A 72,089-nucleotide genomic window follows, 5' to 3' on the forward strand; every position below is an offset into this window, starting at 1 on the left:
GTGTTTACTTTCATGCATACTATTATATATATGTGATAATGCTATCTATGTGATTGTGATATTTGACATGTGTGATTCCTACTTTGCTTTATCTATATGTCATATCACTTGTGGAATGCTCATTTGCTTTTGCTTCCGCGTTTATACTTCGAAGCAAATGAGCCTTTGTTATTAGTACTCATGCTTAATTCATATTCTTTGAGTACATTGTGTTGGCTTGGGTCATATAAGCGTGACTAACTCTCTTGTTCTTATTGACAAAAGCTTATATGAACCAAGCCCGTCAAAAACCTCACTCCATAACATACTCGAGATGGTATTGTCATCAATCACAAAAAAGGGGGAGATTGAAAGCATCTAGGCCCCTAGTTGGATTTCGGTGATTAATGTCAATACAAAGATTACTATGACTAACGTGTGTTTTGCAGAGACAAGTAAGTTAGGTCATGGTAATGGAGATCGATTGGGCAATCGAGGTTGTCATGCCCCTACGATGGAAATCGTTTCGGTTTTCAAAGGATGGACGACAAGGTTAAAGATAACTAGTTCTAAGTGTCGATTGAAGTTGGAGAGACACTTAGAGTAGTTTGGGACTTTGTTTTTTTCTTTGGCCATACTATGAAGGGGGGTATGAACGGGTAGCTTGACCTAGTTGAGTCTAGTGAGTTAGGTATGGTGCACACTTGTTAAAACTAGCTCTAGGTAGCTCCTATGAATGCCTAAGATCCTTTGGAGCAAACTTCATTCACATATGTTCGGAAGTTGGAAGTGAATGGAGGGTCAAATACTGACCGGACGCTGGCTCCGGTGCGACCGGACGCTGGCCGCAGGGTCCGGTCAGTTCATTTGACCGAGAAGATCAAGTCTGGTGTGACCGGACGCTGGGAGGTCATGTGACCGGACGCTGAGGGCCAGCGTCCGGTCAACTCCAGTAAGGGTCCAGACTTGGAAAAGTGTGACCGGACGCGACCGGTCAGTGTGACCGGACCCTGAGTATCCAGCGTCCGGTCGTTTACAGTAAGCATCCAAGAGCGACCGGACGCGTCCGGTCGGTACTGACCGGACCCTGACAGCGTCCGGTCATCACTTGAATGCTGGTTCGCGGGTTGAACTGACCGGAGCGTCCGGTCATCACGACCGGAGCGTCCGGTCATCCCGCAGAAGCTCATAACGGTTCGTTTTTCAGGCTGGCTTATAAATAGAAGCTCCACTCGTGAGTGGAGTATCCTTTGCTCATTCCAACAGCTGAGAAACACGTTTGTGAGTGCCAAGAAGAGCAAGATCCTAGTGAGGTGTTTGTGATTTGAGAATCCAAGAGAGTAGCCTCACTAGCAAATCAAGAGTAGCAAAGTGTGCATCCATCTTCTCATTAGGCTTCGCGTGGTCAAGTGAGAGTTCGTGCTTGTTACTCTTGGTGATCGCCATCACCTAGACGGCTTGGTGGTGATTGGGAGTTTGGTGTTCACCCGGCGGAGCTTGTGGGTGACCCAACTCAAGTTGTGAGCGGCTTTGGGTGATTCGCCGCGACGGAGTGTCGAAGAATCAACCCGTAGAGAGCACTTGATCCTTGCGCGGATCAAGGGGGAGCTACACCCTTGCGCGGGTGCTCCAACGAGGACTAGTGGGGAGTGGCGACTCTCCGATACCTCGGCAAAACATCGCCGCGTTCCTTTCTCTCTCTACTTACTTTGAGCACTTACTTTGAGTATTTACTTTGAGCAATTCAATACTTGTTTTACATCCATAGAATTGCTTGCTAGAGTAAGTTTGGAACATAGTTTGAGAGGTTGTTGTGCATTAGTTTGATATAAACACTTTTCTAGGCACAAGGGGTTAATTGGGCTATCCGTAGGATTTGATTATTGCAAGAGAATTTAGAATTAGCCCAATTCATCCCCCCTCTTGGGCATCTTGATCCTTTCAGAGTGGACAAGAGGATATGATTTGGGCCGTTGGGCTGGTGTCGCGGCCCGAACGACGGTGTCCGAACGATCGGACGACCGGGTGTAAGCATGTCCGACCAGAAAAATAGGTGACCTCAGTTGCATCAACTGCGGCCAATCGCAACCAAGCTCTCTTCGTATATACAAAACTTGGGTGATCATTCTCCTAAGTAATTTCTAATTTGAGGGCCAAATCACTAAGATTTCTTAATACCACAAATTGATGTGATACAACTGGAGTTATGAAAGAAGCCCATGTGGCCATGTGGCGTCTTTGGGGCAGAAAAATTCAAGAAGAAGGCTCAAATCACACGAGTGAGCTTTAACTTTATTTCCTAATAAAATATGGGAATTCAACTCAAAGTGAAGGGAGTACTCTAATTACAGGGTGCTCAAGTGAGATTACTATGATTAATGGCATCGTGAGAATCATGAGATACCATAGAAGATGTTAAAAAGTTTGTACAATTTTGTTTTAGACCCTTGGGTTGTTTTGTAATGAAGTCATTGTTTTTGTAATAAATAGTGCAATGTATCTTGTTAATGTTGCCACATGTATGAATAAACTAATTCTTATAAACATGTGATTTGCATTCGATTTTGTTGTTAAAGCTGGGTGTGATATTCACTATCACCACACATTGCACCACTTGATCCACCCAAGCTATTATTGAATTGAAAACCAAGTGGACCATGACTGAAAATAAAAAAATCACCTTGAGGTTGTCAGGGAGGTTGAGTTTGGGCAGGAGGTGGAGGGGGAGCTTGAGCTTGGGCACGAGATGGAGGGTAAGTTCAAGCTTGGGCAAGATGTTGCTACGAAGGCTGAGCTCAGGCTGGAACGCACCGACGAGGTTGAGCTCGACAGGAGATAGCCATAGGGGTTGAATTCATGCAAAAAGGCGCCAAGGAGGCCGAGCTTTGGTACAAAGGCACTTGGGAGGCCGCCGTCAGGGAGGGATCAGAGCCAAAGTGCTTAGGCGAGGATGCGTCAAGGGAGGTTGAGCTTGGGTACGGCATGGAGCTTGAGCTGACCAAAACCGAGGACGATGCCAAGGGGAGGTTGACCTTAGATGAACCGGATCTGAGGAAGGTAATGGGAACGAAGATCCCGATCTTCCATCAGGTAGTGGTAACTATCGTTGTGGCGGATAATGACACACCGATCCGGCTTCAGATCGAAAGATCGAACCCTGCAATCTTAGCACCACAACTCCTCTGGTTATCAACCAAGAAACGGATCCGATTAACCTCGCCAAGAAGGCTAATCCCTACCTGCGCAACGAAGAACACAAGCAAGAACAAGAAAGAAAGCAACCAAATTGCAGATGAATGATTAATCTCACGAAGTTGGGGTCTCACAAACCGATGAACGGCGAAACTGTTCTCGACAGATTAATCTAAGCAAAACCCAAAACCTAATGACGGCGGCGGCGTATGATTATAAAGGTCTTAGGGTCGTCGCCTACCCTGGACGCGCCCCCTAATGGGCCCAAACACGATATACGGTCCAACAGACCAAAAGACGGTGTCGTAGCACCCTGGCAGATTCTGGACGCTGACTTGTTTCAACGATTTCCGTTGATTCTGAAGGGCTTTTGATGTGAAACCACTTGGATTGGCTTCCTTATAAAATTAGCTTTCCAACCATATGTGGATCGTCGAAAACGGAGTCCGGATGCGTCCTGGGTGACCAGTTTAAGGCAGACTGGTCCTGGAGACCGAGGAAGACTCGAAATCATGTTGGACCAGGCCTCTGGTTCCTGTTGAACGTCCTTGCTGGTCATCAACGCCTCCACTTCTTCCTCTAAGTCCCTTATGACCCTCTCCAATGTTCCTAAGCAAGATAACATCATTAGATAGTAATATATTCTTAAAAGTATGAAAAGGATCGCATAAGAACGAACTCGCCTCTAAATTGAGTTGACACATTCAAGCCCGGGTTATTGGACCTTGCATGATGGTTGGAGGATCAACGGGTACATCCGAAGGAGTGATGTCCTCATCAGAAGGTGCCGAGGGGAGGTCGAGCTCGGACATACCAGATCTAGGAGGGCACCGAGGGAAGGTCGAGCACGGGTGGGCTGGCAATGAGATCTGGTGAGTGGATTAGGGCTCCGATGGCCGGACCTAGGGTTCCTCCTAGACTCTTTAATCTGCTGAGAAAAGTGGGGCGTGAGGCTGGGGAGGTGGGGGGCTCGAGTTAGGTATAGGCCAATGGTGGTGGAGGTGGTGCACGAGCGAGAAGAGAAAAGACATCCGTGTGGATGTGGGTGGAAAAGGAGAGAGATGAATAAAACATACAGAAAAGTAGGGCATCAGAACCCTAGGAATGAGGGTCTGAGGAGAAAAGTAGAGGGCCCCCCTTTTGGGTGCTAAAGTAGGAAGCATATTGCTGGGTTTTTTTTTATCCCACATCCCCATACATCCAAAAATAATAAACCAGAGCTTTTTTTCTCTTCTTTTCCTCAAAGGGAATGCTCAACCAGAACTAGCCATTATTATTGATCATGCCATAGCCACCTTGATGTTACCGGTGTGTCCCTAAAGGCCTAAACCAGTGTGTCCCTGTTCGCTTGAACTTATCAGTCTGGCTTATCAGCTACAATATTTTCTCTCGCAACAAATCAGCGAACAGTACTTTCAACGAAGCGAACAGGGACATCTCTGTTCTAGAAGAGCAGTATTACTTGATTTATTATTGAAGTAGTGAGGCAAGAGGATCACACAAATCTATCGATATATCTTATATATAAGCTATTCGATGGGAGTATAATCCTTATTTAATGAGTCATGTAGGTTTTTTTGATGACACAAAATACAAAACAGCAGAGTAACAATTTGCACAGAGGAAACCCTACCATTGGAGCAAAACAAAACATCAAGCACACCAAACTAGTACCTAGTGGTAATACTTAGCCTCATGACAAAATTTTCATCTGCTACAAACAGAAAACATTGCCTATGTGCCTAATACAATAATCTATCAGCTGTCATAACTCATTATCAATGATGTTTCTGATCATATCCATAGGAATTAGCCCCTCAGTGCGTATGGCGTCTTTGTTTTGGTCTGGACTGAAGAAATAAAGCGTTGGAAGCCCTCTTACCTGAATGTTTCATTATTAGTGACTTTAATAATTGAAGTAAAAAATAGGAGAAACCTAAATAAGAATGTAATCAACACTTCGTTGGCTTGAATGAGTGCCATCTAGGGTGTACCTGCATGTCTTTTGCAAACTCATATTCATCATCTGTGTCCACCTTCACAAACAGAGCATTGTCCTCATACTCAACTGCAAGCTGCAATATATTGAAAGGACTGTTTAGAGATACTGCATGATGTATCAACATATGCAGAGCAATTAGATAATCTTCTTGCCCTAAGAAAAGGAGCACACATAGGTGCAAACAGCTCCAAGGTTCAACATAACAGCAATAATTAAACAGAATCCTCAAGTAATTCATTATGATTTAATGGAAACTAGAAATCCAAAAGTGGTTTTCATCAAGATTTTTTCTCCTTGGTCGTCTTTTCACATTATTTTGAAAAGACACGAAAGAAGAATTGCTAATTGCTAAGAATACCAATATTTGTTAGGGGAAGTCTTTTATTATTTTCAGAGATATATTTTTCTTTTTAGTTCATTTCAGATGAAAATTCTAAACTGTCTAAATTACTCTTGGAGGCCTTGTCAACTTGTCCAATACCAGACTACACCTGCTACCAAGCTGTCTAAATTCCTCTCAAATAATATATAGTCTGATATTAATCTAGACTAAGTTGCCCAATGGAGGTATTTAAATATAGTCAGAACCTTCACATATTGCTTAATCCAGCCGAACCTATGCACGGCATAGCTGCGTACCACATTCCTTTCCATTTCATCGCATAGCTTCTGCTGAAGGTGCCACTGACGGCACACAGAACTCGTTTATACCACTGTTAGCATTGGTTGCAACTTCACAGACAGGCATTGTGTTGGCCAAGATAACATCAGTCACACAGGAACAAACAGAACCAGAGGATGGAAAACTGGCAGGGAGCGTGGCTCACCATCTCGATGTCCTGCGCCATCTGAACACAGGGCCCGCACCAGGTCGCGTAGAAGTCAACGATGAGCGGCACCTTCCTGTGCCCCCTCACCAGCTCCTGCACCTCCTCGGCCGACACCTTCCTCTGCAACCACGAACAATGCAAAGCACCGCTCAGACTCGAACTCACCGACTGCTGCCGAGGCGCAGAAAGATTTGCGATCCAGTGAACCGTGCTGCCTACCACGAGGTAGTCTGGCGCTATGTACTTGCCGGAGCCCGGCACGTAGGGAACCACCGTCTCCGCGGAGGCGTTCCGTCGAAGGGTTGGCGCGCGACGGGTGCTCGTGCTGGCGCCTACGCCAACGAGGCTGCAGCCGCGGCAGCGGTCCCCGCGCGCGGGGGAGAGTGGAGCGGGGAGAAGAAGACGCCCAGGGGTCAGGGAGGGTGCACGGAGAAGGGAACCAGCAGCGCACGCCGACAAGAAGGCGGCGGCCGGAGCCATGGCGGAAACGGAGAGGCGCGGTGGAGGGTAGACAAATCCTATCCGGTAGCCTCCGTGGAAATGGTAGTACGGTACTGGGGTTTCACTTGCAGCTGAACCGCCGAGGCGACAAGTATGCCTTTTGCGACTGGCTTTGTGTAAACCAACACTCTCTTCTGTAGAGATATTTGACAAGTTAAAAATGATTTTTTTTACACTTTACCTTTTGTGATAGTCCATTTTTTTATCCTCACTTATAAAACTGGATTTTTAACCCTCTCAACTTTTAGAACCATTTATTTTTACATCTTAAACGGTTTTGGATGACGGTTTTTTCATGTTAGGTTAGCTACGAAGAGGATAAATCAAACTTCTTTGACATTTCAGGATGTAAATTAGACAACAACTATTTCTTTTGAATAATTTGTTCATGGAAAATTTATGCACTAATAATTTTTTTTTCTAAAATCTAGTTTAATCTTAAAAATCCATAGAAAATTTATTTTGACCTAAAAACTATGAAGCTAATTTCATAGTTTTTCTAAAATCATGTTGTATCTTATGGTGCCTAAATTAAAACTATTTGAGTTTTCTATGGACATACTTTGCTTTTTATTTACTAGTAGATGCTCTCATATGTATTATAATTAATCTACATCGATGACTTGACTATGAAAAGCTTTAGGTGACTTTGATAAGAACACAAGTGTCGTGTAATGGTGTAGCCACATCATACTTGATCCTATTCAGGTCATGTTTAGTACAACAAAGTCCGATTTATCCCCTTGCAACTGATATGGCGTTATTGACGTGAAGCCACGTTGCACAAAAACCGTCATCCAAATTTGCTTGTGATGCAAAATTTTTTTTTAAGTAAGGGAGGTTAAAAATTTGATTTTATAATGAGAAGGGAAAATCAGGCTATCTCGAAAGTTGAGTGTCAGAAGTTCCACCTCACAGAATTTGACAAATCGGGGGGTTTTCCTTCATTTTCTATATTTTCATCTTCTTTTCTTCTTGAAAGGACAAATCTGCCCTTGCCTTATCCCATGCAACGATAGACAGCCTGTTCGGTTGGCTGGTTCGTATCGTTGCTGGTTCGTGAAGAAATACTGCTGGCTGGTTTGTGTGAGAGAAAAATACTGTTCTGGCTGGAAATTTACGATCGTTTACGACAAGCCACAGCCAAACGAACAGGCTGAGATTCCACATCAGACAAACCAGCGCTCATATGACAACGAGCAAACAGCCGAATTAAATTTTAATGTGAATATCAAAGTTACATGAAATTTTACATAGATGTTTTTACTATACTCGATCATTACTTTTCATGTTGTATAAAAATAGTTACGAAAATAACAAATGGATTGTCTGAAATAGAGAGCCCAGTGTGTAAGTCTGTATTGCAATATATTTAAGATATTAATTTTCACAATGAAAAGGGGAAGATGGCGGTTTGAGTTTATGGACGTAAAATTATTCTTTTGAATAGTATATACATGTGATCTTGAGTATTTTCAAATATTTATCTTTACTACGAAGTTTGCCTCCTAACTATTTTTAGGTGTGCATGTAAATGTTCTTTTCATCAGTGAAAAGGCAATAGTGTAGGGGTATGACCAATGCTATGTTTATCCTCACTTTATTTTTTTTAACAAAATAAAGTGCAATATGTCAAGAATGATATTATGGTTTTACCTTCATGGTTGCCTAATTATACCTTGCTGATGTCTTTATTTATTAGAGTTTATGTCTTTTATTGCTTTGAGATGTTGATTGCAGTTTAAGTTTAACGCACTTTATTTTTTTGAATAAAATAAAGTGCAATACGCCAAGAATGATATTATGGTTTTACCTTCATGGTTGCCTAATTATACCTTGCCGATGTCTTTATTTATTAGAGTTTGTCTTTTATTGCTTTGAGATGTTGATTGCGGTTCAAGTTTAACGCACTTTTTTGTCAATCAAGGAGTTATGCGTTGACGATCATTCATGGAGTTGCATGAGATGTTGGTATCATCCAACATCAAACTCTCAATTGGAGTTGCATCATGACACACATGCATTTTATATCATTTGGAGAATATGAAACCTTGGAGAGAATGGAAATATGGTTTATGGGCTATGTCCTAACACAGGGCATTTTATATCTCATTTTCTAATCAGATTCTGTACCAAACACAATATAACCATAAAAAAACATAGAATCTAATATTACAATTCCTGTAATTAGTATGCTTGGGCAGGTATACACTTAAAATAAACAATTATGTTCAGTATCTAACATTATCACCTATGACGTTGACACATCGCTAATATGCCAAGTGAATTCCTGTGTACGAATGATCACGACGGCTGTTTGGTCCAGGCAAAAATGTGTACACGTGTACCACCAGGTTGACGGCAGAACTGTAAGTTTCCAGGCTGTTGCTAGCTGCTTTCTTTTCAGCCCTATTGTGCCAGTGCAGATACCGAGAGCTATACCATACATGATATATCATAGTATATATATATATATATATATATATATATATATATATATATATATATATATATATATATATATATATATATATATATATATATATATATATATAACAGGATATCACACGCTTCATCCAAATATATTCTTGATATACCTGCTTGACTGAAGTCTCAATTGAAAAAATCGAGTGCACCTCACTAAGACCCAGCAATTCAACTCTCCAACACATCACATCGCCCCTTTCCCTCTGACATGTGAGCATTACTGAGAATCTCATACCAAGCTATCAACCATAGCTGACATTTTGCAGGATGCGACTCAAAAGAGACTAGTTCTTGGTGATTCAAGTCACCTCACCTGTCAGTTGAATTGCGCGGTGCGCCCACCACTATAAAATTTGTAGCATGGAGTTGAAGCTTCATCACCATTCCGGAAGGGCAGCACATCATCACCACTCTGACAGTATGTTGTCAGCATCCACTGGCAGCAAGACAAGGAAATGGATATGCGCCTTCCATGTTTCTTAAGTATGTTCGTTGATACATTACCCAGATGGTACTTAAATATCTGGCCTTTTGATTAGAAGTCACATGACCCTAAATGATTCAGTGATTTGAGCGTTGTGACTGAGGAGTTGACGGGTAGGATAACTCAGATTGTTCACCGCTGCGCAGTTTGGAACCATCACTCTACAGGAGACAAGTACAGCAGGATTTGAGGATTTTTTTTAGGGAAATCAAGATTGGAAATTGTGAAAAAAATAATTAACTAATACTGACAACAATAGCCTCAAGAATGCCAAACGACATGATTCCACCTGTTGTAATGTGTATGACAAGTGGATAATAAATGTCACCTGTGAAGCTTCAGACAGTTGCCCATGCTCCATTTGCCTGTTCCTTCCATCCTCCTGAAAAAGGGATAATATCTCAGAACAAATGGCAGACAAGATATAGATAGGTTCTCTGCACATGCAGGCAGGGTTGCTCGTGAAGTTTTGAATTAGACAGCAAGAAATCCATGAACCAGCAAATGAGCTGCTTAGCTGACACAAGTTCAGTTCGCAAGCAAAATAACCAAGACAATAGCAAATCTGACATGAGATCCTGGTTCAGTGCCATGCTCAAATTCTCCTCGAAACTAGAAACATACATAACAAGCACTTGGTCAATCCAAGACTCATTTTTGCTTTGTCTGACTCTGTACTCTTGAAAAATCTACGACTACTCTGTAGCAGGTCAGCAGGCAGCCCCAACCAGCCCTATGGCAACTGGCAACTGGCAACTGGCACGGCAGCCAAACAACATATATGGTATTTGAAAATTATATGGTGCCCTGCCAACCTCTTTAGCTAAAATATCATGTTGCAATTTTCTAAAAATCATCACAAAAATCATGTATGTAGTACACCTAAAGTTAAGTGTAGCCACAACAATTCAGTTTGAAATCTATCTTCGACGTTGAGATTCAGAAAACACGTGTCACTGTCAGCCCATGTTGAACAGTGCCATGTTGACTGCTTGTCTACTTTGTTTCTTGACATCTATGATGAATTTTAAACTGGATTGTTGCAACTATACTTAACTTTATATGTCATACATGATTTTTGTGATGATTTTTTGAAACATTGCAACATGATATTTTACTTTAGCTAACGAGGGCGCCAGCCCCCCTGGGCTCCCTGTCCATTGTTGTCATGTCAGCCAATATGGACTTCAGGTGGGCAAATGTGGTCATCATCATGCGAGTGGTGATGATGATGATTATCTTGTAGGTATTGCTCCTTAACACATTATCTCAGAAGCAGAGACGATCATGTCAGCACAAATTGCAAATGTCAGGGTGAGTTTGGAAAGCAACAAGAAAAAATGAGAGGTAGCTGGCTGAGGTCCCACACCCCATTGATGGTGCTGGACCGCACTTGAGCCAAACAGGATGCCAACAGCAAGGGGTCAGAGCCAAATAGAAGAGAGGCACAAGAAAAGAGAAGGGAGATCAAAGATAACTTCGAGACACTTGGAGGTACTAAGCTGACTGTACGAGTGCGCTGACTGATTGATACCAGTGTCACATGTTACGTACTAAGCTGGGAAAGGATGCCCTACATGACTCTTTCCTCAAGAATAGAGTTTAACTCATATAGTCAAATGTGCTCAAGATGAATAGACAATAGAGTAATGCTACCTAACAAAATGGTCTACAAAAACTCTACTTATATGCTCTGCTAACATGAACCACCACCACCACGGTCAAATTCTCCCAATTGAGTTACACTGGTGAGACCGTTGAAGTCCAAGGGTCAATGAAACCCCTGTCAACCAGTTCAAGTTCGAAAGGCTGGCACAAACTTCATAAAAACAAAATCTGGGGGATACCTCTCCCCCTGGACGAGTTTTTTTTTACCACCACCAACCACCAGAGGAAACCTTTCAATTGGTAAGTTCAAATCAGTGTGCACAATTGTTGTTGTCCATGTTAGCATGCAATGCAAGTCGAGTTTTTTGTAAAACATTTTTGCAGGTGTAGCATTACTCAGATGAATATTGGATTCTGATTCACTAGTGTAGCCAAGTAGTCATGAATTACAAGGAAAAATATCTTAAACAAGGGGTTTGGTTAAGTAGTTATCTCTGTAAAAAGGTCCATGAAAGTGAGTAGAGGACATCCATGGTATAAATATATAAACATAACAAAATCAAGAGTGGATATCCATTAGCTGAATAAACAAGATACTCTGTCCCATTTTCCATTTGACTCTCCCTCTCTCACCCTCTGGACAGAAGTTAGAATGGTTCATAAGAATTATAACCTAACTAAATAATGAATATATGCTGAACAAGCCCTCTCCTATGCATATCAACTTTGCTGTTCGCCTAAACGGCCGTTTAGCCCATTTACACACTGTTTAAACGCTACACGGTGGTACACCGTTTCCGTTTAATCATTTGTTTTGACCGTTTAAACGGCCGTTTTGCCCGTTTAAACACCTGTTTTGCCCGAATAATGGGCTAAACAGCAGGTGACCGACTGTTTACCATTTAGCGTTTAGGATAAAGTTTTTCCATACAGTGAAGAGCCAAAGTTTATACCTAAATTAGATATTTGATCACAATAAAACTTGATGTTTGATTTGATAAACTTTTTTATATGAAGCATCCTGAAGCACAACACCTTGAAGAAACGCAGGGGAGCTGGATTAACATAAAAGAATGACAAGAGAATTGAACTTTGGTGTTGAAATACTGCTGAAAATTTTAAAGTTCGAATTTGTTCAAACAAAATTAAAAGTTAGAGTACAGCATGGGCTATCACTCATGTTTATGCCCATACTAATTGTATTTCATCATAATTTGCGTAAGTACCTGAGGATTTGACTTGTAAGTCTGATTCTTGGACCCTTGTTGGTTTTGTTGCTGTTGCAAGTACTGTTGGATCTGTTGTTGCATAATCTGTTGCTGCTGTCGCTGAAGAAGCATCATCTGCTGCTGTTGTTGCTGAAACAGTTGCTGCTGAACTGAGTCTTGCTGTTGCTGTGGCATCTGCAGTACATACTGTTGTTGTTGCATTAACTGCTGCTGAAAGAGCTGCTGTTGCTGAGCTTGCTGTTGTTGATACATCTGCTGCTGCTGTATAAGATACATTTGTTGTTGCTGCTGCTGCTGTTGCTGGAGACAAAGAAGCGGTTGTTGCTGCAACTGCTGGCTTTGTTGATCCATTTGAGGTGCTTGTTGCTGCTGTTTATTTTGGTCGTGTTTGGTATCCCCAGAAGGACACTGACCCTGTTTTTCGTCAGGAAGTTGCTGGACTGGCAGTGCCTGTTGTAGTACTACCTGTTGCTGCTGCTGCACTTGTTGCTGCCAAAGTACCATTTGCTGGTTCAGCTGTTGTACTTGCTGCATAAAATTTTGCTGAAGATGCTCAGTTGGAAGCTGTTGCTGTTGCAGACTCTGCATCTGTTGATTGTGCTGAGCCTGCAGGTAATACAGTTGTTGCTGGTAATATTGCCCCATTTGTGATGCATACCCTTGCATCGTTTGGAGATACTGTTGGTTTCCGTGATTAGACTGTGCAAATAATTGGTCGTGAATTTGTGCAGATGTTTGAACATTCTGAGCCATAGTACGCTCTTGCTGTTGCATGTTATGTGAAAGGTTATTAGATTGATGTGTTTGAGCATTCCCCAACTGGTGTCGAAGTGGAGCTTGAAAACCGACAGTATCCGATTTTGTTTTCGCTAAGTCCAAGCTCAAAGGTTTTGCACAGGCTGAGAGTTGATTTGACTGCGAAGATTGAATATGGTCTTGACTCCCATGACCAATGGCAGAGATTTCCTTGTCACATTCAGTTGGATTTGGACCATCAAAAGACCTCTCTAGGTTTGCATTACTGACAGACAAATCATGCTCTGTGTCTACTTTTACCTGAACCTCCACATGTTGCCTTTCCTCCAGCTCTGGAGATATTCGAGCTGGACCAGAAGAATTTCCTTCATTGTGCATGTTTGATCCAGACGGCAAGTCATATTTTGAGCATACTGTTTCTAGATGGCTGCTTGCAGATACCTCAATGACCTTGCCCTCAGAATTGATGTTCTCAGAGCTAGCAATTGCTTTGGAAGGAGAATCACAGTCACCTGACTCAGCTACAGGAGCCTCCGCCGCACGAGAATTTGTTTTCTCATCATTTTGTTCATGCAACATTAGATCTTGATTACTCTCTTCTTTGGCATGTGAATTCATTTGCTTTTGCATTCCATTTTTGTCCAGGATATGTTCACTGTGAACCATGTCAGTGCATTCCTGAGCTGTCCTGATGGTCTCTTTATGTGAATTGACAATCTCTAAAGCTTTCTGCTCTCCTGCATCCCTATGTCCTTTTCCTGAATCCACAATGTCCTTATCCACTTGTGGTTCACTCTCTTTATCAACTATAAGAGAAAAATCATCAGTTTTGGGTGGCTGTTTCAGTTCGATTGTATCTTCTAAGGATTGATCACGAGCAACCATCAACGGTTCTGTTTTTCTCCTCTTGTTAGTGTCTTGAAGGCTATTCCCCATAGTAGAATAATGCCGTGAAATGTTCCCAGTGCTGTGAGGAAACAGTTTACTATGCCGAGCCCACGCCTTTCTGAGTTCTTTAATACCCCCATAGAGGTCAACAAACTGTGAGCAGGAAAACAAATGAGGCATGCAATATATCGTATACAGGAGACAATGTATTTTAGAGTTCCTGCTGTAACAGCTGCATGTTCCCTTAGCATGACCAGCGAAACAGAGCAAATTTTAAGCAAAGACTAAAATTATCTCTAGTTATTCCAGCATGACACTTAAGATTCACCTTTTTTTAAAAAATCAACTATAATTGAGATTCAACAGAAATAAATGACAACAAGGGAACATCCCTTCCATTCAGAAAATAAAATACGGGAATATCCATTAGCTAAGATGGATTGGTAGGTAAACAAGCATCTTGCCTAATCTGCGACAACAATTTAGCACATGGCTCAACCAAATGCTTATTACTCCTCTAGTCCCAAAAAATATTTCTTCCACTTTTAGTGGTCAGCAATTTACATCACTCAACCTGTGAGCCACAACCAAGTCTCTTGGCCCCTTTTACTATCATTACTATTACCTCTTCTTGCATTTGTATCTAGCTTATCCCAACTTGCTTGGAACAAGAAGCAGAGCGCTCTCTATAGCAGGGTGGGTCAGGTACCCATGGCGAGGAGGAACGGACACCCCTCCCCCCGACCCCACAATGCCTTGATGGACTGGTGGTATAGCCCAATTGATAGCCAGTAGGCCACAGCTCAACAGGTGCCATAACTTCCTCAGCCGCATCTCTCTTTCTCTCTGTGCAGCTCGCTACTCGCCCAACAAATACTGCCACGGTGTCCAACGATTTACTACATTTGAGATATATTATCCCATATAATACACACTAACTGATTTAGTTTTCACAAACAGGTAGGTTCTTTTAGCTATTGGATCTTGGTAATGTTGAATTAATGAATTATAGTAGGTGTTAAAGACACATACACACACAGTGGGGTGTGTGGTGTGAGTGGTAAAGGGTCCTTAACCCTTCTTTCTTCTTAATATAAAGAAGCGCAGCTCTCCTACGTTTTTCGAGAAAAAAAATTGTGGTGTTAAAGACCGATACCCTTTTTTATGGAAGGTGCCACCTTCAAACTTTAACTATGCCATTTATTAACCATTTGTACTCTTATCTGTGTGATTCAATAAGAATGTGGTATGCGTGCATGATCTTTTATACTACTCCCTCTGTACTGGAATATGAGGTATCCTAGAATTCATATTATGGGATGTCTTATTGCCTGGCCCAAGGTTTGTCGACCTCGGGAATTAGGCGGGCTGGGAATAACTGATCTCAAAACATTGGGGATTGCCTTGAAAGCAAGATGGCCTTGGCTGCAGCGGAGTGTACCAAACAAACCTTGGGCAAATCTGCCGGTCCAGGTCAGTAAGGAGGTCGCTGGGCTCATCTCGGTCGCAGTTCGTACAGAAGTGGGAAGTGGGGCTAATACCCTGTTCTGGAAGGACAAATGGCTGGATGGTCAGGGAATCCAGGAGATTGCTCCTCTTGTTTTTGCTCTGGTTCCTAAAAGGCGATTGAGTAAACGTACTGTTAGTGAGGCCCTTCCTGAGAATAGGTGGATAGAGGACTTACAGGGAGAAATTGGTCCGGCTGCTCTATCTCAGTATATCCATCTCTGGGATCTTTTATCTAGGGTGGAGCTGAATGAGAGCATCCCTGATAGACATTTATGGAGGCTTTCCTCTTCAGGCCAGTACACAGCAAAGAGCGCCTACACTGCCCTGTTTTATGGAGCCATCTCTTTTGAACCCTTTGAGAGAACTTGGAAAACTTGGGCGCCCCCAAAATGCAGATTTTTTATGTGGTTAGTGGCCCATAACAGGTGCTGGACTGCAGACAGGTTAGCAAAGAGGGGCCTCCCTCATCCAGAAATGTGTGTCCTGTGTGACCAGCTTGAGGAAGATCTTCATCACCTTCTTGTAGGCTGTGTTTTTTCAAGAATATTTTGGTTCTCCTTCCTCTCTCATTTTGGTGCTGCAACCCTTGCTCCAACACCTGCTGATCAGAATTTTGATGATTGGTGGAGAAAGATTGATGGTGCTGTTCAAGGTGATCTAAGAAGGGGTCTGAATTCTCTGGTCATCCTAGGAGCCTGGAGCATTTGGCGGCACAGAAATGACTGTGTTTTCAATGGAGCAGTCCCAAATGTTAACTCGGTCCTGTACCTGGCCAAGGAGGAGTCTGCTTGGTGGAGTGTGGCAGGGGCTAAGGGGCCCGAACTGCAACTTAGGTTTCTGCAGGGGGGGGTTTGTGGTCGTCCTTGTAACTCTTTTCCGGTGATTTAGCTTCTATGGTCTAGTGGGTGTGTGGGTGTTTGTGGGTTTTAGTCTCAGTAAGACTATTTCTTTTCTTCTACTAATATAATGATACGCAGCTCTCCTGCGTGTTCGAAAAAAAGAAAAAAAAAGAAGATTATACATTATGAAAAAAAAAACTTCTAACAGACATGCAACTTTGATGTCCTCAATTAAATCTGTACATGTACAGGGAGTTTGATGTAAGAAAGATTTTGCTGTCTTTGTAAAAAAACACCAAAAATTTTATGACCAAGAGGAGAATAGGTAACTTAGTACTCCGAGAATGCTAGTTATGTGCAAAGGCGTTCATGGAAAGTAGCACAAACATTAAAAAAAAGATGACAACTATCATCAAAATCAAAATGAAGAATGCAATTCTGGCTGGAAATGATCAAACAAGGGTACACAAATATTTCTTTCTTAGATAATATAATCATTGAGTAGTGACAAGACAACCCAGTACTAGCCTTGATTCCTTTGTCCTGCCATTTGATAAGCAGGGAATTCCTATTCTGGTCCAAGGTCCCCAAACCAACCATTAAGATACTACAGGCTATAGCACAAGGCTATTTTTATTCAATATATATATATATATATATATATATATATATATATATATATATATATATATCTGAATCCCCAATGCCAACCACCACTATAAACAAAGAAAAAACATGCATAATTTATTGTTGACCGTCTAATGGACCACATCCATTGTCATTGCTCCTAGTTGTAATATCTACCTCTCAGTAAATATTTGATGGGCCGTGTTCAATTCAAAATACATGGTTGGTAAATTTCATGTGGAGAGAAAGCAAAACAAAAGATAACTTTAATTTAGTTATTAACCAATCATTTTAGAAATAAAATATCCAAATTATTTGTGTGAACTTTTCCATCATGTGTAACACAAGTGCGTTGTACCAGTACATATTGAAGAGGATCATATCCTGTGCACACCCCTATTTCATCCAAGTCACCATCTGATTGGTGATTGAAGTGAAGGAGCTGCACAAGTACATAGATGGCCATTTTGCAAACAGCAAATGCAACAGGTACTTGTACACCCCCTACTAAAGGAGCATGTGGGGAGGAAAATAAATGCTTAGCTATTGGAAACTCTCTAACCTCCAAAAACAACAATGAGATATCTTCACGGTCCTCTGTGCTTAAGGCTGTAGATACATCAGATCCTGGAGTCACGGCATTAGAAATAACAGAATCAAGAAGAGGTATGTCTTTAGGCCCTCCATGTGTACTCATGAACTGTATGAATCCCTAATCAGAAAAATAATAAAATAAAAATTACTAAGGCTTCTTTATGTACAGGTAAAGGTAAATATTGTACAAACTGTACTCAATAAATTATGCACCTTAATCAATGGTTTACAGGGTGCACGATTTATTCCCTTGACAAAGACTTGTTTAGCCTCAATAATGCTATGACTTGCCTGTATTGAACAACATGTCAGCCTAAAACAAAAAAAGAAAAGGAAAACATAGTAGTGTAACACAGACACTAGCAACGAAGAATATGTTAGATAAAAGATCAAAAGTTTCCTGTATCTTACCATAGAAGCAGAGACAGATTTTGTTACACACATTGATAATGCACATACAACAGAAAAATCAACAGTTTCTCACATCTTACTTTAGAAGTAGAGACAGAAATTGCTACAAACATTGTTCACACATATATATTAATCTAATTTCAGTCAACTGCAGATATGGGAATACATGTTTGACAAAGAATGAACAACCTACAAGCTGCACATTTCATTTCATGGATTTCAAGGATGTCTTTGCAGAGAGCATGTATAAGAACTGAAATGGGCATAGCATACTTGAAGTTCATGGCAAAGTACTTTGTTCTTACTGCATATATGAACTGAGCAAAATTGCTGTACAGGTCAGGAAGCAACTCTATGTTCTTCTTCTGCACTGCATCCTCAATTGCTATCTCATATATCTCAGAAGCTGCTTTAGTGTTTCCCTATGAACATTTAAACATTGTAAGAGGATAGTCTTCTGGCAAAGGGTGCAAGATTATAAAAGATACAAAAGGGACGAAAATGTATTGGTGTATACCATTCGTTTTTCCATGTTGGCCAGCCTATTAATATTTGCATAAAACCCTGAAGTGAAGTAACTTCTTGCTTTAGTAAAAAGAGAGCGCGCAGCCGGTGCATCACCAATTTGCTCTTTAAACAACGCATAATACATGCAGAAAGTTGGAACTTCCTGCTTGGATGGAAATAAACAAAAGAGAATAAAATAAGAATGAGACTGGTATTGCTAGCAGAAAAGTGCATGTTCTAAATCTTTCCATCCATTAGGTTGTGAAACGCTTGTGACAAAATTCTAATGGTCCATGAATTTAATGAAAGCTTGACTCACGTGCCAAAAAGGGTACATAAAATCAGAAACTGTGCCAAGTCACAACAGGCATGACATATGACAGATTCGTATAAAGCATAATAATGTGAAAGCATTCGAGTAGAGGCTTGCAGAGTGATAGAGGTTCTCAATTCAAAGGAGAGGCAACGAACTTCAATATAGAAGAAAATCAATAAATCTATAATGGCTATCAGTCACCAATTCACCATACTGAGCAAGGAAGAGGAACAAATACAACTTTTAGGTGCAGCTATTTGGAACTGTGTCCCCTCATTTAAAAAAATAAAATATTTTCCAGCATTGTTGAGCATCAGAGTTGAGGGAAAGAGATGTATCAAAAGTGATTGTGTTCTTTGTTGGAACCATTCAATTCGCACCATGGAAGTGGATTAGGAAATCTGGGGTCCCATACAGTAATAAATTTCATATGGCGTGCTATCCTTAATCGTTATTGGACTGCAATAGGTTGTCAGAGAAGGAATTGCCAAGCCCCACGGCATTCCCACTTTGTGATCAAACACCTGAAACCATTAACATCCCTCAGATTTCCTGTGTGGCCGTGAGGGAAGTGTGTTACTGTTTTTCAGAAAATTGGACTGCTAGCTCCTATGGAACTGTAGCAGGATGTGGTGAGGATTGTGAGGTCTTTTATCTTATCCAGAATGTATATATGTTTACACAAAACAATTAATTAGTATACTATGATCAGTTATTTAGTATCTTACGTACTCCCTCAGTCACAAATAAATATGTTTTGAGTTGCTTTAAGTCAAATATCTAAACTTTGACAATCAATATTGTTTTACATATTGAAACTGAAGGTGCTCAGCACTCAGATTCAAATGACAATTATATCATCATACTAGCAATATTTGCTTGAGAAGCTGTTATGGTCAGTACCAAGAGTTAGTGAATGCATGTGTTAACATGAAATTTAATTAGTGCTCCCTCCGTTCCGTTTTACAGGGCGTTACAAGGGTATTTACAGATACCAAGACGTCCGTCCATCGCGCATGCAAACATATTAACTCGCGTAATTATCCACACCGCTGGCCATGAAGTCTGTCCATCATTCCGTTTCTTGCGCAGTACTCAGCCTGTGTTTGTAAATTCTTCCCTGGCTCTTCCACCAAATCAATTCGTTCCGAGAGCATCCGGCACTTCGGTGCTAGGCCCCCATGCATGCATGTGACGCTTCAGCTGTCTTGAGCAATTACCTGCCTCCTCGATACTTCAGCCAGCCTAGTAATATGGCCAAAAGAAAAAAAATGCAAAAGTGCCCTGTATAATGGAATAGAGGGAGTAGACTGGACTCGAAAAGTAGTATCATGATACTATAGAGATATATTACACTAGAAATTAGTGATCAAAAGTCACAGTTCTAAAGACCGTTCCTATACCAAAAAGATTAATTTTGGCAACAAAAGGATTATGAATCATATCAGTTATCATATAGATTGAAATATTGCTAAGGGTTTTGTATCTATATAAAGAAGTTATCTAGTCTCTCCCTCCTTAACCATGCCTCAAAGCCACTGCCACAAAGAGGAGCTCTGTGCCCCTGCCAGTAGTAAGATTGAGAGCAGGTATTGTACCCTTCGTCCTTAGAACCATATCCAACTATGCACATAACACACAAGAACATAGGGTCCTTACACACTCAAAACTATGGGAAGATGTAAAATGCCAAGTATGTTACCAAGTGATACCTTTACAAAACATGATGATGCTCGACCCAGAGCATGGTTTGCAATTTCTCGGCCGCCTTTAGCATCGACATACTCTGAGTAGCGGATCCAAAACTCCGAATAATTAGCACAAGGGATCAAGCACCTCTCATAAAGTTTTACAGCCTGCACAAATGAAAGGCAAGGACATGAAGTAATCAGATTCCCGAATAGAATATATGAAGCTAGCCTTCTGCATAAAAAAAAAACTAAAAAAAATACCCAGTCAAAATCTCCATTCTTCTCAACAAAGTCAAGATACTGGTGCCAGTTTTCAAGCTGATCATCATCAAGTGGATTGACATGAAAAAAAGGCCTTTTTATGGATGCCTCAAAGTAACAGATTTCTTTGTAAATCTTGCTGGACGTTTTGTAGAGCCTCTCCCCAGCAGATAAGTAATGCTTCAATGCTTCAGGACTAAGATGCCCACCTTTTTGGTCAAATAAGTCAGAAATAATAGTTGATATATCCAATTCAGAATCTTCAGCGCCTATCATTTCAGAAGCATGCATTTCTTCTGATAAAATTTCAGCAACACAACTTGTCGCCTCTTGTTCCAATAATGTTAGAAACTTTCTAAAACTGGCACATTTACAATCCCAAGAAAGAAAGAAAAGAGGTCTATTAGTAAGACAAAAAATAATTCAATAAATTAAGAAACTTTGATGCGTGAAGGAATGGACAGTTCTAGTATCAACATCTCCTAGTTATCCAAAGCAATTATTAATATGCAACTTAAGGGCCTGCATAAATCTCTTGGCAATCCTATTAGATGTATTTTAACCTTGATCGGTAAGGTCAGCGTTTTGCTATGGTCTGCAAAAGATTTCATTTGAGTTGAAGTACAAGAATTAGATTTCTCGAACATCCTAGCATATTCTTTTGTAAGTAGTAACTGGAGGTTAGCTATTTGTCATTGTCTCCACATATCAAGAGGAGGTGGCAGTTTAATGTCAGCTCTGCATTGACTAACTCAAAAAACAATTTACTATTATATAACCAGGTCGTCAATCACATTGATAATATGATTCAGGATCGGAGCTTAACAGAAAAGAAGTTATATTTTATCATTTACCATTAGTATGAAGAGTAAAAGAGCAGCATAACAACTAACAAGAGCAGCAGCAAAACCCTCCATACTCATAAGTAATAATAATAGGGAGAACAGCCCAATTGCAGTACCATAATTCCTAAAGTGCAAATGTTAAATCAATGTGATATCATGAGGATATACCTTTCATAATACATGTGCAACTTCTTTGTGGGAAATTTCAGTGTGTTGATAAAAATGGTGGCAAGCTGAACCAGCTGCTTCTGAGAGGTTTCAAATTCTATATACATGTCCCACAGGTGATAACACAAATAGTCCTTTCCAACAAGAGATAAAGCCCTCTCGAATAAACTGGCATGTATGAAGAGGTATTAGTACGAGATATGCACAAGTTACACATGATAAAACTTGAGAGTAAGTTGACCCCATCAGAAAAGGGTCAACATTATATCAAAACAATCAAGGGATGCTTATTCAACATTTTGCACATTTATAATTTGCTAAAGGCAACATCCATATTGAATTCTGAGATGTCATGTGTATCCATTTAAACAAAATCCTTCCATTTCACATTCCAGGTTAATTCTAAAAGAGAATGTTGTCACAAATTCAGTATAATCCAATTTCACGACATATGAAAAATTTATCAGGTTATGATGCTTATAATATAAGTATTAACAACAAATTTCAATCGGTGAGTGGATGGTTTGGGTGGGGGAGGGGACAGAGAGATTTGAATGGTTAATATATTTTAATGAGGGTACCAGGCTACCAGCAATACGTTGTTTCTCTTCCCGAGGTCTTCACTTCTTTTATCATCATGCTCAAAGTCTCTCTAGTCTGATCTGATACCCGTATTGAAAATTTACTCCATATAAGAAAATGCTCATCTTTTTCTAGTAATTATTTGTCAAATCAATGTTCTTTCAGCCCTAATCTTTCAATTCTATCTACTAGGTAGAAGTTAGGAATTAATAATAAAAAAATATCCATTATAGCTGAACAAATTCTCAATTTGTGGCATTCAAAACATACAAGCTAACATGAAATGTTAAGAATTGCGCATAAAGATCAAAATGGGCAAAGGAAGAAAATGGTAAGACTAAGGAGAATGGAAATTTTCGCATCAGTGTAAATAAGAAGAAAAATTGATTCCAAACACAGATCAAACTGATGTTTCCTTCACCTTCTGATATGAGCAGGTTCTTCAAATGCACATATACCAAACCCACAGTAACTGACCCAAATATCAACAGAATGAGGTACAGCGTGGACAGCTTGTTCATAAACATCCACTACATATCTGGTTGTGCATAGTCGTGCCTTGTGAGCTGCATACTTGATCCAGTAACCATAGCACAAAGGAAATTCCAACAAGAAGCTATGGTATACCAAGCTTATAACTTCTATGTCATCCTGAAAGAACATTATCATCAGAAACCAGATGAATGTTTGTAACATACATTGGCACAGCATTCAAAACCATTGAAAGGACTCAAAGAAGACACATCAGTCTATCAATCTCTGTATGTGGTCATGGGACCTCACATGAGGAAAAAAAGAGAGGCAGTAGCAAAGTATGAAAATAAATTAAATAAAACACTAAGAAAGATTCCACTTACTGCTGATGCTCCCTCTGCAGCATTTATTAATGATACCCAAGCATCAAAATCTCCCGTGTTGCTATCACATAATAATCGAACTCTGGTCTTGAAAAAATCTGGTAGAGAAGCAAACAGTCATGTTCAATGCATTGTTCAGATACAACTCCAGTACCAACTGTCAGCAGATGAGCAGAGACAAAAGATTCCACCAAATCACATGAAATGAGCTTCATTTTATACTTGTTAGTGAAAATACCTTGTTGTTGCTACTCAAAAAAAAGAATTAGCAAAGAACCCACTGGACGAAGTACTAGACAAACTAACAAAACCCTAAAACCTACTTAAAGAGTTCACAGTGATGAGGTCAATTAGACATGATCTCCATTTAACATGTAGGTATCAGCACTTGCTGAATTCTTAACCAAGACACACAAAGTGGTACAAAACGACCTACTACTACTAGATAGGGACTGACACTCCTCCCAAACAGGTTTAGTACCATAACCCCAAAATCAGCGTTAACGTAGCTCAGACCACACTTTAAAACCTGGAAACCTTTACCTGAATCCCTGAATTAAAAAGGAGCTGGGTTTTAAGGGTCCTTCAATTTAGTTGAAATCCGCAACAAATTTAACTAACGCAAATCCCTCGAAAGGGAAAGGGAAACACGGGATCTGCTCACCAAGCTGCGACGATGGGAGCTCAGGCGCCGCGGCGTCCGACGCGAGGGCCATGGCATCGGCCTCCGGCTCCATCTCCACCTCCGGTGGCGCCAACGTGGCCGTCGCTGGCAGGGCCGCGGTATTGGGTTCGTGTCTTGCCCAAGTCCGTAACGGTTGCTCTCCTCTCCCTGTGGTGTAGGACTATGGACCTGCGTTTCCTCCATTTCCATCAGCGAGCCAGCAGAAATACCTGCAGGTTCTGAAGTACGCGGAGTCCGTCGTCCAAAACTCCAAAAATAAGTCTCTATCTCAGTTTTTGACGAGTCAAATGATCTCAATTTTAACTAGATTTATAAAAATAGTATCAAAATTTACATCTTCAAATAAATTTACTTTAAAAATATCTGACATAATTAACCTAATAATGTTTATTCAATATCATAAATATTAATGTTTTTATATATTTAGTTAAAGTTAAAATTATTTGGCTTCTCAAAATATGAGATACTCCCTCCGTCCCGTTGTTTCTGTCGTCGTAGCTCTGAACCAGGTGCATCATTGCAGGTCTGAACCTGGACATCCATATGACTAGATACATGGACTTCTTTATGAACCTGGTCACTTAAATACTGAGCTAGAACGACAATTGTCATGGGACAGAGGGAGTAGTGACTTATTTTGGAACAGAGTAAGTATATCTAAGATGTTTAGTAGGAAAACAAGAAGTGGCATGAAATATTTTGAGACAAACAAAATGGTACCTTTTTATGATTAAGTCCACTTTTGGCCCATCAACTATTGTGTTGGTCTAATTTTAACCATCAACTATAAAACCGTCTCGTACCGGTACCCCAACTGTCAAAACCGTTCACTTTTAGCATCTGAACGGGATAAGGCTGTTTTAACCGACGTTGAGCGGTTTTGACCACGCAATGTTGTTCGGCTTTTGGTGGTGTGTATGTGTGTGTGGGCCCAAAGAGATGGATGAATATGTGGCTGCCGTGACTTGCCGGTGGGAAACAAAATAAAATAACAGAGAGAGGGGAGGCGGAGGCATGGTCATCATGCTCCAAAGGCTCGTCCGCCATAGACGACTACTAGAGCTTCGTCATCCTACGATTCCGGCCACCATTCATGAATCCAAGAGCATGGGGAGGGAGAGGAGGATAAGGGGGTTCGTGTAGGCTTATCATCTCGGCTGCTAGCTGCTTGAGGGAGGAGATCGACGAGGGCAGTATGCTTGCTAAGCAGCAGAGAGACCAAGCAGCGTGAAGCTTGGGTGGATGTGATGAGGACATGACACCCATACATATGACCATGTTTGGCACATGGTATGGAGGGGTAGGAGGCCGGCAAGGGTGTCCAAGTCAAGAAGGAGGTCCGAGGCTAATTCGGTTTGAGTCCCCGAGGTGGAGGCCCAAAGCAACTCAAGTTCGAGTCTGTCTCGAGTTTCAGGACCACTTTGCCTTAAGCTGGTTACCTATGACGCATCCAGACTCCGTTTTCGACGATCCACATATGGTTAGAAAGCTAATTTGATAAGGAAGCCAATCCAAGTAGTTTCACGTCAAAATACATTCGGAATCAATAGAAATCGTCGAAACAAGTCAGTGTCCAGAACCTGCCAGGGTGCTGCGACACCGTCTTTTGGTCCGTTGGACCGTGTATCGTGTTTAGGCCCATTAGGGGGCACGTTCAGGGGGTGACGCCCAAGACTCTATAAATAGTAGCCGTCGCTCTCTTTAGGGTTTGTGTTTTGTTTAGTTCTTGATTTCCTCGTGAAACAGACATCGTTTTGCTGCAACTGTGCCGCCAAGGCTGCTTGCTGTGAACCAGGGCCCCAGTTCTTGATCTTGTTCGCCTGTGACGATTAGTCCTTTCGAATAAAGACTTGAACTCTTTCTCATTATCATAAGCCTCATATTTATTTGTAATTTCAGATTGCATTTATCTCGTTCTTACTTGTGTTCTCGATTCGCTTGCAGAAAAGCCTTCTCGGCGAGGTTAATCACGTTCACGTGGTTGATAACCAATTGAGTAGTGGTGTAACGGTTGCGGGGGTCCAAATCAGTCTTGGTTCGAAGCCTAGATCGTGAACATCGAGTCTTCACCAATCGACGATATCATACCTTTCAGAAGATCGGGCCTAGTCTACATCAAGTGGTATCAGAGACCTTATTGCCCGTTAGGTATAATTTTGTTTTTCCCTTTAGATTGCTACTATTTTTGTTTTACCTATAGTCCACAAAAAGCCAAAAAAATATACACTATCACATATCTCTAGTCCTATAGCCCCGCTATGCCTTTGTAATTTTTTTTAATTTCAGTTTGCTTTATTGAACTGTCGTCCCTCGCCGCGTCTTAGTGTTCGTTGTGTTTTGATCTTGTTCTTGGTCTAGTGTCAAGTCTTGTTTCTTAGTATGGCTTGCATCAGATTGATCTCCAGTTTTTCTTTGGATCTGAAATAGTCATGGAGTGGTTGCATGATTGAGTTGTTTTGTCTAGCAATTCCTTCTATGGCTTCCTCGGTTAAGTATTTTTCTTCCATGATAAAAATATCTAAAGTCTAATCTCTTATGTGCGGCACTTTTATGAGATAAAAAACATAAAACAAAGAAAAAGGCAAAGAGGTGCAAAAACCAAAAGAAGGAAAAAAAGCCGCACCTAAAAAAAAGAGAAAAAAATAAAGAAGGAAAGACAAAGAAAGTGAAAAAAAATTCAGAAGTGCTTGCATCCTTTTGAGTCTTTGTACTGAGTTGTATTGTATTGCTTGCTTGAACTAGGTTTAGGATGAGTTTAGGCCAGCGACATAGACTAGCTTGGGACTACTTTTCAATTTTGCAATTTCTGAATTAAATTATTGCTATTCCTTGCTACTATAGTGTGCCTGTCTAAGCTCCACTTTCTTCTAAACAAGTATAGGTTCGCCTTGCAACTATCATACTCAAGCTACAACGGTATCAGAGTCACCGACTAATTGCATCGCCTGTTGCTTTGGTAAGAACACTTGTAAGACCGTGATAAGACGCTTGAGAGTTGAGTGCCTTATTTTTCTTTGTCCACATCCTATAGTAGTTCATAGGAAAATACATACTTGTGTGTTTTCTTGTTTGATTCTAACAATGATAGGTTGTTCATATCTACCGACTTATAATGGTATAGGTGTTGATGAGTACATAGAGTGGGAAATTACCATAGATAACATATTTGCTACTCGCTTTATGTGTGTAAGGAGGAAGGTAAAAATGCATCTAGTGTTTTGCGACATTCTGCTTTATCTTGGTGGGAGTCTTTAGATCCTTCTGATAAATCTCAAACTTGGAATGATATGAAAGATCTTATGAGAGAAAAATTTATTAATCCATCTCTTGTAATTAATTCAAATAATGATGTGCATCAACTAGATCAATCTCTTGTTATTTCTCCTGCTATGCCTAACCTTTTGCAGGATAATGTACAAAAGAGCGAGGATGACGTGATAGACAATGAGATGCTCACAATCTCATGTGTAACACCTCGGGTGTTTAAATGTTAAAATCTGACATGTCATCATATGCATTGCAAAGCATTTGGCATTTGGTGAAAACTTTGATGTGCATTTACTAAAACAAGTTTACATTTGTGTAATGAGTGTTGAATTGTATTGTTTGACTCAAGTTCAAAGTTTGCCTGGGTTTTGAATTTTTCGAGAAAACCCCGCGTTTCAACATGTAAACCCTACTCTGAAAATCCATTTCAAAATCTAAGCATATTTTGGGGTTGGGCCCAAAAGCAAAAGTGTAGAGCTTGGCAAGTTATACAAAGTTTGTTTTTGGAGTTTTTCAAGTTGTTTAGAAAATTTTTGAGTAAATCAAAAAGGCGTAATTCGGTAAATTTTCCTATTCAAATTCAAAAGTTCATTTCAAAATCTAGACCGAATTAGGAGATGGTTATAAAAGCAAAGTTGTAGAACTTTTGATTTTGAACAACTTTTATTTTTGGAGATTTTTGAGTTGTTGCAAAAATTTGGGAGTAATTTGAGTTTCAAACTAGAGGGCAATTTTGTAAATACGATGAACAGTACTCACCGCTCAAAGCTACACCGGCGGCGACCTTCGGTTTGCTTCCAGGCGCGGTCGTGGCCGTCTTTGGCGTCGCGCTGGCGCGGTGAAGGCCACAGCGCAGCTTCCTTGCGCTTCTGAGCTGCTCTATTTAGCCCAGGCCGTCGCCGTTGGCCCCGTTCTCTTGCTCTGTTTTCCCGACGCCACCGCCATAGCTCCGGCGAGCCCGCACCGTCTCCCTAGCGCCGTGGTCGTCTTGGTAAAGGCCGTTCCAGTTCCGTCTTTCTCTTGCGCATCCACCCAGCCAATTGTGGTCGGCTGATTTCGCCGGGAACTCGCTGACCACGCTCTTCTTCCTCGCGGCCGGCAGAGTCCCCGTCGAGCGAGCGCCGTCGTGGCCAGTACTCTACGGTGAGCTTCTGATCTCGGAAAGCATTGTTTCAGCTTCTCCGTAATGCCGTGGTGCTTAATATCTTGTTGATTGCTCGTTTTGTCCACCACAGCCACTGGAACACCGCCGTCGCCATTGCTCGCACCGCCGTGATCGCTGTGAACGTCGCCCCGCTTCACCGTTGCTTCTCCGGCCTTAATTCTTGCTTGAACGTGTTCGTGGTGAGCTACTGGACCTTCCCATGCCCTCTGTTTCCCCGTTTTTGGCTTCGTTTCGCCGGCATAGCACTGCCGTGCCACCGCATCCGCCATGGCCGACGCCAAGTTCGTAACTCGTAGTAATTCGTCTAGCTAGTGCCTTCAGTCGATGCGCCGTGATGATGTGGTCATTTTGGTACCTTGACCGTCGCCTTTGGACTCACCATCGGTGAGTTTGCGCCGGTCAGCGCCGTCGCCGTCGTAGTCAACACGCGGGAGGTAGATGATGACAGGTGGGGTCCGATGTCAGTGACTCAACGTTCAAATGGATTTTTCTATTTTTAGATTTGAATGAATAGTGTCTGGTTTTGTTATTTTTGTATAGATTTATTTAGAGCTCCAAAAATTATGAAAATTTTTGTGTGACTTCTCTGAGATGTATAGTATTTAAGAAAAATATGAAATAGTGTTTTTCAGTAAGTTTTAAATGTGATAAAAATTGCTCAATTTATTCATAAATGGATTTCCAGGATTTTTCTAGGCTTATTTATTTATCCAAAAATTATGAAATTTGTTTTGCCACTTAGTTAACATGTAATGAACATGTACTAAAATTTTGAGCTCAATTAGAATAAGTTGATTTATTTCATAATTTTGAATTAAATAATTAATTCATAAAAGCAAATAGTAACCTTTAGTGATTTAGGTTTTGTTTGGAATTTTGGATTGAGTGATGACCTTGGGTCATTTGATGTTAATGATCCTTGGCAGTTGATGTATGTGTTTATGAAAAAGAATTAGTTTGTTTGACTTGCAACTGTACCGCGAAGGAAAGTTGTATTCAAATTATTAATTTTTCATCCCTCATCGAGCATCATGTTTCGAATTCCGCATCATATTGAACATGGCATTGTTATTACGTATAGTGAACGAAGGTGAAAACGTGGTAGTTAATCAAGCTATTGAAGAGGTTAATCCGTCTGTTGAGGTCGGGTCGAATACTTGTGTAACGTCGCAGGAATCGGACTTTTCCGTCAACGAAGGCAAGCCCCGGATGCATACAACCCTACCTTGTATTTTACAAATTAATTTTGCTTTTGCTTTCTATTACTGCATTAAGTGATTAGGAGTTAAGTAAAAGCCTAATTGGTGCATTACCACCCTTGTTATTCCATATTTACCATATTACCAGTTTTAAACTCATATATGCCTAGTCTTGCTTAGCTATGCGTAGAACGATGAAAGTCGGGTGACTACCTGCCACCCGCAAGTTACAAATGGAACACTGGTTAACTATGTTAACATGTGATATGGGAATGTGGAGTAATAAATCTAGACCAGGCGGACTCGGTGAGTGTGAGCCACAAGACATGGAGGTCTTGTGAGCGGGTTCTTTCCGCCTGTGTCGATTAAGGCACGTCCGTTGTTGAATTGCATGAGGTGAGAATTTGTAGTACTAACCACATACTCCGGTAAGCCTGAACTTGGCAATTCTATTACGAGAATGGCTACTCGCGCACTGGGAGTGGAGAGATGGCGGGAATAGCGTGTACTCACGTGGCCATGGGCTGGAATGGTGGAGTACTGTGTTCTCGGGTGGCGCGGACCCGTTCTTGTTTTAGAGGATCCGAGGGTAGGTTGGTATATGGAGGTCAGGGACCTGCATAAGTCGTGTGGTCTGGAATTCCCAGCTAGGTGTTAATCGGTTCGAATCATCGTTGCTCCTCGGTTATGGAGACTCAACTCACTGTTCATCATCGTAGAATTAATAACCGGAACTGGAATAAGGCTTGTGAAGGTGCTGAATATGAAGTTTCATGATCTCAGTGCGGATCATGTCAGCTTTGTATATAATTCTCGAGAAGTTTTCTATATAAAGAATGTTGTTAAAAGAGCTTTTACGCAAAAGAACTTTGATCATTGTTAAAGCTATACCTTGAATCCTTGAGCCTGCATTACTGAGTTTATCAGTTAAGATTTCGGTTAAGTCTTGTTGAGTACCTTTGTACTCAGGGTTCGTTGACCCCTTGTTGCAGGTGAGGCTCATGAGCAGATCTGTTTTGGATCGTGCTGCATGACTATCATTCGTTCTGACGATGAGAATTAAATGTGTGATCCTTGGGCAGGATGTTTATTTTGTGTGTTAAGTATATGTTAGTTATGCCACTCTACCACTACTATGGTTTGTAATAATTATGGAACTTAGTTTGTAAGGTTTGAAACAACTGTTTGTAAACTATGTTATTGTAAGACTTCCGCTGATTTTACTCTGGTTTTGATATTTGAATAATTGTTGTAATACTGCAATGACTCTGTAACGTGATCCTGCTCGGAAATCGTGGATGATTCGGGGTTCCCCGAGGACACCCGACAGTCTTTTTAAGTTATTGGAAACATATGCATAAATGTCAAAGGTCGTCGGACAGTGACAGGTGCATGTGGGCTCTATAACTTAGGAGGTTCTGCCACAGAATGGTATCAGAGCGATCGTTACAAGGTTTTTGTTGTATTGTTTTACGAAAACTTCAAAATGAATTGGGATGACTAAATTTAACTTGATAATTTGGTCCAAATTGCTTCTGACTTATCTTAATTCTTTCTCACCATTCCCTATTTGATTAAAATGTTTTGTGTGGTGGAGTAGTAATTATACTATGCCCTATATAAAAATAAATGTTGTTTATATGCATTATAAACTTTGATGTTTTTGTTCGTAAGAACGATTCATGCATCATGAATAATTCACTCGTTACTTCCTTCACCTCTTAGTCTGGAGTTAAGTAGTGAGACTGGTTTGAGGAATGTAATCCATCTTAGCCACTCTTTGGATTTTGATCAAATGGTCTTACTTGGATTAAATTGGTTTCCTACAGTATGGCTCGTGCCAAGATGACGCCCCGTAAGTCCACCGGACCCAAAGGAGTTCCTCGTCACCAACTTGCCCCTAGAAATGATGGTGCTAGCAGTAGCAGTACTAGGCCTGATCCTCAGGCAGAGATACAGAGGATTTCCGCAGAGTTAGCACAATCTACTAGAGATAGGGCTTTGGATGTTATACAAATAGGTGAATTACAGGGTCAATTGAGGCAGCTCACCACCGCGCATAGGAACTGCGAAAGTATGTTAGTTCGTACGGTGGAGGGAAGAAATGAAGCTTGGCACAGGGAAAATGTAGCTAGAGCTAGAACTCATGAGCTAGAATTCTATGTAGAAGATTTAGAAGAACATAATACATATCTACATGAGGAAGTTCATAGGCTTAGCAATCTACTGAATCCAAATCATGAGCCTCAAGCTGATGCCATGGACCCCGGTGTCATCCTTGCCGATGATGATGAATCAGGAGAGGAAGAAGAAGAAGATCCTGAAGAATTAGTAATGATCGATGAGAGTGATGATGAAGGTGGTAATAATTCTGGAATGGATATCGAGCCTGAAGTTTGAAGAAATTGAGGAAAAGAGTAGAGTTGTATAATAGTAGCTCTAGTTAAGTTAAGTAGTTTTGTTCTCGTACTCGTGGGTTTGTTTATACATTAGTAAGCTCCATGTAATGTGTCTAGAGTAAGCTTTGGTACAATTCAATAAAGACATGTGAATAAAGTTTGGTTTGTTATGAGCAGATGCGTCGTACACGGGGTTCGTTTATTCCAGGAACTTCACAAGATGAGGACGGTATTCCTGATCCGCCACCAATTCTAACCAATTTAGCTGATGCTATAACCGCACTTGTCAATGTGACGGCTGAAAATTCTCGTTTGCTTCATGAGATGGCTCAGAGTAATCAGAATCAGATGTACGGAAACCGTGGACGCCACCATAACCGACAGGAGGCTACATATGTTGATTTCACAGACACAAGACCCCCAGTGTTTACCAAGGCAGATGAACCATTGGAGGCTGATGACTGGCTTCGAACCATGGAGCAGAAATTTGACCTTATTCCATGTACAGAGTATCAGAAACCTACGTTTGCCGCCCAACAACTCAGAGGAGCAGCAAGTGCTTGGTGGGCAAACTTAGTGGCTATGCAACCAACTGGCATTCCAATAACTTGGGCTGAGTTCCGTACAGCCTTCAGAGCCCATTATATCCCTGAAGGAGTGATGGCTATGAAGCTAGATGAATTCCTTGCTTTGAAACAAGGAGATCAAAGCGTGATGCAGTATGTGGGAAGATTTAATCATCTGTCCCAATATGCATCCGAACATGTCAATACCGATGTCAAGAAGAAGAGGTGGTTTATGAGAGGCCTGAATACCAAGTTGCAGACGATGATGACCACTTGCACCAATGTCACTTATCATGAGGCAGTAAATATTGCAATTGCTTCAGAATCAAAGTATCGGCAGCACAAGGAGCTCAAAAAGAAAAAGAGTGTGCCGTCTGGATCTTTTGGGGGAAATCCGAAGAGGCAAAGGGTGATTTATCATCCAGTACATCATAATCGTCCTCCTTATCATTCGCCGCAGTTCCAAGCCGGGCAACAGTCAAATGTCCATCCTGCTATAACCTATCCGAGTTCACAGTCAACCAATGCTCCTGGTGGCAATGCTCCAACATCCCAGGGTCACAACTATCCGTGCTATAATTGTGGAAGGACTGGTCATTTCTCTAGGGAATGTCCATATCCTAGGCAGGCTAATCAAAATTATCAGAAGGCTCCTGCCAATCAACAACAGGGTCAGGCACCAAACAAGAATCCCAATCAGAATGCTCAGAAGGGCAAAGATGAGAGGAAGATAGGACGGGTGTTCTATATTCAAGCTGGAGAAATTCCGGAAGGGGAGCCAGTGATGATGGGTATGTTTCCTGTTGCCAATCACCCTGCAGTTATACTTTTTGATTCTGGCGCATCGCATTCATTCATCAATAGAACATTTGTCGTGAAGCATGAAATTTCGATTGGGGCAACAAAGGAAAGTTTCTTTATACAGTCGCCCGGGGGACGTCTGTGTACTAAGGAGATGGTATACCAGGTACCCGTAAACCTAGGTGGGCATATTTTTCCCACTACCATGATTATCCTTAAGGATCAGGATATAGATGTAATCTTGGGAATGAATTGGAAGTATCAGCATAAGGCTGTTATAGATGCTTTGAATAGGACCTTAAGAGTGAGTTTGCCTGATAGTAATTCTCAACTTCTTATCCAACTTCCAACCCTAAGAAGATCAGTGAGTAAAATTTGTGCAACTACTGTCAAAGAGATTAGAGATATTCCGGTAGTGTGTGAATTTTCGGATGTGTTTCCTGAAGATTTACCCGGTCTACCACCTGATAGGGATGTACAGTTCAATATAGAGTTACAACCTGGAACAGCTCTGATTTCTCGGAGAGCTTATAGGATGCCACCTAAGGAATTGGCCGAGTTGAAAACTCAGTTACAAGAATTGATTGAGAAAGGGTTTATCCAACCTAGTTCTTCACCTTGGGGATGTCCGGCAATTTTTGTGAAAAAGAAAGATGAGACCCTGAGGTTATGTGTTGACTATCGTCCATTGAATGAAGTGACCATCAAGAATAAGTATCCATTACCTCGGATAGATCTACTTTTTGATCAACTGGCCGGAGCCAAAGTTTTCTCCAAGATAGATTTGAGATCAGGATATCACCAAATCAAGATAAAGCCTGAGGATATTCCCAAAACGGCATTTACCACAAGATATGGGTTATATGAATACTTGGTAATGTCTTTTGGTTTGACAAATGCTCCAGCTCATTTCATGTATCTTATGAACTCAGTATTCATGCCGGAGCTAGACAAGTTTGTAGTGGTGTTTATTGATGATATTTTAGTATATTCCAAGAATAAGAAAGAACATGCAGAACATCTCAGAATTGTTCTGACCCGCTTGAGAGAACATCAACTATATGCCAAGTTCAGCAAGTGTGATTTTTGGCTTAAGGAAGTGCAATTTCTTGGACATGTCTTGTCAGCCGAAGGAGTTGCAGTTGATCCCAGCAAAGTGAAGGATGTGCTTGATTGGAAACCGCCAACCACAGTTCATCAAGTTCGGAGTTTTCTGGGTTTGGCGGGATATTACTGTCGGTTTATTCCAGATTTCTCAAAGATATCAAAGTCCATAACTGAATTGTTGAAGAACCAAGTTAAGTTTGTCTGGTCATCAGATTGTGAAGAGGCTTTCCAGACTTTGAAGAAACTGTTGACTACTGCACCAGTGTTAGCCCAACCTGACATCGAGAAGCCGTTTGATGTTTATTGTGATGCTTCAGGTATTGGTATTGGATGTGTGTTGATGCAAGAAGGCCGAGTCATTGCCTATGCATCCAGGCAACTTAAGCAACATGAAGAACATTATCCGACTCATGACTTGGAGTTAGCGGCTGTGATTCATGCTCTAAAGATTTGGCGACATTACCTGCTTGGTAATACGTGTCATATGTATACAGACCACAAAAGCTTAAAGTATATCTTTACTCAGTCAGAGTTAAACATGCGACAAAGAAGATGGTTAGAACTGATTAAGGATTATGATTTGGAAGTACATTATCACCCTGGTAAAGCAAATGTGGTTGCAGTGCTCTCAGTCGCAAAAGTTATTGCAATTGTTTGACAGTGAGAACAATGGATTTGAATTTATGTCAAGAAATGGAAAAGTTGAATGTAGAAGTAATTCAACAAGGAAGTTTGACCAACATAATTGTTGAAGTCACTATTCGAGATCAAGTTATTGTTGCTCAGAAGGAAAACAAGGGTATAGCCCATATTAAGGAAAGAGTCAAGAATGGAAAAGCGGAATGCTTTAGCATTGACAATGAAGATGTGTTGTGGTTCAAGGATCGCCTAGTGGTACCAAAAGTTCCTGAGTTGCGACAGTCAATTCTAGATGAAGCACATGCTACTAGGTTATCCATTCATCCGGGAAGTAACAAGATGTACCATGATTTGAAGCAAAGATTTTGGTGGACTAAAATGAAAATAGAGATTGCTAGATACATAGCAAAGTGTGATACTTGTCAAAAGGTGAAGGCTATACATTTGAGGTCTGCTGGTGAATTACAACCATTACCTATTCCATCTTGGAAGTGGGAGGACATAAGCATGGACTTTATTGTTGGTCTACCCAAGACATCAAAGGGATTTGACTCAGTATGGGTTATTGTAGATCGACTCACTAAGTCAGCACATTTTCTTCCAGTCAAGACAATATATCCTACGATCCAATATGCCAAAATGTACTTAGCAAGAATCATGAGTCTCCATGGAATACCCAAGACTATTGTGTCAGATAGGGGTACACAGTTTGTTTCCAACTTTTGGAAACAATTGCATTCTTCGTTGGGTACTAAACTTCTGTACAGTACAGCTTATCATCCGCAGACTGATGGACAGACTGAAAGAGTCAATCAAGTACTTGAAGATATGTTAAGGTGTTGTGTCCTTAACTATTCCAAAAAGTGGGATGAATGCTTACCTTTAGCCGAGTTCTCATACAACAATAGTTATCAGGAAAGCATTAGAATGGCTCCATTTGAAGCACTCTATGGTCATAGATGCAGAACATCATTGAGTTGGTCTGAGCCTGGAGAAAGAAGATTCTTTGGAGTTGATCTTGTGAAAGAAACAGAAGACAAAGTTAGGCAAATACAGAGTAATTTGAAGATAGCTCAGTCCCGCCAAAAGAGTTATGCGGATAGACGACGGAGACCATTGGTATTTAACAAAGGAGATTTTGTATATCTGAAAGTATCACCAATGAAGGGAGTTAACCGTTTTGGTGTTAAAGGAAAGTTGGCACCCCGATATATTGGACCCTATCAAATTTTAGAGAGGTATGGAAAAGTAGCATATCGTTTGAAATTACCTGAACATCTTGCAGCTGTGCATGATGTGTTCCATGTTTCTCAATTGAAGAAGTGTCTCCGAGTGCCTGAACAAAATGTTGAAGTTGAAGGAATGGAACTAGAACCGGATTTAACTTATTCCGAATATCCTATCCGAGTGTTAGATCAGAAAGATCGTGTTACTCAAAGACGGACAATCAAGTTCTATAAAATACAATGGAATCAACATTCAGAAGAGGAAGCTACTTGGGAATCAGAAGATTACTTGTTAGAAAAGTTTCCCGAATTTTTAGCGTCAATATAGAATCGAGTAATGCTAGTTGAGCTCGGTAGTACATGTTGTGTTTTGTAAAAAATAACCTTAGCTGTTTTATGGACAGAGTTTGTATGTGTTCTTGCGACACATTTCCTTTTCCATTACTTACCCTATGACTTTGAATCTCGGGGCGAGATTTCTTTTAGGGGGAAGGATTGTAACACCTCGGGTGTTTAAATGTTAAAATCTGACATGTCATCATATGCATTGCAAAGCATTTGGCATTTGGTGAAAACTTTGATGTGCATTTACTAAAACAAGTTTACATTTGTGTAATGAGTGTTGAATTGTATTGTTTGACTCAAGTTCAAAGTTTGCCTGGGTTTTGAATTTTTCGAGAAAACCCCGCGTTTCAACATGTAAACCCTACCCTGAAAATCCATTTCAAAATCTAAGCATATTTTGGGGTTGGGCCCAAAAGCAAAAGTGTAGAGCTTGGCAAGTTATACAAAGTTTGTTTTTGGAGTTTTTCAAGTTGTTTAGAAAATTTTTGAGTAAATCAAAAAGGCGTAATTCGGTAAATTTTCCTATTCAAATTCAAAAGTTCATTTCAAAATCTAGACCGAATTAGGAGATGGTTATAAAAGCAAAGTTGTAGAACTTTTGATTTTGAACAACTTTTATTTTTGGAGATTTTTGAGTTGTTGCAAAAATTTGGGAGTAATTTGAGTTTCAAACTGGAGGGCAATTTTGTAAATACGATGAACAGTACTCACCGCTCAAAGCTACACCGGTGGCGACCTTCGGTTTGCTTCCAGGCGCGGTCGTGGCCGTCTTTGGCGTCGCACTGGTGCGGTGAAGGCCACAGCGTAGCTTCCTTGCGCTTCTGAGCTGCTCTATTTAGCCCAGGCCGTCGCCGTTGGCCCCGTTCTCTTGCTCTGTTTTCCCGACGCCACCGCCATAGCTCCGGCGAGCCCGCACCGTCTCCCTAGCGCCGTGGTCGTCTTGGTAAAGGCCGTTCCAGTTCCGTCTTTCTCTTGCGCATCCACCCAGCCAATTGTGGTTGGCTGATTTCGCCGGGAACTCGCTGACCACGCTCTTCTTCCTCGCGGCCGGCAGAGTCCCCGTCGAGTGAGCGCCGTCGTGGCCAGTACTCTACGGTGAGCTTCTGATCTCGGGAAGCATTGTTTCAGCTTCTCCGTGATGCCGTGGTGCTTAATATCTTGTTGATTGCTCGTTTTGTCCACCACAGCCACTGGAACACCGCCGTCGCGATTGCTCGCACCGCCGTGATCGCTGTGAACGCCGCCCCGCTTCACCGTTGCTTCTTCGGCCTTAATTCTTGCTTGAACGTGTTCGTGGTGAGCTACTGGACCTTCCCATGCCCTCTGTTTCCCTGTTTTTGGCTTCGTTTCGCCGGCGTAGCACTGCCGTGCCACCGCATCCGCCATGGCCGACGCCAAGTTCGTAACTCGTAGTAATTCGTCTAGCTAGTGCCTTCAGTCGATGCGCCGTGATGATGTGGTCATTTTGGTACCTTGACCGTCGCCTTTGGACTCACCGTCGGTGAGTTTGCGCCGGTCAGCGCCGTCGCCGTCGTAGTCAACACGCGGGAGGTAGATGATGACAGGTGGGGTCCGATGTCAGTGACTCAGCGTTCAAATGGATTTTTCTATTTTCAGATTTGAATGAATAGTATCTGTTTTTGTTATTTTTGTATAGATTTATTTATAGCTCCAAAAATTATGAAAAGTTTTGTGTGACTTCTCTGAGATGTATAGTATTTAAGAAAAATATGAAATAGTGTTTTTCAGTAAGTTTTAAATGTGATAAAAATTGCTCAATTTATTCATAAATGGATTTCCAGGATTTTTCTAGGCTTATTTATTTATCCAAAAATTATGAAATTTGTTTTGCCACTTAGTTAACATGTAATGAACATGTACTAAAATTTTGAGCTCAATTAGAATAAGTTGATTTATTTCATAATTTTGAATTAAATAATTAATTCATAAAAGCAAATAGTAACCTTTAGTGATTTAGGTTTTGTTTGGAATTTTGGATTGAGTGATGACCTTGGGTCATTTGATGTTAATGATCCTTGGCAGTTGATGTATGTGTTTATGAAAAAGAATTAGTTTGTTTGACTTGTAACTGTACCGCGAAGGAAAGTTGTATTCAAATTATTAATTTTTCATCCCTCATCGAGCATCATGTTTCGAATTCCGCATCATATTGAACATGGCATTGTTATTACGTATAGTGAACGAAGGTGAAAACGTGGTAGTTAATCAAGCTGTTGAAGAGGTTAATCCGTCTGTTGAGGTCGGGTCGAATACTTGTGTAACGTCGCAGGAATCGGACTTTTCCGTCAACGAAGGCAAGCCCCGGATGCATACAACCCTACCTTGTATTTTACAAATTAATTTCGCTTTTGCTTTCTGTTACTGCATTAAGTGATTAGGAGTTAAGTAAAAGCCTAATTGGTGCATTACCACCCTTGTTATTCCATATTTACCATATTACCAGTTTTAAACTCGTATATGCCTAGTCTTGCTTAGCTATGCGTAGAACGATGAAAGTCGGGTGACTACCTGCCACCCGCAAGTTACAAATGGAACACTGGTTAACTATGTTAACATGTGATATGGGAATGTGGAGTAATAAATCTAGACCGGGCGGACTCGGTGAGTGTGAGCCACAAGACATGGAGGTCTTGTGAGCGGGTTCTTTCCGCTTGTGTCGATTAAGGCACGTCCGTTGTTGAATTGCATGAGGTGAGAATTTGTAGTACTAACCACATACTCCGGTAAGCCTGAACTTGGCAATTCTATTACGAGAATGGCTACTCGCGCACTGGGAGTGGAGAGATGGCGGGAATAGCGTGTACCCACGTGGCCATGGGCTGGAATGGTGGAGTACTGTGTTCTCGGGTGGCGCGGACCCGTTCTTGTTTTAGAGGATCCGAGGGTAGGTTGGTATATGAGGTCAGGGACCTGCATATGTCGTGTGGTCTGGAATTCCCAGCTGGGTGTTAATCGGTTCAAATCGTCGTTGCTCCTCGGTTATGGAGACTCAACTCACTGTTCATCATCGTAGAATTAATAACCGGAACTGGAATAAGGCTTGTGAAGGTGCTGAATATGAAGTTTCATGATCTCAGTGCGGATCGTGTCAGCTTTGTATATAATTCTCGAGAAGTTTTCTATATAAAGAATGTTGTTAAAAGAGCTTTTACGCAAAAGAACTTTGATCATTGTTAAAGCTATACCTTGAATCCTTGAGCCTGCATTACTGAGTTTATCAGTTAAGATTTCGGTTAAGTCTTGTTGAGTACCTTTGTACTCAGGGTTCGTTGACCCCTTGTTGCAGGTGAGCCTCATGAGCAGATCTGTTTTGGATCGTGCTGCATGACTATCATTCGTTCTGACGATGAGAATTAAATGTGTGATCCTTGGGCAGGATGTTTATTTTGTGTGTTAAGTATATGTTAGTTATGCCACTCTACCACTACTATGGTTTGTAATAATTATGGAACTTAGTTTGTAAGGTTTGAAACAACTGTTTGTAAACTATGTTATTGTAAGACTTCCACTGATTTTACTCTGGTTTTGATATTTGAATAAATGTTGTAATACTGCAATGACTCTGTAACGTGATCCTACTCGGAAATCGTGGATGATTCGGGGTTCCCCGAGGACACCCGACAGTCTTTTTAAGTTATTGGAAACATATGCATAAATGTCAAAGGTCGTCGGACAGTGACAGGTGCATGTGGGCTCTATAACTTAGGAGGTTCTGCCACATCATGTGACAATTCAGAACCATCAACTATTACTCCTGCTAAACATGAGAGCAAAGGTAATGCCCATGGTGCTACACTCATGGAAGGTGAGAATAGTTTTAATGTACTAAATTCTTCCACAAACCATGCTTTCATAGAGCAATTGTTAGTGGAACCCTCTCTTGATTTATCTTCGTCCCGTGATAATTTGCTTGAAGTTCCTTGTGATAAAGATGAATTGGTTGATGATGCCTCAGTTTTGCATGTTTTGGAACCAGTCACTTGTGCTGAAAATAAATATGTTATTCATATTGCTACTAAAACTGATGAGTTTAAACTATTGTCTTCTTTACATACTTTGGGTTACATTGAATTTGATGTTTTTTGTAACATAGATTGTTTGGAGGAGAGCCTATTTAAATATGTTGATTTGCCTTGGTTTTCTAAACATACATATCATGTTATTAGCAAATATAACAATAAGGGACAATATATGATACATCGAGTATACATTCGTAGTAATATGAATTCTCCTTTTATTGTACAAGATTATGATCGTTTAGAGGGTAGCCATAATAATATAAATATTTTTTTATGTTCCTCAAAGAAACAAGTTCACTTCCAAGAAGGGGAGCATTGTTGGTTGCTATCTATGTCTGCTAGATCATCTATTCCTGCATTGTCTTTGGTTAGTTCTAATCTTTTGCAGGACAGTGTTGACATACATCGTGTGTATTCGGATCATGGAGTCTACATGCTTGCTGAAATTTTTATACGAGATGACATGATACAAACTTGGAAACATGGTCACGTTCCTTCTCACAATTATTTCAGTTCCCTTTGTTTTTGCAACCATGTTCTCCTTTATGTTGTGCAGGATCAGTTTTAAGCACAATCGACGCCGAGGACGGCTTTTCGTCAAGAAGGGAAGGATGATGAGGACATGACACCCATGCATATGACCATATTTGGCACATGGTATGGAGGGGTAGGAGGTCAGCAAGGGTGTCCAAGTCAAGAAGGAGGTCCGAGGCTAATTCAGTTTGAGTCCCCGAGGTGGAGGCTCAAAGCAACTCAAGTTCGAGTCTATCACGGGTTCCAGGACCAGTCTGCCTTAAACTGGTCACCCAGGACACATTCAGACTCCGTTTTAGACGATCCACATATGGTTGGAAAGCTAATTTGATAAGGAAGCCAATCTAAGTGGTTTCACATCAAAAGACCTTCAGAATCAATGGAAATCGTTGAAACAAGTTAGTGTCTAGAATCTGCTAGGGTGCTGCGACACCGTCTTTTGGTCCGTTGGACTGTGTATCGTGTTTGGGGGGCCCATTAGGGGGCGCGTCCAGGGGGGTGACGCCCAAGACTATAAATAGCAGCCATCACTCTCCTTAGGATTTGGGTTTAGTTTAGTTCTTGATTTCCTCGTGAAACAGACATCGTTTTGCTGCAACTGTGCCGCCAAGGCTGCTTGCTGTGAACCAGGGCCCTAGTTCTTGATCTTGTTCGCCTATGGCGATTAGTCCTTTCGAATAAACACTTGAACTCTTTCTCATTATCATAAGCCTCATATTTATTTGTAATTTCAGATTACATTTATCTCGTTCTTGCTTGTGTTCTCAATTTGATTGCAGGAAAGCCTTCTTGGTGAGGTCAACCGCGTTCGCATGGTTGATAACCAACTGAGCAGTGGTGTAACGATTGCGGGGTCCGAATCAATCTTGGTTCAAAGCCTAGATTGTGAACGACGAGTCTCCACCAATCGATGCTATCATACCTTTCGGAAGATCAGGCCTAGTCTACATCAAGTGGTATCAAAGACCTTGTTGCCCGTTAGGAATAATTTTGTTTTTCCCTTTAGATTGCTACTATTTTTGTTTTACCTATAGTCCATAAAAAGCCAAAAAAATATACACTATCACATATCTCTAGTCCTATAGCCCCGCTGTGCCTTTGCATTTTTTTAATTTCTGTTTGCATTATTGAACTGTCGTCCCTCGCTGCGTCTTACTGTTCGTTGTGTTCTGATCTTGTTCTTGGTCTAGTGTCAAGTCTTGTTTCCTAGTGTGGCTTGCATCAGATTGATCTTCAGTTTTTCTTTGGATCTGAAATAGTCATGGAGTGGGTTGCATGATTGAGTTTGTTTTGTCTAGCAATTCCTTCTATGGCTTCCTCGGTTAAGTATTTTTCTTCCATGGTAAAAATATCTAAAGTCTAATCTCTTATGTGCGGCACTTTTATGAGATAAAAAAACATAAAACAAAGAAAAAGGCAAAGAGGTGCAAAAACCAAAAGAAGGAAAAAAGCCACACCTAAAAAAAGAGAGAAAAAAAATAAAGAAGGAAAGACAAAGAAAATGAAAAAAATTTCAGAAGTGCTTGCATCCTTTTGAGTCTTATGCTGAGTTGTATTGTATTGCTTGCTTGAACTAGGTTCAGGACGAGTTTAGGCCAGCGACATAGACTAGCTTGGGACTACTTTTCAATCTTGTAATTTCTGAATTAAATTATTGCTATTCCTTGCTACTATATTGTGCCTGTCTAAGCTCCACTTTCTTCTAAACAAGTATAGGTTCGCCTTGCAACTATCACACTCAAGCTACAACGATATCACAGTCACCGACCGATTGCATCGCCTGTTGCTTTGGTAAGAACACTTGTAAGACCGTGATAAGACGCTTGAGAGTTAAGCGCCTTGTTTTTCCTTGTCCTCATCCTATAGTAGTTCATAGGAAAATACATACTTGTGTGTTTTCTTATTTGATTCTAACAATGATAGGTTGTTCATATCTGCCGACTTATGATGGTATATGTGCTGATGAGTACATGGAGTGGAAATTGCCATAGATAACATATTTGCTACTCGCTTTATGTGTGCAAGGAGGAAGGCAAAAATGCATCTAGTGTTTTACGACATTCTGCTTTATCTTGGTGGGAGTCTTTAGATCCTTCTGATAAATCTCAAACTTGGAATGATATGAAAGATCTTATGAGAGAAAATTTTGGTAATCCATCTCTTATAATTAATTCAAATAATGAGGTGCATCAACTAGATCAATCTCTTGTTATTCCTTCTGCTATGCCTAACCTTTTGCAGGACAATGTACAAATGAGCGAGGATGACGTGATAGAAAATGAGATGCTCACAGTCTCATGTGACAATTCAGAACCATCAACTATTATTCCTGCTGAACATGAGAGCAAAGGTAATGCCCATGGTGCTACACTCATAGAAGGTGAGAATAGTTTTAGTGTACTAAATTCTTCCACAAACCATGTTTTCATAGAGCAATTGTTAGTGGAACCCTCTCTTGATTTATCTTCGTCCCGTGATAATTTGCTTGAAGTTCCTTGTGATAAAGATGAATTGGTTGATGATGCCTTAGTTTTACATGTTTTGGAACCAGTCACTTGTGCTAAAAATAAATATGTTATTCATATTGCTACTAAAACTGATGAGTTCAAACTGTTGTCTTCTTTACATACTTTGGGTTACATTGAATTTGATGTTTTTTGTAACATAGATTGTTTGGCAGAGAGCCTATTTAAATATGTTGATTTGCCTTGGTTTTCTAAACATACATATCATGTTATTAGCAAATATAACAACAAGGGACAATATATGATACATCGAGTATACATTCGTAGTAATATGAATTCTCCTTTTATTGTACAAGATTATGATCGTTTAGAGGGTAGCCATAATAATATAAATATTTTTTCATATTCCTTAAAGAAACAAGTTCACTTCCAAGAAGGGGAGCATTGTTGGTTGCTACCTATGTCTGCTAGATCATCTATTCCTGCATTGTCTTTGGTTAGTTCTAATCTTTTGCAGGACAGTGTTGACATACATCGTGTGTATTCGGATCATGGAGTCTACATGCTTGCTGAAATTTTTATGCGAGATGACATGATACAAACTTGGAAACATGGTCATGTTCCTTCTCACAATTATTTCAGTTCCCTTTGTTTTTTGCAACCACGTGCTCCTTTATGTTGTGCAGGATCAGTTTCAAACACAATCGACGCTGAGGACGGCTTTCGTCAAGAAGGGGAGGATGATGAGGACATGACACCCATGCATATGACCATATTTGGCACATGGTATAGAGGGGTAGGAGGTTAGCAAGGGTGTCCAAGTCAAGAAGGAGGTCCGAGGCTAATTCGATTTGAGTCCCCGAGGTGGAGGCTCAAAGCAACTCAAGTTCGAGTCTATCACGGGTTACAGGACCAGTCTACCTTAAACTGGTCACCCAGGACACGTCCGGACTCTGTTTTCGACGATCCACATATGGTTGGAAAGCTAATTTGATAAGGAAGCCAATCCAAGTGGTTTCACATCAAAAGACCTTCGAAATCAACGGGAATCGTCAAAACAAGTTAGTGTCCAGAATCTGCTAGGGTGCTGCGACATCGTCTTTTGGTCCAGTTGGACCGTGTATCGTGTTTGGGCCCATTAGGGGGCGTGTCTAGGGGGGTGACGCCCAAGACTATAAATAGCAGCCATCGCTCTCCATAGGATTTGGGTTTAGTTTAGTTCTTGATTTCCTCGTGAAACAGATATCGTTTTGCTGCAACTGTGCCGCCAAGGCTGCTTGCTGTGAACCAGGGCCCCAAGTTCTTGATCTTGTTCGCCTGTGGCGATTAGTCCTTTTGAATAAAGACTTGAACTCTTTCTCATTATCATAAGCCTCATATTTATTTGTAATTTCAGATTGCATTTATCTCGTTCTTGCTTGTGTTCTCGATTCGCTTGCAGGAAAGCCTTCTTGGCGAGGTCAATCGCGGTCGCGTGGTTGATAACCAACTGAAGCAGTGGTATAACGGTTGCGGGGGTCTGAATCAGTCTTGGTTCGAAGCCTAGATCATGAACATTCGAGTCTCCACCAATTGACGCTATCATACCTTTCGGAAGATCGGGCCTAGTCTACATCAAGTGGTATCAGAGACCTTGTTGCCCGTTAGGTATAATTTTGTTTTTGCCCTTTAGATTGCTACTATTTTTGTTTTACCTATAGTCCACAAAAAGCCAAAAAAATATACACTATCACATATCTCTAGTCCTATAGCCCCGCTGTGCCTTTGCAATTTTTTTAATTTCAGTTTGCTTTATTGAACTGTCGTCCCTCGCCGCGTCTTAGTGTTCGTTGTGTTCTGATCTTGTTCTTGGTCTAGTGTCAAGTCTTGTTTCCTAGTGTGGCTTGCATCAGATTGATCTCCAGTTTTTCTTTGGATCTGAAATAGTCACGGAGTGGGTTGCATGATTGAGTTTGTTTTGTCTAGCAATTCCTTCTACGGCTTCCTCGGTTAAGTATTTTTCTTCCATAGGTAAAAATATCTAAAGTCTAATCTCTTATGTGCGGCACTTTTGTGAGATAAAAAAACATAAAACAAAGAAAAAAGGCAAAGAGGTGCAAAAACCAAAAGAAGGAAAAAAAGCCGCACCTAAAAAAAGAGAGAAAAAAATAAAGAAGGAAAGAAAAAGAAAGTGAAAAAAATTTTCAGAAGTGCTTGCATCCTTTTGAGTCCTTGTGCTGAGTTGTATTGTATTGCTTGCTTGAACTAGGTTCAGGACGAGTTTAGGCCAGCGACATAGACTAGCTTGGGACTACTTTTCAATCTTGTAATTTCTGAATTAAATTATTGCTATTCCTTGCTACTATATTGTGCCTGTCTAAGCTCCACTTTCTTCTAAACAAGTATAGGTTCGCCTTGCAACTGTCACACTCAAGCTACAACGGTATCACAGTCATCGATCGATTGCATCGCCTGTTGCTTTGGTAAGAACACTTGTAAGACCGTGATAAGACGCTTGAGAGTTGAGTGCCTTGTTTTTCCTTGTCCACATCCTATAGTAGTTCATAGGAAAAATACATACTTGTGTGTTTTCTTGTTTGATTCTAACAATGATAGGTTGTTCATATCCACCGACTTATGATGGTATAGGTGCTGATGAGTACATGGAGTGGGAAATTGCCATAGATAACATATTTGCTACTCGCTTTATGTGTGTCAAGGAGGAAGGTAAAAAATGCATCTAGTGTTTTGCGACATTCTGCTTTATCTTGGTGGGAGTCTTTAGATCCTTCTGATAAACCTCAAACTTGGAATGATATGAAAGATCTTATGAGAGAAAATTTTATTAATCCATCTCTTGTAATTAATTCAAATAATGAGGTGCATCAACTAGATCAATCTCTTGTTATTCCTCCATGCTATGCCTAACCTTTTGTAGGACAATGTACAAAAGAGCGAGGATGACGTGATAGAAAATGAGATGCTCACAGTCTCATGTGACAATTCAGAACCATCAACTATTACTCCTGCTGAACATGAGAGCAAAGGTAATGCCCATGGTGCTACACTCACGGAAGGTAGAATAGTTTTAATGTACTAAATTCTTCCACAAACCATGCTTTCATAGAGCAATTGTTAGTGGAACCCTCTCTTAATTTATCTTCGTCCTATGATAATTTGCTTGAAGTTCCTTGTGATAAAGATAAATTGGTTGATGATGCCTCAGTTTTACATGTTTTGGCACCAGTCACTTGTGCTGAAAATAAATATGTTATTCATATTGCTACTAAAACTGATGAGTTCAAACTGTTGTCTTCTTTACATACTTTGGGTTACATTGAATTTAATGTTTTATGTAACCTAGATTGTTTGGAGGAGAGCCTATTGAAATATGTTGATTTGCCTTGGTTTTCTAAACATATATATCATGTTATTGGCAAATATAACAACAAGGGACAATATATGATACATCGAGTATACATTCGTAGTAATATGAATTCTCCTTTTGTTGTACAAGATTATGATCGTTTAGAGGGTAGCCACAATAATATAAATATTTTTTCATATTCCTCAAAGAAACAAGTTCACTTCCAAGAAGGGGAGCATTGTTGGTTGCTACCTATGTCTGCTAGATCATCTATTCCTGCATTGTCTTTGGTTAGTTCTAATCTTTTGCAGGACAGTGTTGACATACATCGTGTGTATTCGGATCATGGAGTCTACATGCTTGCTGAAATTTTTATGCGAGATGACATGATACAAACTTGGAAACATGGTCATGTTCCTTCTCACAATTATTTCAGTTCCCTTTGTTTTTTGCAACCACGTGCTCCTTTATGTTGTGCAGGATCAGTTTCAAGCACTAATCGACGCTGAGGACGGCTTTTCGTTAAGAAGGGGAGGATGATGAGGACATGACACCCATGCATATGACCATATTTGGCACATGGTATGGAGGGGTAGGAGGTCAGCAAGGGTGTCCAAGTCAAGAAGGAGGTTCGAGGCTAATTTGGTTTGAGTCCCCGAGGTGGAGGCTCAAAGCAACTCAAGTTCGAGTCTATCACGGGTTCCAGGACTAGTCTACCTTAAACTGGTCACCCAGGACACATCCGGACTCTGTTTTCGACAATCCACATATGGATGGAAAGCTAATTTGATAAGGAAGCCAACCCAATTAGTTTCATGTCAAAAGACCTTCGGAATCAACGGGAATCGTCGAAACAAGTAGGCGTCCAGAATCTGCCAGGGTGCTGTGACACGTCTTTTGGTCCGTTGGACCGTTTATCGTGTTTGGGCCCATTAGGGGGCGTGTCCAGGGGGGTGACGCCCAAGACTCTATAAATAGCAGCCTTCGCTCTCCTTAGGATTTGGGTTTTGTTTAGTTCTTGATTTCCTCGTGAAACAGACATCGTTTTGCTGCAACTGTCGCCGCCCAGGCCGCTTGCTGTGAACCAGGGCCCCAGTTCTTGATCTTGTTCGCCTGTGGCGATTAGTCCTTTTGAATAAAGACTTGAACTCCTTCTTGATTTCATAAGCCTCATATTTATTTGCAATTTTAGATTGCGTTCATCCGTTCTTGCTTGTGTTCTCGATTCGCTTGCAGGAAAGCCTTCTCGGCGAGGTCAATCGCGTTCGTGTGGTTGATAACCAACGAGCAGTGGTGTAACGGTTGCGGGGGTCCGAATCAAGTCTTGGTTCGAAGCCTAGATCGTGAACGTCGAGTCTCCACCAATTGACGCTATCATACCTTTCGGAAGATCGGGCCTAGTCTACATCAAGTGGTATCAGAGACCTTGTTGCCCGTTAGGTATAACTTTGTTTTTCCCCTTTAGATTGCTACTATTTTTATTTTACCTATAAGTCCACAAAAAGCCAAAAAAATATACACTATCACATATCTCTAGTCCTATAGCCCCGCTTGTGCCTTTGCAATTTTTTTAATTTCAGTTTGCTTTATTGAACTGTCGTCCCTCGCCGCGTCTTAGTGTTCGTTGTGTTCTGATCTTGTTCTTGGTCTAGTGTCAAGTCTTGTTTCCTAGTGTGGCTTGCATCAGATTGATCTCCTAGTTTTTCTTTGGATCTAAATAGTCATGGAGTGGGTTGCATGATTGAGTTTGTTTTGTCTAGCAATTCCTTCTATGGACTTCCTCGGTTAAGTATTTTTCTTCCATGGTAAAATATCTAAAGTCTAATCTCTTATGTGTGGCACTATTGTGAGATAAAAAACATAAAACAAAGAAAAAGGCAAAGAGGTGCAAAAACCAAAAGAAGGAAAAAAAAGCCGCACCTAAAAAAAGAGAGAAAAAAATAAAGAAGGAAAGACAAAGAAAGTGAAAAATTTTTCAGAAGTGCTTGCATCCTTTTGAGTCCTTGTGCTGAGTTGTATTGTATTGCTTGCTTGAACTAGGTTCAAGGACGAGTTTAGGCCAGCGACATAGACTAGCTTGGGACTACTTTTCAATCTTGTAATTTCTGAATTAAATTATTGCTATTCCTTGCTACTATATTGTGCCTGTCTAAGCTCCACTTTCTTCTAAACAAGTATAGGTTCGCCTTGCAACTGTCACACTCAAGCTACAACGGTATCACAGTCACTCGATCGATTGCATCGCCTGTTGCTTTGGTAAGAACACTTGTAAGACCGTGATAAGACGCTTGAGAGTTGAGTGCCTTGTTTTTCCTTGTCCACATCCTATAGTAGTTCATAGAAAAATACATACTTGTGTGTTTTCTTGTTTGATTCTAACAATGATAGGTTGTTCATATCCACCGACTTATGATGGTATAGGTGCTGATGAGTACATGGAGTGGGAAATTGCCATAGATAACATATTTGCTTCTCGCTTTATGTGTGTCAAGGAGGAAGGTAAAAAATGCATCTAGTGTTTTGCGACATTCTGCTTTATCTTGGTGGGAGTCTTTAGATCCTTCTGATAAACCTCAAACTTGGAATGATATGAAAGATCTTATGAGAGAAAATTTTATTAATCCATCTCTTGTAATTAATTCAAATAATGAGGTGCATCAACTAGATCAATCTCTTGTTATTCCTCCAGCTATGCCTAACCTTTTGTAGGACAATGTACAAAAGAGCGAGGATGACGTGATAGAAAATAAGATGCTCACAGTCTCATGTGACAATTCAGAACCATCAACTATTACTCCCTGCTGAACATGAGAGCAAAGGTAATGTCCATGGTGCTACACTCACAGGAAGGTAAGAATAGTTTTAATGTACTAAATTCTTCCACAAACCATGCTTTCATAGAGCAATTGTTAGTGGAACCCTCTCTTGATTTATCTTCGTCCTATGATAATTTGCTTGAAGTTCCTTATGATAAAGATGAATTGGTTGATGATGCCTCAGTTTTACATGTTTTGGAACCAGTCACTTGTGCTGAAAATAAATATGTTATTCATATTGCTACTAAAACTGATGAGTTCAAACTGTTGTCTTCTTTACATACTTGGGTTACATTGAATTTAATGTTTTATGTAACCTAGATTGTTTGGAGGAGAGCCTATTTAAATATGTTGATTTGCCTTGGTTTTCTAAACATATATATCATGTTATTGGCAAATATAACAACAAGGGACAATATATGATACATCGAGTATACATTCGTAGTAATATGAATTCTCCTTTTGTTGTACAAGATTATGATCGTTTAGAGGGTAGCCACAATAATATAAATATTTTTTCATATTCCTCAAAGAAACAAGTTCACTTCCAAGAAGGGGAGCATTGTTGGTTGCTACCTATGTCTGCTAGATCATCTATTTCTGCATTGTCTTTGGTTAGTTCTAATCTTTTGCAGGATAATGTTGACATACATCGTGTGTATTCGGATCATGGAGTCTACATGCTTGCTGAAATTTTTATGCGAGATGACATGCTACAAACTTAGAAATATGGTCACGTTCCTTCATAATTTCAGTTCCCTTTGTTTTTGCAACCCCGTTCTCCTTTATGTTGTGCAGGATCAGTTTTCAAGCATAATCGACGCCGAGGACGGCTTTTCGTCAAGAAGGGGAGGATGATAAGGACATGACACCCATGCATATGACCATGTTTGGCACATGGTATGGAGGAGTAGGAGGCCAGCAAGGGTGTCCAAGTCAAGAAGGAGGTCCGAGGCTAATTCGGTTTGAGTCCCCGAGGTGGAGGCCCAAAGCAACTCAAGTTCGAGTCTGTCTCGGCTCTAGGACCAGTCTGCCTTAAACTGGTCACCCAGGACGCATCCGGACTCCGTTTTCGATGATCCACATATGGATGGAAAGCTAATTTGATAAGGAAGCCAACCCAATTAGTTTCATGTCAAAAGACCTTCGGAATCAACGGGAATCGTTGAAACAAGTAGGCGTCCAGAATCTGCCAGGGTGCTGTGACACGTCTTTTGGTCCGTTGGACCGTTTATCGTGTTTGGGCCCATTAGGGGGCGTGTCCAGGGGGGTGACGCCCAAGACTCTATAAATAGCAGCCTTTGCTCTCCTTAGGATTTGGGTTTTGTTTAGTTCTTGATTTTCTCGTGAAACAGACATCATTTTGCTGCAACTGTCGCCGCCCAGGCCGCTTGCTGTGAACCAGGGCCCCAGTTCTTGATCTTGTTCGCCTGTGGCGATTAGTCCTTTTGAATAAAGACTTGAACTCCTTCTTGATTTCATAAGCCTCATATTTATTTGCAATTTCAGATTGCATTTAACTCGTTCTTGCTTGTGTTCTCGATTCAATTGCAGGAAAGCCTTCTTGGCGAGGTCAACCGCGTTCGCAGTGGTTGATAACCAACGGAGCAGTGGTGTAACTGATTGCGGGGGTCCGAATCAGTCTTGGTTCGAAGCCTAGATTGTGAACGATGAGTCTCCACCAATCGACGCTATCATACCTTTCGGAAGATCGGGCCTAGTCTACATCAAGTGGTATCAGAGACCTTGTTGCCCGTTAGGAATAATTTTGTTTTTCCCTTTAGATTGCTACTATTTTTGTTTTACCTATAGTCCACAAAAAGCCAAAAAAATATACACTATCACATATCTCTAGTCCTATAGCCCCGCTGTGCCTTTGCATTTTTTTAATTTCAGTTTGCTATTATTGAACTATCGTCCCTCGCCGCGTCTTACTGTTCGTTGTGTTCTGATCTTGTTCTTGGTCTAGTGTCAAGTCTTGTTTCCTAGTGTGGCTTGCATCAGATTGATCTCCAGTTTTTCTTTGGATCTGAAATAGTCATGGAGTGGGTTGCATGATTGAGTTTGTTTTGTCTAGCAATTCCTTCTATGGCTTCCTCGGTTAAGTATTTTTCTTCCATGGTAAAATATCTAAAGTCTAATCTCTTATGTGTGGCACTTTTATGAGATAAAAAACATAAAACAAAGAAAAAGGCAAAGAGGTGCAAAAACCAAAAGAAGGAAAAAAAGCCGCACCTAAAAAAAGAGAGAAAAAAATAAAGAAGGAAAGACAAAGAAAAGTGAAAAAAAATTTCAGAAGTGCTTGCATCCTTTTGAGTCCTTGTGCTGAGTTGTATTGTATTGCTTGCTTGAACTAGGTTCAGGACGAGTTTAGGCCAGCGACATAGACTAGCTTGGGACTACTTTTCAATCTTGTAATTTCTGAATTAAATTATTGCTATTCCTTGCTACTATATTGTGCCTGTCTAAGCTCCACTTTCTTCTAAACAAGTATAGGTTCGCCTTGCAACTGTCACACTCAAGCTACAACGGTATCATAGTCACCGACCGATTGCATCGCCTGTTGCTTTGGTAAGAACACTTGTAAGACCGTGATAAGACGCTTGAGAGTTAAGCGCCTTGTTTTTCCTTGTCCTCATCCTATAGTAGTTCATAGGAAAATACATACTTGTGTGTTTTCTTGTTTGATTCTAACAATGATAGGTTGTTCATATCTGCCGACTTATGATGGTATATGTGCTGATGAGTACATAGAGTGGGAAATTGCCATAGATAACATATTTGCTATTCGCTTTATGTGTGCAAGGAGGAAGGTAAAAATGCATCTAGTGTTTTGCGACATTCTGCTTTATCTTGGTGGGAGTCTTTAGATCCTTCTGATAAATCTCAAACTTGGAATGATATGAAAGATCTTATGAGAGAAAATTTTGTTAATCCATCTCTTGTAATTAATTCAAATAATGAGGTGCATCAACTAGATCAATCTCTTGTTATTCCTCCTGCTATGCCTAACCTTTTGCAGGACAATGTACAAAAGAGCGAGGATGACGTGATAGAAAATGAGATGCTCACAGTCTCATGTGACAATTCAGAACCATCAACTATTACTCCTGCTGAACATGAGAGCAAAGGTAATGCCCATGGTGCTACACTCATGGAAGGTGAGAATAGTTTTAATGTACTAAATTCTTCCACAAACCATGCTTTCATAGAGCAATTGTTAGTGGAACCCTCTCTTGATTTATCTTCGTCCCATGATAATTTGCTTGAAGTTCCTTGTGATAAAGATGATTTGGTTGATGATGCCTCAGTTTTACATGTTTTAGAACCAGTCACTTGTGCTGAAAATAAATATGTTATTCATATTGCTACTTAAAACTGATGAGTTCAAACTGTTGTCTTCTTTACATACTTTGAGTTACATTGAATTTGATGTTTTATGTAACCTAGATTGTTTGGAGGAGAGCCTATTTAAATATGTTGATTTGCCTTGGTTTTCTAAACATATATATCATGTTATTGGCAAATAAAACAACAAGGGACAATATATGATACATCGAGTATACATTCGTAGTAATATGAATTCTCCTTTTGTTGTATAAAGATTATGATCGTTTAGAGGGTAGCCATAATAATATAAATATTTTTTCATGTTCCTCAAAGAAACAAGTTCACTTCCAAGAAGGGGAGCATTGTTGGTTGCTACCTATGTCTGCTAGATCATCTATTCCTACATTGTCTTTGGTTAGTTCTAATCTTTTGCAGGATAGTGTTGACATACATCGTGTGTATTCGGATCATGGAGTCTACATGCTTGCTGAAATTTTTATGCGAGATGACATGCTACAAACTTGGAAACATGGTCACTGTTCCTTCTCACAATTATTTCAGTTCCCTTTGTTTTTGCAACCCCGTTCTCCTTTATGTTATGCAGGATCAGTTTCAATCACAATCGATGCCGAGGACGGCTTTTCATCAAGAAGGGGAGCATGATGAGGACATGACACCCATGTATATGACCATGTTTGGCACATGGTATGGAGGGGTAGGAGTCCAACAAGGGTGTCTAAGTCAAGAAGGAGGTCCGAGGCTAATTCGGTTTGAGTCCCCGAGGTGGAGGCCCAAAGCAACTCAAGTTCGAGTCTGTCTCGGGTTCTAGGACCAGTCTGCCTTAAATTGGTCACCCAGGCTACATCTGGACTCCGTTTTCGATGATCCACATATGGTTGGAAAGCCAATTTGATAAGGAAGCCAATCCAAGTGGTTTCACATCAAAAGACCTTCAGAATCAATAGGAATCGTCGAAACAATTTAGTGTCAAGAATCTGCTAGGGTGCTGCTGACACTGTCTTTTGGTCCGTTGGACCAGTGTATCGTGTTTGGGCCCATTAGGGGGCGCATCTAGGGGGTGACGCCCAAGACTATAAATAGCAGCCGTCGCTCTCCTTAGGGTTTGGGTTTTATTTAGTTCTTGATTTCCTCTTGAAACAGACTATCGTTTTGCTGCAACTATGCCGCCAAGGCTGCTTGCTGTGAACCAGGGCCCCCAGTTCTTGATCTTGTTCGCCTGTGGCGATTAGTCATTTTGAATAAAGACTTGAACTCTTTTTCATTATCATAAGCCTCATATTTATTTGCAATTTCAGATTTTATTTATCTCGTTCTTGCTTGTGTTCTTGATTCGCTTGCAGGAAAGCCTTCTTGGCGAGGTCAATCGTGTTCGCGTGGTTGATAACCAACGGAGCAGTGGTGTAATGGTTGCGGGGGTCCGAATCAATCTTGGTTCGAAGCCTAGATCGTGAATGTCGAGTCTCCACCAATCGACGCTATCATACCATTCGGAAGATCGGACCTAGTCTACATCAAATGGTATCAGAGACCTTGTTGTCCATTAGGTATAATTTTGTTTTTCCCTTTAGATTGCTACTATTTTTGTTTTACCTATAGTCCACAAAAAGCCAAAAAAATATACACTATCACATATCTCTAGTCCTATAGCCCCGCTGTGCCTTTGCAATTTTTTAATTTCAGTTTGCTTTATTGAACTGTCGTCCCTCGTCGCGTCTTAGTGTTCGTTGTGTTCTGATCTTGTTCTTGGTCTAGTGTCAAGTCTTGTTTTCTAGTATGGCTTGCATCAGATTGATCTCCAGTTTTTCTTTGGATCTGAAATAGTCACGGAGTGGGTTGCATGATTGAGTTTGTTTTGTCTAGCAATTCCTTCTATGGCTTCCTCGGTTAAGTATTTTTCTTCCATGGTGGAAATATCTAAAGTCTAATCCCTTATGTGTGGCACTTTTGTGAGATAAAAAAACATAAAACAAAGAAAAAGGCAAAGAGGTGCAAAAACCAAAAGAAGGTAAAAAAGCCGCACCTAAAAAAGAGAGAAAAAAATAAAGAAGGAAAGAAAAAGAAAGTGAAAAAAAATTCAGAAGTGCTTGCATCCTTTTGAGTCCTTGTGCTGAGTTGTATTGTATTGCTTGCTTGAACTAGGTTCAGGACGAGTTTAGGCCAGCGACAAAGACTAGCTTGGGACTACTTTTTAATCTTGTAATTTTTGAATTAAATTATTGCTATTCCTTGCTACTATATTGTGCCTGTCTAAGCTCCACTTTCTTCTAAACAAGTACAGGTTCGCCTTGCAACTGTCACACTCAAGCTACAATGGTATCACAGTCACCGACCGATTGCATCGCCTGTTGCTTTGGTAAGAACACTTGTAAGACCGTGATAAGATGCTTGAGAGTTGAGTGCCTTGTTTTTCCTTGTCCACATCCTATAGTAGTTTATAGGAAAATACATACTTGTGTGTTTTCTTGTTTGATTCTAACAATGATAGGTTGTTCATATCCACCGACTTATGATGGTATAGGTGCTGATGAGTACATGGAGTGGGAAATTGCTATAGATAACGTATTTGCTACTCGCTTTATGTGTGTAAGGAGGAAGGTAAAAAATGCATCTAGTGTTTTGCGACATTCTGCTTTATCTTGGTGGGAGTCTTTAGATCCTTCTGATAAACCTCAAACTTGGAATGATATGAAAGATCTTATGAGAGAAAATTTTGTTAATCCATCTCTTATAATTAATTCAAATAATGAGGTGCATCAACTAGATCAATCTCTTGTTATTCCTTCTGCTATGCCTAACCTTTTGCAGGACAATGTACAAAAGAGCGAGGACGACATGATAGAAAATGAGATGCTCACAGTCTCATGTGACAATTCAGAACCATTAACAATTACTCCTGCTGAACATGAGAGCAAAGGTAATGCCCATGGTGCTACACTCATGGAAGGTGAGAATAGTTTTAATGTACTAAATTCTTCCACAAACCATGCTTTCATAGAGCAATTGTTAGTGGAACCCTCTCTTGATTTATCTTCATCCCATGATAATTTGCTTGAAGTTCCTTGTGATAAAGATGAATTGGTTGATGATGCTTCAGTTTTACATGTTTTGGAACCAGTCACTTGTGCTGAAAATAAATATGTTATTCATATTGCTACTAAAACTGATGAGTTCAAACTGTTGTCTTCTTTATATACTTTGGGTTACATTGAATTTGATGTTTTATATAACCTAGATTGTTTGGAGGAGAGCCTATTTAAATATGTTGATTTGCCTTGGTTTTCTAAACATACATATCATGTTATTGGCAAATATAATAACAAGGGACAATATATGATACATCGAGTATACATTCATAGTAATATGAATTCTCCTTTTGTTGTACAAGATTATGATCAGTTTAGAGGGTAGCCATAATAATATAAATATTTTTTCATGTTCCTCAAAGAAACAAGTTCACTTCCAAGAAGGGGAGCATTGTTGGTTGCTACCTATGTCTGCTAGATCATCTATTCCTACATTGTCTTTGGTTAGTTCTAATCTTTTGCAGGATAGTGTTGACATACATCGTGTGTATTCGGATCATGGAGTCTACATGCTTGCTGAAATTTTTATGCAAGATGACATGCTACAAACTTGGAAACATGGTCATGTTCTTTCTCACAATTATTTCAGTTTCTTTTGTTTTTGCAACCACGTTCTCCTTTATGTTGTGCAGGATCAGTTTCAATCACAATCGACGCCGAGGATGACTTTTTAGTCAAGAAGGGGAGGATGATGAGGACATGACACCCATGTATATGACCATGTTTGGCACATGGTATGGAGGGGTAGGAGTCCAGCAAGGGTGTCCTAAGTCAAGAAGGAGGTCCGAGGCTAATTCGGTTTGAGTCCCCTGAGGTGGAGGCCCAAAGCAACTCAAGTTCGAGTCTGTCTCGGGTTCTCAGGACTAGTCTGCCTTAAACTGGTCACCTAGGACGCATCCTAGAATCCTGTTTTCGATGATCCACATATGGTTGGAAAGCTAATTTGATAAGGAAGCCAATTCAAGTGGTTTCACATCAAAAGACCTTCGAAATCAACAGGAATCATCGAAACAAGTCACTGTCCAGAATCTGCTAGGGTGCTACGACACTGTCTTTTGGTCCGTTGGACTATGTATCGTGTTTGGGCCCATTAGGGGGCGCATCCAGGGGGGTGACGCCCAAGACTATAAATAGTAGCCGTCGCTCTCCTTAGGGTTTGGGTTTTGTTGAGTTCTTGATTTCCTTGTGAAACGGACATCATTTTGCTGCAACTATGCCGCCAAGGCTGGTTGCTGTGAACCTAGGCCCTAGTTCTTGATCTTGTTCGCCTATGGCGATTAGTCCTTTCGAATAAAGACTTGAACTCTTTCTCATTATCATAAGACTCATATTTATTTGCAATTTCAGATTGCATTTATCTCGTTCTTGCTTGTGTTCTCTCATTCACTTGCAAGAAAGCCTTCTCGGCGAGGTCAATCGCGTTCGCGTGGTTGATAACCAACGGAGCAGTGGTGTAATGGTTGCGGGGGTCCAAATAAGTCTTGGTTCGAAGCCTAGATCATAAACGTTGAGTCTCCACCAATCGACGCTATCATACCTTTCGGAAAATCGAGCCTAGTCTACATCAGGTTGGGTGAGCTCTGGGTGATGGAGAGCACCACGGCGAGGCACCACAGTGGTCGGTGAGCTTGGCTAGGCCCCGAGCGCTCAATGCCTCGGCATGCATGGCTGCTGCAGAGTGTGTACATCGAAGGACGTCCAGCACGTGTGGCACAGCTGATGCTGAAGTGGTGTGGTGTGCGAACGGCAATAGTGGGGCTAGGCCGACGAGCCCGCATGGTCATGGCTCGTCAGGCAACCGGCCAGCTGTGCTGCTCGTGCCACCGCCTTGCTCACGTGTCGTGCTGCTCGAGCACCACCACCCTGCTTGCACACCACAGCCTGCTCGCGCAGCTGCCCTGCTCATGCACCAGCTGCCATAGCCTGCTCGTGCAGCCGCCCTGCTCGCTCACCGCTGTAGCCTGCTCGAGCGTTGTCGCCCTGCTCGCATGTCGTCGCTACAACTTGGCATCGTTGCCCTGCTTGTGTGCCCGCATGTCCCAATCATGCTTGCTCGTTGGCCATGGCGCGGCCACCTGCTCGTCCGATGGCCCCCGCGCGTTAGCCCGACGGTGGCTTAGTTGGCCCGACACGGTAGCCCCCACGCATGCTCGCTCGGTGGCGGCGTGGTAGCCTTATGGTGGTGAACGAGTGCAAGGGGAGCAGCGGCCACAGTGGCGCAGCTAGTGGTGCTCGAGCTTAGCGGCCATGGCGCATTCGCCTACTCTTCCGATGGTGGAGCAGCACGCACGTGCAAGCCTGACGATGGCTCGACTGGAGCTATGCCTCACTGTCTCATCACCATCAGGAGCTACACCTCACTGTCTCGACTAGAGCTGCACCTCACTGCTTGTCCGAATGCTGCTGGAGTTGGAGGAAGGAGAGGGAGGGAATGAGTGGGTGACGCGTGGGCCCCACATGTCGCTAAGATGCAGGTCAGCATCCTATATGACAGTCAATGCCAGCGTGGCATGGTCAAAACCGCTCAACGTCGGTCAAAACAGCCTTGCCCCCGCCCAGGTGCTAAAAGTGAATGGTTTTGACAGTTGGAGTACCGGTACTAGATGGTTTTGTAGTTGAGGGTTAAAATTAGACCAATACAATAGTTGAGGGACCAAACGTTGACTTAATCCATCTTTTTATTATAGTGTGTTTAGAAAGAAGGGAGAGACCCATACATGGCGACTGTCGATTGGTTAGCCTCCACGTGCAACACCCAAATCTAACTAAATCCACTTAACAAACTCCAAATCTGAGTTCTTCTCATAAAAATCTACCGATTCATGGGTTCATGACGTATGTTCATCGCTAGAAGAGCTTAGAATAGATGGGGGCAGATGGAGTTGGAGTGGCCATTTCTCCCACCACAGCCACAGCCACCGTCGGTGACCTTGGCCGTCACTCCACCCCTGCAAGTGCCTCCTACCGTCGCCTTCATCGCCCCTCATGTGACCTCATGTACTCTCGCTCTCTTGGTCTGAGGTGGCTTTGTTCTCTTAGCGAGTCGGTCATGGTCCGTCGCTCTCTGAGATGATCATCATCCGCTTTCACCTGTTGTGCATACTACTGCTTGTACCACTATTGAAAGGACCTTGATATTGCCTAGAGAGAGGTGAATAGACGTTTATAAAATTTAACAACAAACAAAACTTCATAGTGAATTAACTAGTGCCGAACTTCCATGCAATTCTATGGAACTTCCACACAATCTCACAGAACTTTAGCTCAACACAGAATAATATGAAGTTCACCACACCTATAGAGATCAGGCTTAAACGAAACATGTAGATGTGTTTGGAGATGTCTATTGGCAAATCCACGAAGTAACTCGACTCAACCACTTACAAACACATACAGCCAAGGAGATCGAGTGGAAAGCAAATATTGTAATTCAAAAACACAAGAGTGACAAAATATTTGTTTCAGCAAGTTCGGGTTCCCACTTGAACCTTACATCTTCATCTCCTAGTTCACAATTTACGAATTTTATAAATCTTAACTTTTGACCTCTTTGTGAATTGTTGTAGGTAAAGAAAGGACTAGAGACATAATATGGATCTTGGATGAGCATAAGAGCTCTAGTTCACCACAAGTCATCAAGAAAAGGAAACTATGGCAATCCAAATCATTAAAGTTCACTTATGATGATCATATCAATGAAAATTTGTGTGGTGATCTATCTACCATGGTGGTGGTATATATTCCTGGGAATAATTTTAATTGTTGCAAATTTGTTATGCCTTGACCAAGATATAGGATGAACCCCTCTAGACTCTTAATTGAACCAAGTGCATGTTATAAGTAATTCGAGTACTTGATGCACATATTAAGGGGAGCTTATTCTATGTCTTGCGTCTTTGAGACTAACCTTTTTCTTTTAGTGAATTTATGTAGTCTCTTGGTGACAATGAATTTCTCTTGGGTATGCTACACTAACTCAATCCAAATAGGTGACATCATGAGATATACAAATCTAATTTAATTGGGGTCAAATTGTGAAGATCATATTTCAACTAATATTGGTGCTTGGTGGACTATATCTCTCTCTCATTTGATATATCAAGAAGTATATTCTCAATCAGTATCTCAAAATGGCAACAAAGCTAGCAATGGACTTTCAATTGAGATCAAGCACAAGGTTAGGATACCTTTGTGAAGGTCATGATAAAGAGAGAGATGGGCATATATGACATGGTTTTGCTTGAAGAAGTGATAAACCCATCAACACTAAATACAACTAATGAACATCATGATCATGATGGAGATTATCAGTGTCAGATATATGGGCCAGGGGTACCCATACCACCCATAAATTCAACTACATCCATCTATCGGACCAAAAGCTATGACAAATAAGGCCCATGAAGGCCTAGTAGATCCACCGACTTGAAGATCAAGGCATATCGAGAATATCCAAAGCCATCAGTATCTGGACAATAGTATAGGATCAATCTAATACGCATTCCATGTAACAAACTAGGAATCCAATCTGTTAGCCGATCGCCCTCATTGTAACCCTACCCTCCCTAAGCTATATAAAGGGGAGTAGGGCCTCGCGATCGAGATCCAATCCCATTTACTTCATTCTAGCGCATAGCTAGGAGGAGCAATAGCCCCTGTAACCGAGCATATGAATACAAGAATAGTAGCATCACCCCCGACTGGACTAGAGCACCCCCACATGCCTAAACCAGTATAAATCTTATGTCTCGTGTGCTACCATCTGATTCATCTTACTCGAGTAGCTACTAGGTATTGCTAGAGCTAATTCTTCCAACAATAAGGCTTAGAACAAAGGTACATCTCTCCATGAACTCTTGTATTACCTTTGTGCACCTAGGCCCTAACATGCTAGTGTGTGCATGTGTATGTAATGTCTTGAGTCACACCATGAGTTTGTTCTTTTGGTGACAATTAGAGGTATAGTTAGATATTTAGTTGATACCTCTTATCATGATGGCATGAGTTTGTCTCATGTTAAAAGTGACACCTAAGTGAGGTATGAGCTAAATATGCTAACTTCTCAAGAATCTTTACTTTAATTAAGTTGTTGTCAGTTTTGATAAATAAAAAAATATTTGTATATAATTTTTCTAATTAATTTTTATGTGTTGCTTTCATGCTAACTGCATTGTTTCATTAAAAAATAAATTATAAAATTTGATCACAGGTCTGAATAGGTTTCTCATAATTTAAAATACGTCTCGAAAACAACTTTCAAGAAAGAGAGGACCAAATTTGATTTACAAAAATCAAAGATTTAATTTAAAAATAAATTATAAATATTATTGCAAAAATATATTTTAAGTTGGGGCAGTTTTTTTTTTCAAAATTCCAAAAGAATTCATTAAAGAATTGCAAAACAATAAAATATGTAGCCTCCCACTCTTGTCTCTCTGAAGACCTAGCCCAAAATTTCACTTTCCCTCCTTCTCTTTCTTTGTTTTCTGCATACAACAACTCCACCCATGGGCCGAGCTCGCTGAATGGTCCTTGTGTGGTTTTGTTAATTGAGCGACAACCTAGGTGGACTAATTGTGTTTATGTGAGATACACAGGTGATTAGTCCACATGTACATATGTGTGAGCAACATATGCCATGAAGGTGAAAATGGCTTGGAGATGTTGCAAAGCTCACACATGTGATGATGAAGGAGCTCATTGCACATGAGATATAACATTGAGTCATGTGATCAAGGTGGAGAAGATCAAGACAAGACTTGGCTGGATGGACCGATTGCAAGCGTGAAGGGCAAGTTGGAGGCTTTGGAGCGATGGACCATGTGGCGGTGAAGCTTAAGCAAGACTTGGCGCCAATGGATGAAGGCAATGGTGAAAAGCAAGTGAAGTCAAGATCGATGAACCAATATGATCATGTGATGATATGAAGTGGATCATATCATTGTTGATTGTGTTGGTGCATGTGTTGCATCGACATTGAAGGAGATGGAATGGAATGCGCAAGGCAAAGGTATAACCTAGGGCATTTCATTTCACTAGGTCATAGGTGTGTAGAGAAGTTTATGACTAGGGTTTAGGATAGATGGCCATACTATCAAGAGGGGCAAACTTGTTTGCATATCAGGTCATCTAGTGCCACTCGAGTGATCTAACTTTGCATCATCGCTAGGATTGAGTGGCATGGCAAGTTGAGTGGCTAATCCTTTGGAAAGTGATTGTGAAAATGCTAACACACATACACATGGTGGTGTACACTTGGTGGTGTTGGCACATTTATAAAGGAGATGAAGTTGGAGTTGATGTGGATCAACTCGGCGATGGAACGGAGGCGAGAACGGTTCGAAACTCCACCAGCGGAGTGTCCACTCGTAGAGTGCGGACAGTCCGACAGTGCCACCAGTGCCCTATTCTGAAAAGATAGGGTCTCATAGAGTGGATCGGACACTGGTCATGTAGTGATCGGACGCTGGGTTCTAGTGTCCGGTCAGTAGTGGCAGTCAGCGGGCAGGCGTCGGTCTTCGACCGAACGCTGGCGCTAGAAGTGACCGGACACTAACAGGGTGCATCCAGTCAAGGTGACGTGTGATGATGCAGGCAGAGCAGTGTTGCTGGAGGTGACCAGACACTGGTGCTACGTCCGATTGTGACCGACCGGACGCGTCCGGTCATGTCTGGTACCTTACTGGAAATGACCGGACACTGGAGTTACTGCGTCCGATCAGTTCAAGCTGCTGCATCTGGTCAACAGATGACCGTTGAGATAGGGTGAACAACATTTGAAGAAGGGGACATGTGGCGTGCATCGCACGACCAGACGCTGAGGTCTAGCGTCCGGTCGATCGGACCGGAGCATCCGGTCGTCCCAACTTTTGCCTAGTGAAGGGGTAACGACTCTATTTGTTCGTGGGGTTATAAATAGAAGCCATGGTCGGCCTTGGGCCGGTAGCTGAGCACACTAGAGCCTTGGTGGCTTGTGTAGTAGTGCTTGGGAGCCCTTCATCTCACATATACTTGATAGTGATCATTCGATTATGTGAGAGAGCGATTCTAGTGCGATTGTATCATGAGGTTGCATCGAGTGCCACTAGGTGATCGAGTTGCAAGCCGGTGGTGCTTGTTACTCTTGGAGGTTGCCACCTCCTAGACGGCTTGGTGGTGGTCTCCGTTGAAGCCCGCAAGAAGCTTGTGCGGTGCTCCGGAGAAGAGCTTTGTGAGGGGCATTGTGCTCGCCCCACGGGAGCCGCGAAGAGCAACTCTAGTTGAGCGTGTCATTGAGCTACCCTCACTTTTGGGGTAGGTTCTTGTGGTGCCCGACTTGCGGGCTTGGCGGGTGATGCCAATTAGCTGTCGAACCACCAAGTGAGCGATCGACACAACAGAGACGTAGCGTGTTGGCAAACATGTGAACCTCAAGAGAAAAATCACCGTGTCAACCTTGTTCTTCCCGTTGGTTTGCATCCTCGTTACATAAGCTTGTAATTACTTTCATATACTTTGTGCTTGTGTAGTTGCTCTTATAACTAGTTAGCTTGTGTAGCTTACTAGTTACCTTCTTGCTTGTGTAGCATAGAAGTAGCTCCCTTGTGTGGCTAATTAGGTTTGTGTAACCTTGTTAGTCACTTTGCTTAGTTTGTGTAGCTAAGTCTTTGCGCTCTCTAATTTGGCATTGGTTGCCTTGTTATTGAGTATTGCTAGTGAGCATTAGGTGGCTTTGTGCTTTTGCTTACTAGCATGTGTAGGAGCTCCCTTGTTGCTTAAAGTACTAGTGGCATAGGTTTGTGTGACCTTGCTCCTAGAATTAGTTGGATGAGCTCTAGCTAGCCCAGCACCTTTGTTGCTTAATCAGTATCTTTGGAAGGTGCTAGGGAGCATAGATAGAGGGGTGTAATCTTGGCTAGACCGATAGTTCTAATTCCGCACTTGTTTCGGTTAGCCGATGTGATTATTTTTAGAAAGGACTATTCACCCCCATCTAGTCCGCCATCTTGACCCTACACCCGCTCAGTATCTAGTGCCCAATCTTCTCCCTTCCACTTCCTAGGGCACAACCTATTAACTAGCCAAGCAAAACCAAAGCAACCCTCTCTCGGCTGCTAATAGTGAGGGACTACCTCGTTGCACCACCTTCTCCTTCCTTCTTTGACTAGCATTGAACCGAGACTTGGCTTCATCCAGGTTAGCCCCCTTCTCCTCGATCAAGCCCACCGAACACCTCAACCTTCCCTTTTTGAGCATCCCTCACTCAATCGTTGTCGGGGTTATATAAATGGGATACCCCAAAGCTCTGCCCTAAGGGTTGCTTAGGATGGCCCAGCTGGCCATAGCCCAGCTAAACATGGCCCACCTCGACCTCTAAGCCTCGAGCCATACTAGGCCTGCCTTGACATCTCCCACCTCTCGATCACGCACCACGTGGTGCCCATGATCACCTCTAGCCTTAGCCACTAAGGAAAGGAAGAGAGGTGAGAGACACAATCAATACGCCTACCTAGATGGGAAGTGCACACTATACTCTACCAGGTATAAGAGGATGACAGCCCCTCTGACCATCCAGCCCTAGGGCATAGTGTCACATCGGTCAAGCACCCTGCTGATAGACAAGGCAACACTAGGGCTCGGCTGCGTCACCCTGCATAAATCCCATCCAAGTTTGATGGACGGGCGTACGATCCCAACCACTACGGTATGGGAATCACGACCATGAGGTAGCTCTCCCATTCTGACTGGATCCTATGCCCCCGACTCGACCATACTTTAGGGTAATGTGGTCTCAATCCAAGGGAGCAAGGAGACTGCAAGGGACACCTGTCCTCCCTATACATTGACATCACAACTTTACCCCAAAGAAGCGGACACCAGGACGGAGGCCACGGCGTCAACAAACAAGTCCATGCCGAGCAGGGGAGTTGGTGAACAACCACCACTCCCATGGTGCCACCATGGCTAGCATAGTACCGCTATGGTCGACACAGTGCCACCACCATATGCCATGCCTTGGCATAAGGAGCAAGCTCATGACAATCATACCCGAATGTGCTAACAAGATCGACAGGATTGCAGACCAAGCAAACTAGCTTCTCCTTCCCTTGGGCTCCTAGCCACTCGGGCTAGGAGAACCCTACACTTCTACATGTAACCTGGCCCCTGCAACTATATAAGGGGGGGCCAGGCCTTCTTCCAAACGATCGATTTCCCCTTCCTCAAATCCATTCTACCAGTAGAACCCTAGCTTACATATCCCCTGTTGTAAGCCGTTTGGAGCACTTTGACATTGAGGAACACATACTCATAGTCTCTAACACTAGACATAGGGTTTTGTCCCAAACCGGTATCAATTCTCTATGTCCTGAGTGTTGGCCATCAAATCCCTTGAGCAGCACAGTGCTAAACTTACTAGTTGGTTCTCAAAACACCGACAATCAGGTTGGCATGATTGCTGGCCGTGCTTGTCTCCTCACCGATCTACCCTATAAAAAGGACACCCTCCCTTTTGAGCCCCCTCCTATTTTCATACCAACTCCTAGAGCTCCCATTGCCCCCCCCAAAAAGCTCCTCGGCTTTCTACAATGGACAATGCCAACCCTCTCCACTGCACCATGGCCATTGCCAATTGATCTCCATTTTGTTGTCTCGCCATGTAACACCCTCGGTGTTACGCCCTAAACAAATTACTAAACTATGTCATGAGCATCATGTTTATGTGATAATGGATGTGATGGAATGAATAGATGAAGTATTGCAACCTAAAATGATCAATACAAATGCTAAACGAGAAGCTATTCCATAACTCAGGCAATTATCAAGTAGGGTTTTAAACCATTTTTTATGGAACAAAATACTATAGAATATGTATGTGATGCTTAAATAAAGTTTGAAGTACAAACTTTGTAGATGACAATGAAATACTTGCTGTAGAAAAATAATATTGCTAGCTAACATTTCTAATAGCCTAAAAATGGAACTTGAAATCAAATTCGGCTCAAGACCTAGAAAAATTCTTAAGTCTAATAACAGTATGGCAATGCTATGTTGGTGAATTAATTCTGGAACATTTAGCTAAAGGTCAGTGCTATGTTTTTGCTCCTTATGGTAGCCTGATGCACCTCCTTCAGCATGGTTAAGGTGGTTTAGCCGCAGCCGAGTTGGATTAGTGTTGAGAGACGCTTTAAAATCTATGCACGAACACAGTCTCGGGCTGCCTGGCCTATGCGCGCGGTCACCACGCGTAGCCTGCTTTGCGTTGCCGTGCCATGCTCGCTTGCGCTGGCCAGCTGAGGCCGACCTGGCTCGGCCATGGCTTGGCTACGGTCTAGCTACGGCTAGCCACCGCACCTGCCGCTGGTTGCCTACCTAGCCAGCTACTGCCACTATGCCCTAACGGACACCGCTGCCGCTCTACAGATCTGCTACCAAACCCACTGCCGCATTGCTACTATGTTGCTGCCCTCCCTGCCTCGCACTATGGTGCAGCCACTACCGCTACTGCTTGCCTCATCGTGCATGTAGCCTTGTCCCTACAGCCAACGTCGTCGCCTCACCATTTATGGCACTATGGCCACACATGTCGTGCCTGGTCAGTGGGCGCGCGCACGTTCCCTCTAGCCATGATGGCCCATAGTGCTTGCACATGTGCTGACTTGCTAGTGGCCAGTCGCTCCCCACCAAGGCAAGGACGAGCTGAGCTCTAACCTACCCCCTCCCCTCTCTCTTCTCTGCTGCCATGGTGGACTGAGCCGCGCCATTAAAACAAGTAGGGAGAAGTCACCATCGCCTGATTCATCGTGTCTCTAGCTCTACCATCAAGCCACCTAGTCGACTGTTCCCACCCTGCCTTGAATGGTGCCTGGTCGAGCTTCAATTTTGGAGCTTTTCCCCGCCACCGTGCTGATAAGGCCAAGTCCATCCATCACCGAGGGTAGCTCCCATCTAACCACCTTGAGCCAAATTGGCTGCACTGCTAGACTCGCCTCGAACCCCTCTTCGCCCTACGCGCCTTAGCTAAACCTCTACCACCTCACCATCGTCGCTGACGTGACCATGCCACCACGGCACACTACCGCACGCCTCAGTCGCACGTGGCCAGCCCTCCACCGTTGTCCTCCGCTCCAATCGTTGCTTTGGCCTAATCCATGGTAGCCTCCTAATGCTTACACAGCTAACCAATGAGGTCTATACCCGCCCTAGCTCATTAGAACAGTAGCACTGCCAGTTGCGGATGGCCATGCACCACTGCAACCTTCCCCTCGACAAATCATGTCACCCACACCAACGCTTAGCGTAGCCGCTTGAGTCAGAGATGGTGACCGACTTGTTAGGTGGGCCGGTGTAGGTCCCAGATGGCCGTCGCGACCACGCTGTGTCACCGGGGGTGCGCGTGGGGGAATTCTAGGAAAGTCAGGGGGTTAAGTGAGAAGATTTGAGAGAGGGGGAAATAGTATTGGGGCTTAGGTGTGATTCGATAGAAAATTGGGGACTCTTTTGCAAAAACGCCAGCGTGCGGGCTTCCCCGCCGTGGGCTGGCCTCATGTGGGCTACGAAAGTAGGCCGCTGCGCGTGCACGCCGCGTCACGTGGGCCGTGTGTGTGGGCCGCGCGGGAGATTGGTTTTTCTTTTTCTAGGAATTTATGAATGGTTTTCTAATTTAATTCTGAACCGATCTTTGGTAATTAATATAAATTCGTGGAGGCGTTCAATAATTGCGAAACAAATTTTGTTAGGTTCCTAAAATTATGATCTATCTATTGGTGTATTTAGTTCATGTTTATATGTGTTGATACTAGGAACTATTAAATCATTTGAAAGTGCTTTATAATATTAAGTTAATTATTGTAGGAATTTTTGTGGTGAATTGATGATAGTTTTGATCCTAAAATTTTTATGGCAGTTTCATTGTATTATTATGTGCTCACTGTAATTTTTGTAGCTTTAGAATAGACTAAGCATTAGGGTAGTTAAATGCTCTTTGTTTCAATATACATTAAATCACTAGTAGAAATAAAAATATATCCTTAAATTGCCAAGCTAAGGGTTTGTTAGTTGAACCCAACACTTTGCTTGATGAAAATGATAGTTAACTTAGTATCTTAGTCATTAGAGCTATCTTAATAGCTTAATATGTGTATTCTTATTTTAAAAGTTGCTAGTTGCTTAAATGCTAAGTGTTGCATCATCATCGCATGCATGTAGAGGAACGAGTTGGCGGAGATCGTGACCACTGGCGATCATGAGTTTGAGGAGATCGTCGAGGAGTATGAGGAGGAGATCTCGTGTAGGAGGAGGTCCCTGGAGCCAGCCACTGACTGACTCAGCTGACACCATGCCTGCCCAAGGCAAGCCCCGGTGCATAACCTTATTTTATAATTCACCATATATATATATGTGTTGTGCATTTACGTTACATGAATTTTATGGAAACCACATGCATAGATATACATGTCCTAAGAGTCTTACTAGTGCAGGTTCGAGTAGATGGTATGCTTAGGTCATCGATAGCGTGAGTAACCTGCCGTTGCTCACAATAGGGGATTATTATTACTCTCATAATAAAAGGATGAAAGAAAAAATGGAGACAGGGCAAGGATATGGTAAGGGTATTGATGGGTGTAGCAGGTTGTGCCCCGCGGCTAACGGGGCTTAGCTTGGTTACACTGTTTTTCTCTGTTCGTGTCGATTAAGGACCGTCCATTGCTGTGGATGGTAGTCAGGTCACAGACTTATTATCCTGAGCACATACTTGCTTATGGGAGCGAGAAGGCTCGTTACGCTCTTGTCGTGGGTTTCAGCTCTTTTCAGACTAACTGATTGGAGGTGGGGAAAGGTGGAGGTCTAAGCACCATGTTGAGACCGGGTCTCAAGTGTGGAGGCTTGGAGTCCAAGTTTAGACGGAGACCTAGACCCCATGACAGAAGTGGAATAGGTTGGTCTCATTTGTGCCAAGGGATACAAGCGAGGCATGTGTTTTAAGGTACCTAGCTAGGATACATTGATTCATAAATCACCATTTCTGTGAGACGGTACGACTTGGTTATGGTATAGCACCGTAGTAAGAAGTGGAATATGAAAGATGGTGAAATAGTTCTGATTGCTTAACCCTTGCTTGAAAGTAGAATAGGTGCTTACAAAGAATGGTTAGCTAATGAAGTAATAAAATTGAATATAAGGATGCACGTTTAGTAATGCTTTCTGTAGATGCAATGACCCACAAGCCAGATAGCCTTGCATATCCTTAGAGTCTTTTATTTTTCCTCATGTCGGGTAAGTCTTGCTGAGTACAATCGAGTACTTAGGGTTTTATTCCCCTTATTGCAGGTGACTGGAGGATACATAGATCTGACTCTTGTATGTGGAAACCTCCTGGTGGGCTCAGAGAGGATTCCTTTCGCACTACGACCATAGTGCTTATTTATAACCCTCACTAAAAGTTTTTAGAAGAAAAATTTATGATCTGTCATCATATCTGGTTTATAAATGTTCACTATGTTAATGATTCACCATTAATCTTTATTTCCGCTGTAATTCTGATCATATGTTGTTCTCTGCTGCAAGATAAAAATGTAAACCTAAAATATATAAACTCTTTTACATGTAAAACTGTCTTAATTTCTCTATTGCATTCAACTTGTTTAAGTACTCTAATGTTGTAATAAAGTGATGTAAGAAATGGTTAACAATGTTGTAAGCTTTATTCTCTTATTTATGATCCTGATGGAAAATATAGATATTTGAGTTCTCCTTTGAGGTGTGCTCAACGGAACATCATGATTTAGTGCACTCTCTTGGGTACTTAGTGTCTAATGGAAGACAAGTACTCTTAGGAGGGCATTAGATTAGGTGGTTCTATCACATAGAAGTTGTGAAATGAGTCCCTCGTCGGTTTTGGATTACTTTGGGGTCGACTCGTAGTCAATGTCACCGACGGCGAAGCCCCTTGCCAGGATGTTGGCGAAATCTTAGTTGATGACGCTGGTGCTGGTTCCAAAATTAATTAAAACAAAGTTTGCAAAACATAGATTCATATTTTTCTTCTATTACATATATCTTTGGCAATGCAAAGTTACCGCACTCTACCAAATCATTGTATACATAGAGATAAAAAATGGTGCATGCGTGCTCTGTGAATGATGACTATTTTTGATCTCCTCAATCTTGTTTTTCCCGATATTAGGGAGCCTTACGATGCTAAGGCACCCTTTTTGGCTCATGCGGTGTCCGTGTTGTTTGGTTCCAGAATACTTAAATGTTTGTCCGGTTTAGAGATTCTACAATTTGTTGCACTTGTTGGTGACCGTGGCTTGTCCAGTTCGGGTGCTTTAAAAGTGCTTAGCTTTCACATGGTTTCTGAAAGCCGAAGTCATTGACTCTTAGGTGTTTGCATCTCATGTAATTATTAGCATCGAAACAATGATTTTTGTTTGCTTGATCCTTGTATATTACGCTGTATTGGAACATTGGGCCCTAGGGCTTTTCGGTTCACTTTTGGAATCACATTTTCGTAGGGTTGAAGTTTTGAGCCGTTAGTTTTTTTTGGTTGGCTTCGCCCTCACGTATTTTCGGAGGGTCATAGTTTTGAGCCCTTAGGCTTTTTGAAATGCTTCGCCCTCGTGTATTTTCAGGGGTCAAAGACTTTAGCCCTTAGTCTTTCAATCCGCTTCGCCTTCACATATTTTTAGAGTGTCAAAGTCTTTAGCCAGGGATGGGGTCGGCAAGCTAATTAGCTAGTGGTGACCAGTTTTCCCATGGATTCGGCACGGATGGGTGACACGCGGTAGATGAGAAATCATTACCTCGGTACCTCAGGCTGCGGGGTAGTTGGGAAGCCATTGCCTCAGGCCCCCACCATACCGTTCATGGGCATCCTTGTCCACGTTAGTGAAAGGTTGGAGATGTGAGGTAACCCTTACTAGGGCACGAGTATGGAGGTTCGTCCCGTTTTCCATGTGGGTACGGTCGGTTGTACACCTTTGCATAGTTTTCATTGAATGTCTGAAGTCTTCGAACGGATTGGTTGTTCTTACTCCTAGATTCAGAGTAGTGACGTTGAAGGACTCGTGGAAGATCGAGCTCCAATTTTATGCTTAATACTCATATATGCTATATCTTGGTATGCTTAGATGTAGTTGATAGATAATATTTACTTTATGCAAAAAATGTGATTTATGCAACCCAACTTTTATTCCTTGCTAATGACAAATGCATAATTCGTTGTTTATTATATCGGGTAAGTCCTGTGGAGTACACTTCAGCACTCACGGTGCATTCTTTAAGTTGTTTTGCAGGTACCTATAGGGCGTTGGCGGCCATGTCACCCTGTCAATACTGGCAAAGTGGGTGAATGGCAGGAGGCGTCCGAGCTACGATGGTGACGCCCATAGGCAAGGCGACCACTTGATACTAGATATAATTAATTCGTAGAATAGGAGTAACACGATAAGGTAGTCATCTGGTCCTCACCACACTTAGTTTAATTAATGTCTTCATTTATATTGTACAATTAAATTGTTAATTATTCAACAAGATTTGTAATATATATTTTCCGTCCATTTATGTAATCTATTGTTGAGATGTAATCTTGAGTTATGGAGGCTATTATGGAATGATACACAACCGGAATCCTGACATAGTGGAGATCTGGATGGCATCTCCCGAGTCACCAAGATTGATTTACTTAAATTGAGGTCGGTCAAGTGGATGACACTTGATTTAGATAAATTAATGCCGTGGGCCCCCACACAGCCGGCCAGGAGGCAAATCCACCCCATGCGGTGTGCAAGCCTAGGAGAGCGGTCATCGTATGGGGTGGGGTGGGGTGGGGTGGGGGGGGGTGCCGGGGTGAAGCTAGTTTTTCCAGCTTCATCCCCTGACTTTTGGCCTGTGAGGGTGGATATTGCGGAGA

The 72,089-nt window shown here is 41.7% G+C and overlaps 2 protein-coding genes across 3 annotated transcripts; both read right to left on the reverse strand.

The window, feature by feature from the left end:
* Positions 1 to 4,675: 4,675 nt before the first annotated feature.
* LOC136501837 (thioredoxin-like protein CITRX, chloroplastic) lies at positions 4,676 to 6,579 on the reverse strand. Its single transcript, XM_066497366.1, has 4 exons — positions 6,223 to 6,579; positions 6,001 to 6,123; positions 5,166 to 5,246; positions 4,676 to 5,053 (listed from the first exon to the last, which is right to left on the reverse strand). The coding sequence occupies exons 1-4, from the start codon at positions 6,481 to 6,483 to the stop codon at positions 4,937 to 4,939; spliced, it is 582 nt and encodes a 193-aa protein (XP_066353463.1). The 5' UTR covers positions 6,484 to 6,579; the 3' UTR covers positions 4,676 to 4,936.
* Positions 6,580 to 9,018: 2,439 nt separating this feature from the next.
* LOC136499224 (pre-mRNA-processing factor 39-2-like) lies at positions 9,019 to 24,048 on the reverse strand. 2 transcript variants are annotated; one of them, XR_010769943.1, is made up of 14 exons: positions 23,828 to 24,048; positions 23,164 to 23,261; positions 22,728 to 22,957; positions 21,725 to 21,892; positions 20,712 to 21,072; positions 20,472 to 20,615; positions 18,454 to 18,606; positions 18,242 to 18,358; positions 17,739 to 17,816; positions 17,494 to 17,643; positions 12,310 to 14,109; positions 9,804 to 9,857; positions 9,305 to 9,636; positions 9,019 to 9,194 (listed from the first exon to the last, which is right to left on the reverse strand). XR_010769943.1 is itself a non-coding variant. In XM_066494934.1 (13 exons), exons 1-13 carry the CDS (start codon positions 23,898 to 23,900, stop codon positions 9,553 to 9,555), a joined length of 3,510 nt encoding a protein of 1,169 aa, XP_066351031.1. In that variant the 5' UTR covers positions 23,901 to 24,048; the 3' UTR covers positions 9,019 to 9,552. The 2 variants fall into 2 exon arrangements, 1 of the variants encoding a protein (XP_066351031.1); XM_066494934.1 differs by having other exon boundaries at positions 9,019 to 9,636.
* Positions 24,049 to 72,089: the final 48,041 nt, after the last annotated feature.

Source organism: Miscanthus floridulus, chromosome 13 (assembly GCF_019320115.1).
Source record: "Miscanthus floridulus cultivar M001 chromosome 13, ASM1932011v1, whole genome shotgun sequence".
Classification (NCBI taxonomy): domain Eukaryota; kingdom Viridiplantae; phylum Streptophyta; class Magnoliopsida; order Poales; family Poaceae; genus Miscanthus; species Miscanthus floridulus.

What these genes read in the sequence shown, in the direction of transcription:
- LOC136499224 (XM_066494934.1), bottom strand. Translation starts at nt 23,900, where the DNA reads ATGGAGCCGGAGGCCGATGCCATGGCCCTCGCGTCGGACGCCGCGGCG. An exon ending in GCTCCCATCGTCGCAGCTTG is followed by an intron (nt 23,262 to 23,827) that starts GTGAGCAGATCC and finishes CTTCTCTACCAG; the next exon opens with ATTTTTTCAAGACCAGAGTT. An exon ending in CCAACATGGAAAAACGAATG is followed by an intron (nt 18,359 to 18,453) that starts GTATACACCAAT and finishes AAATGTTCATAG; the next exon opens with GGAAACACTAAAGCAGCTTC.
- LOC136501837 (XM_066497366.1), bottom strand. Translation starts at nt 6,483, where the DNA reads ATGGCTCCGGCCGCCGCCTTCTTGTCGGCGTGCGCTGCTGGTTCCCTT. An exon ending in TAGCGCCAGACTACCTCGTG is followed by an intron (nt 6,124 to 6,222) that starts GTAGGCAGCACG and finishes TCGTGGTTGCAG; the next exon opens with AGGAAGGTGTCGGCCGAGGA. An exon ending in TGGCGCAGGACATCGAGATG is followed by an intron (nt 5,247 to 6,000) that starts GTGAGCCACGCT and finishes AATATATTGCAG; the next exon opens with CTTGCAGTTGAGTATGAGGA.